This window comes from Oryza glaberrima, chromosome 10, assembly GCF_000147395.1.
Source record: "Oryza glaberrima chromosome 10, OglaRS2, whole genome shotgun sequence".
NCBI classification, from domain to species: Eukaryota; Viridiplantae; Streptophyta; class Magnoliopsida; order Poales; family Poaceae; genus Oryza; species Oryza glaberrima.
Window position 1 is genome coordinate 12,213,051 of NC_068335.1, and position 72,089 is coordinate 12,285,139.

Sequence of the window (72,089 nt, forward strand, 5' to 3'; positions counted from 1 at the left end):
TGGTTGCCAAAGTTTGTTTTTGTTTTATGTTTAATAAAGTTCAGGTTTTGAATAAGTGTGGGGGAGATATCCCAGCTTCTGACGTGCATATACTCTGAAAATTGTTGAAATCTCTGAACACCTGGAAGGCACTGAACTCTACAGAAAATTGCAGAGGGATTAGGCACCAGAGTGGATCAGCCGAACCAGTGTTGGCCCCAATTCCCCTCAAACTTTACAGGTAAGCAGGTGAGCACATCTATTATCTGTATATCTCCACCATGGTATAGTACTAGAGCGGAATATTCAAAAAACAATTGGTTCAAGCATAAGTGAAAGATAAAATTTCCAACTAATGAAATTCTTCATATGATTGATCTTGTATATTCATTATTCTTAGCTGAACTTGTGCTTGTGAACAACCATACATGTTTAGGGAACCTTATGCATCTAAGTAATTGCTTTATGTGAGATGATTAAAGATGAAATGATTTCTTGCAACTCTTGTTATCTCTTAGGAATTTGTTTTCAAAATAAAATTGTGTTAAAAGCTCAATCCTCTAATTGACTTCATGTTATACCTACCAAGGCCATCTGCAAGAATATCTTTAATAAATCTTATTATGCATATGTCTGCTTGACATTATATTGAGCTTTTTCAAATTTATATGACTCGTGTTAGATATCTTCCATGATCTCATGATCAAGGGGTCATTTCCATTTTCATTTGCACCAATATAATTGAGCTAAGCTTCTACACTGGAAGTTGGCTTCCCACAAAAATTCCATTCAAATAAACTCCTACATTAGACTATGCTTTCTTCTCCTAGAAAATTCTTGGCAAAAAGAAAATGAGAAAAGGAGGGAAAGGCATGGCTATGGAAAAGAAAAAAAAAAGAGAAAAAAAATAATAATAAAGCTTGCTCCCAAAACATTGAGCAATGTTGGAAAGAAAATATAGCCATGCCCCTTCCATATTCATGCCAAGAAAACAAAATGGACAGAAAGTATAGGAAAAAAGAGAGAATCATTTCTTTATTCCACCATTCCACAAAATATTTTACTTTTCCATTTTCTACCACAAATAAAGACCCTTGATCTAGGAGTATGACTGATGATCTTCTTGAGTCCATATTTTTGGCTTTGCAATATATATGATGCAGGTATGTCACAATTTATCCCTACCGAGCTCCACATATCAGCCTTAGAATAGGGGTAATTTCTGGAGCACTTTGCCTTGGTGAGGATCCAAAAAGAAAATATACATCCTTGAGAGACAAGAGAGAAAGTCAATATGAGGAAAAGAGCTGGTTCGCGAAAATTTATAAAAATCCCATGAGTCTGACAGAGAAGCAAGGAGGACTAGAATCGAGATCGTTCCATTTATCAATTACTCAAGATGGTAAGATAGCCACTGATAAAGATCATAGGTATTGGAATGGTTGTGAATGATTTATATGCTTGATTCATATCTTGAAGAAATTCATTCTACACTGACCTTTACTCAGGGACGAGCAAAGAGCTAAGTGTGGGGGGGGGGGGGGGTTTGTTGGCGGCTGTTAAATGCCGATTCTATACCGATAACATCTGCAAAAAGTTCAGATAATAAAACATCCAACATAGTGATAGGTGCTTAATCTCACATATTCCACGAGTGTTGGTGTATATTTGCATTCAGATGATAAACCCTGAAGTTGGGAGGAAAATCAGACTGAAGTGAGAAGGAATATGTATCCATACAAGGATGGGTTGTGAACTTCATCGAATTACCAGAGAATCAGCCCAAAACACCGAAGAATGGATAGAGGAGGACCAGGAGAGGAGCCAGGCCAAAGGCCAGGCCAGGGGGGCCCAGTCCAGGTTCGGCCGAACCCTAGTGATCACCGTTGATCCCAGGTTTTGGCATGGACGCTTGTAGACCCCCGATTTTAGAAATCGGAAATCTTCTGTGTTTATCCGTACCAATCCCTGGATCAGTAGTTGGTACACACATACATAGTTGGATCACAACATATCACGAATGAATTCAGGCTAAAAGAGTTAAATACTTACATTAGGGCCAGGTAGGCCAACAACTATCAGAGAACAACAGCGGAAGACATAATAATATAAGGGCCCGGTTAACATGCCACAGGCAGTCGACTGGGGAACAAGACCTAGAACAAGACCGCACTCCGATCATCTCGTTGGATACGCAAGCGTACCGACAAGGGCTTCTCTTCAACACTCTCCTAAAAAATATATAAATAGCAAGGGTGAGTACCAACCGTACTCAGCAAGTCACCACAACAACAATGCACATGATAGAGGTATTCAAAGGATGGCTATGGTTCTTCTGCGCAAAGCAAGTTTTGTAATTCTTTTCACAAGCCTAAGATCTAGCATAGACTGATCAAATTTTAGTACCAGTATTCACATTAAACAACGACGGTTCTGTCCACCATCCATTGTGATCCCAAGGATAGCTTCCCGCCATTGAGTCGTCATGGTTTTCTGAGGACGTCCACCTTCCCTCCTCTCAGGAAGTGGCTCCATCAGCATAAAAATCATCATGCAATAACCCATCCCACACAAGTTAAGAATTTAGAGTCTAGCCAAGTGTAATACTCGTCCCAGTGCTCAATAACCGCGAGCACGGCTATTCGAATAGATTTGGTTTACTCACACTGCAGTGGATGTACACTTTACCCGCACTCCGCGACTGCCCAACACATGAGCCTTGTCCCAACACATGAGACGCATCACGGCAAAGCTTTTCGATAACCTCGCATTGGCAGTACCCGCTCCATGAACTTTAGCCCTCATGCACTCTAGGCGTCATACGTTTCTAGCAGTGAGAGGAGTTCTGGCGCTCCCGGGAAGGGAAAAACACACACATTCCTATGTTGCTTCTTGTCGTTGAACCCAGTCCATCATGATTGTTCTCTTATGGGTATCCTCATGTAGTATTACCAAGCCAGCCTCTGACCATCCGGAACGGGCATCCGCCATCCACCTGGCCATCCGAACTGGGCATCCGCCAGCAGACTGCTTGCCGCATCACACACCTAAAAGAAGACCACTGCGCATGGATACTGCCTCCGCTCAGCTATCTACTCCGCTAGGTCTATACCCATACGAGAAGTGCGGTTGTACGGGGGTCGTTTCATGCTTAACTTCATGGCTCGGTCCTTAATTGACCGGGGACGGTACTAGCCTTTTCCAGATACCACCCAAATCCTCCGTCCGCCCCAGTCGAAAATAGTTGTTTAGTTTTATTTTTTTCCTTTCACAAATCATGTCATCAATATCATGGCAATGTGGCGCTCATGTCTCCACATGCCGCATCTCAATTACATTCTCAAAGGTAATTGCCCAAGCATATAGCATTTGATAAATATGAGTATGCATAATTCTAGAATAGCATTTCTAAGCAATTGTCATAATTGACTAGGGACTCATACGTAAACATGGTTACGAAGGAATAAGGGCAAACAATAATCAAGGCATGGCATAATCACAAGTAGGATGTTCATCATTGCATGCAATTTTATTTGTAAACAAAATAATTTCGCAATTGGGATCAACATGTTCAAGAATAGTGATGACTTGCCTTGCTCAGGATAGTCCTTATTCTTGATATAATTCTTGATCAACCTTCACCTCCTGGAAGTTGCTGACGTTGCCTCACGACTAACCGATACACAAAGTCTATAATACGCGAGAAAAACCAATATTCAAGCAACAATCAAATATGCACAAACAAAATATATTTGTTGAGGTTGAACCTAAGGTTGCTCATATTATTCACGCTTGCTAATGGGTTCTAACATGCTAAGGGCTAAAGTTTCTTAATCTTTCTGTTATCATGGTGGTCTATTTAGGAGCTAGCCAATGTAGTATGAATGAGATACGTATCTGGCTAATTTGTGGTTTAGTCTAGCTAATGGCTATGGAAGGATTATGGCTACACATGCATCTATCTAAATAAAATGGTCGTATACTAGAGGTTCTGTTGTCGGATGGATTTAGGATCAATCAAATAATTACAGTGAATCATTTATTTATTTTATTGATGGAAGCTTTACTTTAATTATGAACGTATTTTACTTGTCACAATAAATTATAAAAGGTTAATAATTATCCATGCTTTGTATGTTATAGTTGTTTAGGTTAATCATATTATGGTTACAGATTATCCCATCACAAAATTTTACAATGAATAATCCTAATTTACAGTTGAACTATAATTATAATTATATGAGGTCAAGATTTATAACTAGTATTTATCTAATATACATGTTTGTCACACACTCCCTCTTAATTTCATATATGCAACACGCAAATTAATACTATACCGTACCACTATAGTGGGATGTATAGTATATGTGTAAGCAACAATATCTTATTATTGGATCATATATTTGAGTAGTTGCTTTTTACTGTAAGCTATACAATACATGTTGATTTTAAGATGGCTCTGTTTGGTTAACTAATGGATATCAACCGACTATATATATATTTTCTACTTCACATGACATTGTATCAACTAATTAATTTTTTTTAAGTGGTCCAAATACAACTAGCTCTGTGATTACTCTCCTATACAAGTTAAAGATTCATCTATGTGTGTTTATATTTTAGTTACAAAATATGAGGCTAAACTTTATGTAAATAATTTATAAGTCATGGAATTAGTTATATTTGGACATAGGCTGGTAAATGGTACTAATTTTTTTCCTTTACACCCATTAATTTGAAGGATTGGTTATAACTAATTTATTTGGTTGCTACAGTGACAAGACATATTAAAGATAATTATGCTACTGTACAATATCCATTTTTTTTCTTATTTATTGGCACACTATTTAAGTTAACTATTATCTAATCATTAGATATTAATTAATTTCTAATTATAAATATATTTTATTGAATAGTGAATTATATATCATTGGAAAGCTTATGAATTTAGATGAATTTAGGTTCAAGTTTCACTCAAGTCCGAGTTAAAATGAATAAGTTATGCTAGTGTAAAGATTCAAATTTAAATTAATCCGAGAAATTGCGAAAAGCTACTGTTTATAAACAATTTATTTTTCATCCAAGACATATCCACTGACAAGTGGGACCCTCGGTTTATTCCTTTTTCCTACCGAATTATTTTCTAAAGGGAAATAGGAAGAGCTAATGACAAGTGGGGCCCACATGTCATAGACTCAAGACCATAAAACTCCTATAATTAGATTTTTAACCACCCGGACCCACATGTAATAGACTCAACTAATAAAGATTAAGAAGGAGATTACTATTCACTAAACACGTGGGGCCCACTCTAATCTCTCCTCTCCTTTCTCTCTCTCTTTTCTTTTCTTTTCCTTTCTCTCTCTTTTCTTCTCTTCTCCTTTCTCTCTCTTTTCTTTTCTTTTCCTTTCTCTCTCTCTCCTTTCTGGTTTCTCTCCTCCTTCCCTCTTCTTTCTCTCTTCCTCGGCTTCTCCCTTTCTCTCTCTCTCGGCTCCCTGCTACCCGGGGCGGCGACGGCGACCGAGCAAGGGGGAGGAGGCGGCGGCTTACCGACGGCGGTAGCGGCGACGGCGGCGCGACGACGGCGCACAGCGCGGCGGCAAGAAGGCGACGGTGCGGCGGCGCGAGGGCGGCGCGACGGCGACGGCGGCGCAAGGCGGCGACGCACGGCGCGGCTGCTCCGGGGCGACAGTGCGGCGGCTGCGAAGGTGGCGGCGCGGCGGCACGACAACGGCGGCGCGGCGGCGCGACGACGGCGGCGTGTGGAGAAGGGGAAAAGGGAGATGAAGGGGGAGATGGAGTGGGGAAAATGGGGAGAGGGTGGAGTTTTATAGGGGAGAGGAGAGGGAAAGAAAGAGAAGGGAAGGGGCGACGCGACGGCGGCGTGGCGGCGCGGGGCGCGAGGCGGCGACGGGACGCGCGGCGACGGGACGTCGACGGCGGCGGCGACAGCGGCGGCGCGCGGCTCGGGGCGGGACGCGACGGGCGGCGACGCGACGACAGCGCGGCGCGACGGCGACGGGGCGAGACGACGGGCGAGCGGCGATGGGACGGCGCGTGGCGCGAGACGGTGACGCGACGCGCGATGGCGACGGCGTGGCAGCGGCGACGCGACGGCCGAGCGGCGACTGGCGTGCGGCGACGAGACGGGCGCGTGGCGCGGCGACGCGACGAGCGACGGCGATGGCGCTGGCGCGGCGACGTTGGCGCGGCGCGGCAGGGGTGGCACGGGGCTCGGGGGCGCGGCGCGGCAGGGGCGGCACGGGGCTCGAGGCGGCGCGCGGCGCGAGGCGGCGATGCGACACCGGCGCGGCGCGGCAGCGGCGACGCGACGGCGATGGGACGCGCGGGCGCGGGGCGCGAGGCGCGAGCAGCGCGAGCGGCAGGGGAGGGGTTAGGGCTAGGGACGCGATCGAACACCTTCGCCATAATGAACAGTGCATTTTCTTATTTATTCCACTTTTAGTTTATTTCCCCTATAAATTTGATTCTATAATTTCTAATCTTTGCATTCATGAATTTTACTCAACATTTGTGTTATTCCGACTAATGGATTCACTTAAAATTAATATTACCCATTTTTATTTTTATATAATTTATTTGAATTTTTAATTAGGGTTAATTCTTATCCCATCGTATTTAAATTTAATTGATCCAAATATGGTCGCGATAATATTTTATTTATTTCTATCCACACCTAATCTTTATTTTAATTTATATTTATTTTACCAACTTGTTTTTAAGGTTTATTAAAGATTCTATAATTTTCTAATGAGACCGTTATTAACACAATAGCACATTAGCTCAATTTATTTATATGTTAGTTTATTTTATATGGAGGGGTTTAATATATCAAATTTCAATCCCTAAATGCAATTAGGAACTTCGTGCAATATCGATCTACATATCGAATTAAATACTCCCGTAATTCTATTATATATACAGAGAGCTCAGTTTATTTGAATGATCATTATTTCATGTGTACTCATATTATGGCACCCACCTACATTATTCAAATATTTTAATATTTGATAAATTAGGTTAATAATAACTTTTCTTTTATTTGATTTTAATATCTTGTGCATAATTATTCGTAGGATTAAATATATTCCCGTAAATCATATCTATTGCTTAAATGTAGTTCTTTTCTTTACTTTCTTGGTGATCATTTACGGTTTGGCAACCAATAGCAATCATAACAACCAGCATGATGCAAAAGTTTTAAAAAGTTCGAAATTTTCGTAATTTTCATTGTCTTGAATTTTCAGGATGTTACAACGCTCCAGATGCATTCCTGATGGCGGTTGAGGGGCACTTCGGACAATTCCCCTTCCTATAACCGTCATGCCAGTCCTATAAATAGACCTCACTTCATTCACTCTCACACACACTTCTAAGCTTGAGCTGAATTATAAGAGCCTCTATTGTACTATATTGTATACTAGAATCGGAGGAGAGTAGAGTAGAAGAAGTCGGAAGAATTCCGAAGTTGTCGGTAATCTTCTCTCATTTCTTTTTATTCTATTTATTACTCTGAATTCAATATAATATCCTTCCTAAGTAATTTAGATTTATCTTGTGAGAATTATCTCTTGGTTAGTTCCTAAATAGCACACGAGATTATTGTTCACTATAATCAGCTAAAATTTAGTGATTGCTTTGGTGAGTTATAAACACTAAAGTAGATATTAATTGCTTAGACGTGGTCTTTAGGTAATTGTTATCCAGTAATTGCTGCGTATCCCACAGCACGTTTGTGGTAGGTGTAGAGGTGGTAATAGCCCTCAAGATCACTTAAGTCCTCCCTGTCCGAGTACATAGTAGAGCGACATTTGGGAACAGTGGGTTGCCAGTGGCTGAAGTATTGCATTAGGATTAAAGTTAAGCTTTCCCTAGACATTGTTTCTCACTAGTAAATCCTCTCTATCCTAGCCTATCATCTGCTTGGTGTCCTTGGATGAACCGGAGGAAGATCTGACCACACACGTTCCCTTGGATTCGATACCCTTGGAATACTCCATAGGGGAAGTGCTACATCAATATATCCGTGCGTTTGCGGATTTTATCTGTGATCATAAGAAATATCAACATATACGATAGGAGATATGAATTCTGCAAACTTATATGCAAACTTATATGTCCTTAGAGGAAGTACATTACATGGTTCTGTTACCGCTGCTGCTGTTTCTAAAGATGAACCTAGTAAGACTAACCTGTGGCATATGTGTCTTGGACATATGAGTAAACCTAGTATGGCAGAATTGATGAAGAGGAACCTGCTGGATGGCTGCAGTCAGGGTAACATGAAGTTCTGTGAGCACTGTGTTTTTAGTAAGCACAAGAGGGTAAAATTCAATACCTCAGTTCATCGCACCAAAGGTATACTTGATTATGTACATGCTGATTTGTGGGGGCCTTCTCGCAAGCCCTCTCTTGGTGGTGCTCGTTATATGCTTACCATTATCGATGATTACTCTAGAAAAGTGTGGCCTTATTTCCTGAGACATAAAGATGATACATTTGCTGCTTTTAAAGAGTGGAAGGTCATGATAGAAAGGCAAACTGAAAAGGAGGTAAAAGTACTTCGCACTGACAATGGTGGTGAATTTTGTTCGGATGCTTTTGATGATTACTGCAGGAAGGAAGGCATCGTTAGGCATCACACCATCCCATGCACTCCACAGCAGAATGGTGTGGCTGAGCGCATGAACAGAACCATCATCTCCAAGGCTCGTTGTATGCTATCCAACACTCGCATGAACAAGCGTTTTTGGGTAGAGGCTGCTAACACAACTTGCTACTTGATCAACAGGTCGCCTTCTATCCCACTTAATAAGAAAACTCCCATTGAGGTATGGTCTGGTATGCCAGCTGATTATTCACAATTGAGAGTTTTTGGATGCACTGCTTATGCTCATGTTGATAATGGAAAATTAGAGCCTAGAGCTATTAAGTGTCTGTTTCTTGGTTATGGTTCAGGAGTAAAAGGATATAAGTTATGGAATCCTGAAACTAATAAGACCTTCATGAGCAGGAGTGTTATTTTTAATGAATCTATCATGTTTAATGACAGCTTGTCTAGAGATGTCATAACAGGTGGTTCTGATGAAGAGCAACAATACGTCAGTGTGCAGGTGGAGCATGTGAATGATCAGGAAACTGAAATTGTTGATAATGATGTTCATGATACTATTCAGCACTCACCTCCTGTTTTGCAGCTACAAGATGAACCTATTGCACATCACAGAACAAAGAGGAGTTGTGGAGCTCTAGTCCGTCTTATTGAGGAATGTTATATGGTTTATTATGCTTTTAGTTGTGCTGAACAAGTGGAGAATACTCTTGAGCTAGCTACATACACTGAAGCTGTTGTTTCTGGTGATCGTGAGAAGTGGATCTCAGCTATGCAGGAGGAGATGCAGTCTCTTGAGAAGAATGGTACATGGGAGCTTGTGCACTTGCCAAAACAGAAGAAGCCTGTCTGGTGTAAATGGAGAGAAATGAGGGTTTATCTCCCAGCGAGCCTCCAAGGTCTAAGGCAAGGTTAGTAGCAAAAGGTTTCAGTCAGATTGCTGGTGTTGATTATAATGATGTGTTCTCTCCAGTTGTAAAGCATAGTTCAATTCGCACAATCTTCAGTATTGTTGCTATGCATAATCTTGAGCTTGAGCAGTTAGATGTGAAGACAGCATTTTTACATGGAGAGCTTGAGGAGGAGATATACATGGACCAGCCAGAAGGGTTCATAGTACATAGTAAGGGGGATTATGTTTGCAAGTTGAAAAGATCCTTGTATGGTTTGAAACAGTCTCCTCGTCAATGGTATAAAAGGTTTGATTCATTTATGTTGTCATATGGCTTTAAGAGGTTTGAATTTGATAGCTGTGTGTACATTAAATTTGTTAATGGATCGCCTATATACTTGCTATTATATGTTGATGATATGTTGATTGCTGCCAAGAGCAAGGAAGAAATCACTACATTGAAGAAACAGTTGAGTAGTGGGTTTGATATGAAGGATCTTGGTGCTACTAAGAAAATTCTAGGTATAGAAATCAATAGAGACATAAATTCTAGATTGTTATTTCTTAGTCAGCAAAGTTACATTAAGAAGGTTCTTCAGCATTTTAACATGCATGATGCAAAGACTATTAGTACTCCTATTGCACCTCATTTTAAATTATCAGCTTTACAATGTGCTAGTACTGATGAGGATGTAGAATACATGTCTAGAGTTCCATATTCTAGTGTTGTTGGTTCTTTGATGTATGCCATGGTTTGCTCCCGTCCGGATTTATCTCATGCTATGAGTTTGGTTAGTAGATACATGGCTAATCCTGGTAAAGAACACTAGAAAGCTGTTCAGTGGATTTTCAGGTACCTCAGAGGCACAACTGATGCTTGCTTGAAGTTTGGCAGGACTGATAAGGGGCTTGTTGGATATGTGGATTCAGATTTTGCTGCTGATTTGGATAAGAGAAGGTTACTCACAGGTTATGTTTTTACTATTAGTAGTTGTGCTGTGAATTGGAAGGCAACATTGCAGCCTATTATTGCCCAGTCTACCACTGAAGCAGAATACATGGCTATTGCTGAAGCATGTAAAGAATCAGTTTGGCTGAAAGGATTATTTGCTGAGCTTTGTGGAGATGATGCTTGCGTTAACTTGTTTTCTGATAGTCAAAGTGCCGTATACCTTACTAAAGATTAGATGTTTCATGAGAGGACAAAACACATTGATATCAAATATCATTATGTTCGTGATGTAGTCACAAAAGGTAAGCTAAAGGTATGCAAGATAAGCACTCATGATAATCCTGCAGATATGATGACAAAGCCAGTTCCTGTTGCTAAGTTTGAGTTTTGCTCAAGCTTAGTTGGTATAGTGATTTAGCCCAAGAGGCTATTTGGCGCCGAAAGTGTTTTTTTAGCCAGAACAGATTGAGATTCAGGAAGACCTGACTTATGTGGAGAAGCCTACAAGGATTTTGGAAACATCTGAGAGGCATACCCGATGCCGGGTGATCCGTTTTTGTAAAGTTCAATGGAGCAATCACTCAGAAGAGGAAGCAACTTGGGAAAGAGAAGACGAACTGAAGTCCACCCATCCTCACCTCTTCGGAAGCGTCTTCGAATCTCGAGGACGAGATTCTCTATAAGGGGGTAGGTTTGTAACGCCCTAAAAATCGCTCTAAGTTTAAATCGTGCTTTAATGTATTTCTTGAAATTTAAAAAGCCTAAAAGAGCCTCCAACAATTAAAATTCACCAAGATTTATGTCAAATTGGCTTGTGAGTATTTTTAATAAATTCCCCATGCTTCAACATGTATAACCAATTTTTACTTGAATTTTCAGAGCATCCTAAATAATTTTAAGGCAACAAAAACAATTAAAGAATTTTATAAAATGGAAAAGCTAAAAGAAATCCTCTTCCTCCTGTTGGGCTGCTTCTGGCCCATCTCTCCCTCTCTCCCTCTCTTGGCCCAGCCCGGCCACCCCTCTCCTTCCCTCTCCCCTCCCCCTCCCTCTCCATGGGCCGGCTCAACTCCTCCCCCTTCCGCAGACCGAAGTCTGTTTCGCCTCCTCCCCGCTTCGAGTCAGAGACAGGTGTGCTCCCTCTCGATGACAGGTGGGTCCCATCCGTCATCCCTAACCTCCAGCCATCCTCTCTCTCCGGCCGAATTCCAAGCGACGGCAACCTCCGATTCGCCTCCTCCACTCACCGTTTCACCAAATTAATTGAGGGGAATTAATTCCCACCTCATCCTCTCCAATTCCCCCATAATTTTCCACTCAATCCCGCTTTATTCGTGGTGGATTTTGATGATGCTCATCAATGGTGAGCTCCACCATGGCCAGCGTCGATCTCCCTACCGGCGTCTCTCTCCCTCCCCTCCGACCTATAAAAGGGACCCCGACTCCCTCCTCTCTCCCCACACAGCGCCGCCCTCTCCCTCCTCTCTCCGTGGCCGCCGCGCCGCTCTCTTCATGTGCCGCCGCCGTCGCAACTCCGGCTGCCCCTCGCCGGTGCTCGGGACCTCGTTGAAGCCCGTAGTCGCCACCATCCGCTTCGCCGCTTCCTCCTCTTCCCCGTCCACCCCTCCGTCGAGCACGAGGACCACGGGAACGACGACGACGCCGATGGCCCGAAGATTCTTGCCGTTTCTCCCTCACCGTCGGCATCTCGGTCGACCTCTCGCTGCCCTGTCTGCTCGGTGAGAACCGTCATCTCCTCCCCTTTCCGTTTTTCCCTTTCCCGTGCCCCGTCGCACCGCCGCCACGCCGTTGGCCGTCGCCAGCGAGCCGCCTGGCTCGGTTGCTGCCGTGCCTGTGCGTCAGTTTGCCGTGAGCCACCCTGGTGTGCTCGGCTCACGGTGGACCGAGTGGCTGTCAAGTGGGTACGCTCGTGGACCCGGTCCGCGTGCGCTCTCTCTCGATAATTGAAGTTTTCCTTTAGAAAAATAATTCACAGAATTGCAAATTTCCATTTAAACAACACCTAAACTTCAAATGGCCATATCTTGGCCGTTTGAACTCGGAATTGACCCGTTCAAATCTCTAATTTCTCCTAAAAATGAGTAGAACCCATTTATATGCTTTAATGCCTCTATTCATATGGTTTTTATTAGCCTTTTCGTATTTCTTCACGTTGGTCGTGTAGATCCTGTCGTTCCGGAAGATTAGCTCTTCATCGCCGTTGACGCCGAAGACTTTGTGAGCGATCAAGGCAAGTCATATCTACCTTGAACATGTTGAATCCCATATTGTGAAAATTATGTTGTTTTACTTATATTGCATTGCTTTATAAATTATACCGTTCATTATTAATATTGTTTTATTAGTTATTCCTATGCTCTTTGTTATGACCATGATGTTGATTTGATATCCATAATCTTTGTGAACCCTAGTAAAATTATAACTTGACTAGTCTAGTACCCTACATGATGGACTGACTAGTTGCTTTAGGTAAATGCTTAGTTGTGCTTAGTTCGAACTTAGAACTTTTGGATAAACTAGACTATGGTGGTTAACAACTAAAACTGGATTAGTTATGGACTATTGACGGGTTTGTTAATAGATGGGTGATAAAATGCTTTGTGCAACTAAAATATATTTTTGGGTTGGGCTCGGGGTGCAAGCTAGTTACTTTGGTAGTCGCACCCCAGCTAATATAAGGACCGGTCTTTGGGCCTCTCTTCCAAGGCATCTTCGTGCAACCACAAGTCTAGTGGATAAGGCATAACTAGAAGTTTAGATCTTCTCAAAACAGAGACCATTGGTTGGAAGGGTGTGGGGCTAGGATTAAGGCCGATTTTCACCTGGCGCAAGGGGGGGCCTGTTTCGTCCCGAGGGATCCGGCAACGTTTACCTTATCGGGGACCGGCGGGAAGCGAGACCTCAGCGAGTTCTCCTGTTTTGGGTAGATCTAGGTGGATAGTCTTGTCACGACCTCTATCCGAGTACCGTGGTGGTACCCGGCGTGTGGCAACGCGTGTTGAGGTTGTGTCTTGTGGGTAAAGTTGTACACCTCTGATCAGAGTTAAAAACTATTCGAATAGCCGCGCCCTCGGTTATGGGCAAGCTGAGCAATGTACCGAAAGTTAGTCTTGTTTTATAAAACCTTGGGAGGGTGAAATCATGATGGTGTAGTCATGTGTAGATTAGCCTGGGTTAAGGCAGGTTCGCAGGCTCATGCGACCTTGACGATATTAAAATATTGGCTTGGAACAAGATCGTGTTTTAAAATGAGCTTTAACTTGATTAAAATGTTTCAAATATGGCTTTATGCAAAATAAACCCTATTAGGCCATTTCCTTGTTTCCCCCTATGCATTATTGTTGCATTTCCGGTGTAACTTGCTGAGTACGGTGGTGGTACTCACTCTTGCTCTCAAAAATAATCCAGAGGATGGACCTGAGGAAGATGAAGGCTTGGATCTCTAGTTCGCTCTGCTGTCGAGTGCCTGTGGCTACTGCTGTTCCGTAGTCTTCCGCTGTTTTATTTGTTTATCTTTGAGTGTGAGGGCCTAGAGTCGCCCATGTAATAAAGTACTTTACGTTTCCGCAAGTGTAGCTTGTAATAATCAACAATGTCTATGTCTACCTCACCTCCTGGGACGAGGATTAATGCACCGAGCGTTTGGAAATGGTGCATATTTTCGGGCGCGACAAAGGTGGAGTTTGTTGAGTTGTGATCCAAATTCATTTGCACTTAATAAAGGCCTGGGGATGCGAGGGCGAAGCCCCCGTGGTACGGATCGTAATACCTTTTAGGGTTCTACCTTATATATATACCTCTTGTAAGCCGTCGTGCGGCGTTGTAACCTCACCCCAGATATAGTGAAGATATTTTGCTGGCTGGCACCTATGGTTTTTTCTCTCGGTTTTTCACGTTAAATCTCGTGTCTTCTGTGATTGATCTATTATTTTTTATCGTTTGTTTGCCTATCCCTTCCTAAAAGAAAAATATATCACCGTTTAGCAAACAGGTCCAACTCTAAAATTAATAGAAGCAGTCATAGGGATTGAGAAGATTAGAGAGAGATGAGATCCTGCCTTGACCAGCCGCGTGATTCCTTCCATGCCCGCATGCATGGCATAGACCGTCCCGTCCTGCTCCACGGCCGCCGATGTGCGCATCAGGTTTGTGATGTCGCACATCATCTTCCTCCTCGCTACAACCCTACCTTGGGTATGGAGCTCACGCCGCCTGCCGCCTCCCTCCCTGATGCAGCAGCATCGGCCGCACATTGGAGGAGGTCGTTGGAGTGACAAATCAAGCCACGCAGAGCGTAGGACAGGAGTTCTGTACTGCCGAGCAGCGCAGCGAGGCAGAGCCGCTGGAGTACTGGAGTCCGATTTGGTTGCAACAACGACGGGAGCACCTGGGGCTGGGGCTAAGATGATTCCATGCATGGATGTCGGTGATGGCGGCGGGCCGGCGGCAACAAGGGCAAGGGCATTGCCCGAAGGTGGATATCAGGCCAGGGCAGCGTTGGAGCAGCTGCAGCTCATGTCTAAAAGGACTGGTCGTCAGGCTGCGGATGGAAGGTCCGGGAGATGTGGAACGAAGCTACAAAGCACGGCAGGGAGTAATGCCGGCCGAGCACGATTGACGGGGGAGGGGCAGAGAGGAGGGCATCTCGGCGTCGTTTGAGGAGGTTAGGCGCGGCCGCGCGGGTGGGCAAACAGAAGCGCGCGATGAATGTATGTCAGTGGGGATGGGGCAGTGAATGCGCGTGCTGGATTACTGCGTTGCACGATGGATGAATTAGCGGGAATCAGTGATTTGGCCATCTAATTGCAAGGTACAACTCCTACTTTTTATATTAGTATAGATGATAACTCAAAATGATACTCCCTCCATTTCGTATTAAAAGTCATTCGACTTTTTTCCTAGTCAAAATTTGTTAAGTTTGATCAAGTTTATAGAAGAATTAGCAATATCTAAAATATCAAATTAGTTTCATTTAATCTAACATTGAATATATTTTGATAATATGTTTGCTTTGGGTTAAAATACTAATATATTTTTCTATAAACATGATCAAACTTAGAGAAGTTTACCTAAGAAAAAAGTCAAACGATATATAATATGAAATGGATTGAGTATGATGGAAACACACTCGCGAGGGGTGGCCCGATCTTCACGGCAGTAGGTTTGAAGTAAAAGAGTACCGGTGTAAACCGTGCACAAGAGGGTAACTAACTGTGAACAGCAAGAGGATAACTAGCTTTATATCTGCCAAGGTTGGATGCGACCAAGTGGTGAGTGTGAGATCGATCCGAAGCCTCCTAGACTCCGACCCGTCAAACCGAGCATCACAGAACCTCAATCCGGAATAACTAGCTTTATACTGCCAAGGTTGGATGCGACCAAGTGGTGAGGGTGAGAACGATCTGAAGCCTATTGGACTTCGACCCGTCAAAACGAGCAATCACAGAATCACAATCCGGGTCTAATTCACACAAGAGGCTCAAGAGCCAAAATCACGAACTAGGGGCACCAGAGGAGCCTTCTCACAAGTCCAAAAGAATTCACAAGAATAAAGGGGTAAGACACTTATGCAGCCTTTAGCAATCTCCCATACATGAGGTTTTCAATTGAACACAAGTTATGTAATGGATGAAATAGAGGGGTATTTATAATAGGAATATCCCTCCTAGCTGAAGTGTGAACATAAGAAGCCACGTTCTGGTGGTCAAGGCTAACATAAATGAGAATGCAAAGAGTTTTCTCGGGTTAGCACACAACCCTTCAGTTCCTACGCAGACTTCAGTAAAAATGCTATAATTTCTTATTAGAAAATGATATTGAGGTGGGGTTTGATGCGTTGGAAACTAGACTTGTTCCTCTTTCCAACCATGTATGCCATGCATCTGTCTCTTGATTGGCTGGGTTGCATAAGCCTTGGAAGTTGAGATTTTGCAGCGTAAACCATCTTCTTGTTGGCGTAGACAGATTCTGGTTGGGCATGGGCTGATTTCTCCTTGGCATAACCCTTGTCATCCTCAACGTAACTCATCATTCTTGGCATAGTGATGATGTCCTTGGGTGTAAATATTAGCAATACAAAGGTAGAGCATTTAGGTAGTATAAAATTCTCACTAAAATTTGGGTTGAGGAAAGACTGAGTTCACCTCTTGTTGTATTTTCCTAGCACAGTTGCACATAATTGGACCAAGATATGTTTGATCGTTCTTGCTGAGACATAATCCATCAATTTGGTTTTCGTCAAGTGTAGCTAGGATGTCTTCATCATCCTCCCCCTCTTGAAAAGGAGTCGTCCTCAACTCTAATGGCTCATAGAATGGAGAGAGGTCAGAGACATTGAAGGTGTCACTAACACTATAGGTGCTTGGAAGATCAATCTTGTAGGCAATGTAATTGATGCGTTATAGCACTCTAAAAGGCCATCACCTCGGGGCTGTAGCTTACACTTGCGTTGATCAAGAAATCGATACTTCCGGATATGTACCCATACTAAATCACCTGGTTCAAAAAACATCTTTTTAAGTCCTTTGTTTGCACACTTCTCATATAGCTTGGTCATCTTCTCAATATGTGTGCGAGTCTTCTTGTGAATTTTCTTGACATAATCAGCACGTTTACTTGCATCAAAGTTCAAACGCTCCTGCAAAAGCAAAGGCAAAAAACGATGGGAGCAGTGGGTTTGAAACCATAAACAATCTCAAATGGACAAAGATTAGTCGCAGACTGTACAGCTCTGCTATACCCAAATTCCACGTGAGGTAGACATTCTTCCCATAATTTCAAATTTTTCTTGAGGACACCTCGTAACAACATACCGAGTGTGTGGTTGACAACTTCTGTTTGCCCATCAGTTTGGGGGTGACATGTGGTAGAGAACAATAGCTTCGCACCAAGCTTTCCCCACAATGTTTTCCAAAAATAGCTCAAAAACTTGGTGTCTTGATCTGAAACAATGGTGCGTGGCACGCCGTGTAGACATACAATTTCCCTGAAAAACAATTCAGCAATATGTGAAGCATCGTCACTCTTGTGACAGGGAATAAAATGTGCCATCCTGCTAAATCGATCAACAACAACAAAAATGGAGTCCCTCCCCCTATTTGTTCGAGGTAAACCAAGTACAAAGTCCATTGAAATATCTTCCCAAGGAACAAAGTCCATGGATTGTGCGGGGTTGACACAAATGGCTAAAGAAAAGCTTGGAATTGCGCTTGGAGGACCAAAGCAGCGTCAGTCGAAGCTTGATGCATGGACGCTTAAATCGGTTGCACCGACTGGGTTGGGATGACAGTCACACGCGTGGGAGCTGTCATTGCCTGGATAGCGGCCGCTTGGGTGTTGGACGCACATGGGATGCCGAAGATGGCTGCACCAGCTGAGTCGAAGCTTGAGCGGCCGACGCAACTAGGGCCGTTGTGGTCACAGCCATCGAAGCACCGATTGGTCTAGCCGAAGCTGCGGTCTTGGCTTACATGGCTGCTTCGTGCGCTTGGTGTTGCTATTGCATTTGGTGAACCGTGTCTTGTAGGCTTGTCATGTCTTGTCGCATAGCCTCCATCTCTGCCCTCTAGGCTAACGACACATCGACCTCCGCATCCATAGTTGCCTTGGCTGTAGCCGAAATCAGAGCTTGGGTCGCGGTGTCTCCGGCCTGACGTTCAGCTCCGGCCCCAGCGGGCTTCGACATCGGCTCTTGGTGGCTACATTCCGGCTTTGTCCCTGGTGGGCTCTTTGGTCTCGCTTGCCGCTTCGACTTCACTTGCACCTTCTCGCCTCCTTAGCACCACTCTCTCTCACGCGCGGACTTCTTTGGTGGCATCAGTGGTTTCAACAAGGTTTCCCAATTGTCGGTATCAGCTGTTGTCGAATGATAACCGTGCCCATCGAAGGACGTGGTTCACTTTTTTGGTAAAGTAAAGACAATGTATTAATATTCTTTTAAATTTCTTGGGATCCCCCAATACATGTTTACAGGCTTAGTACAAGCTCATGCACCCTAGGGTTACTAAGTATAGGAGAATATACATGGCTACCCTTATGATAGATTGATAGGGACATTTATGTGGGTAATTGCAGACAATATAGCCCTAGGCCTCTTCTTGGGCCACCAGATGGGCCAGTTAGCCCTCTCGGGCCATGAGCCCATTGGTTCAAGGCAAAGGTCTTCAATTTCACCTAACGATTCATCTTGGGCCTTCGTCTTGTCTAAAGTTGGAATTTTGCCGCCCTGCTTCGCCCAGGCAATTGTAGACTTGTTTTGGCTGGCTCGGTCGAAGGCCCTCGTGCCATGCCTCCAACAAAGATAATATAATTCACTAAAAAGAAAGACTAGAGTTTCTGGTGAATGTAAGAGCCGATAAGATGTAGGGTTAGTGCACTGTATGGCACACGAGAAAACTGGAAGAAAATCGACGTTAGGGGCCGAATAAAGGCGGACCATAGTCCTCAGTGGAGTTAGTTGGCTTGAGCCACGAGGGAACAGTGCTATCTGGCTGGCACCGTTCGTCTTCCTCCATGACTCCTATGGGCAACACAGGACAGGACAGCAAGGGAGCTAGGGCTAAACGTGTCCCACGGTGTGTGTCGTGCATAGGTAGCGGTGGCCGGCAACGAGCATGACTAGAATGACGGGAATGACGAGTTCCGGTGGAGAGAGAAACGACACCGACGAGTTCCAGTGGAGAGAGAAATGACAACGATGAGTTACGGTGGCGGAGGCCGGTGACGGGCCGGAAGAGTCACCGCCTGTGGGGAGGAACACGATCCGAGGCTGCTCGCTGCTCGGTCGCTGGTGGTGGCGCCTTGCTGCTCCACAGCGGCAGCGGAGGCGACGGTCCGAGGCGCACCGTTGTCATGAGAATCCACGCGGCCCGCAGCGGCAGTGGAGGTGCGGCTCTGAGGCACCGGCAGCGGAGGCGGCGGTCCGAGGCGTCAGATTTGTCGCTGCGCTGGCGCGCTCGATGCACGAGATTCATCGTTGCGCAAGATTCCACGGCCTCTCAGCGCCTATATTTTGGGAACGTGATAGAACACATTAAGTAAATAAACCCTGAAATGTATTATCTTCTTAGCCTAGTGGAAAGATCGTTGAGAGGTGAGCAAGAGGTCTTTGGTTTGAGTCGAGACTGGGCTGGCAAGGATGGGAGAAAGGGTAGTGGGCTTCACCTAATGGGCCGGCCGGCTGGGATAGGTTGGGAGGAAGGGTAGTGGGTTCACCTAATGGGCCGGCCGGCAGGGATGGGAGGAAGGGTGGATGGGTTACTGTAAGAACTGCTCTAACAAATATTTTTTTCTTTTGAAAATAACTGGAAAAAGAATCATGACAATCCAAAATTGTCATAAATCAATGACGTTTGCTTTTTTGCCCCTTATGATAAATTAATATTCATCACAATATCCCATTGAAATACTTTATGACACCTTTTTTTTCGTCACTAAGCCACCCCATCTCATACTGAACGTCATAAAATAGAATGAGCTAATAACAAATAGCTCCAATGTCACGAGGAATTCATCACGGAAGATCATATTTCTTGTAGTTAAAAATATAAAATGGGGTGAATCTCACTGTCCCCATGTGATAATCAATTTTTTCAGGCGGACTACATAAGAGGTCCGCCTGCAAAAATACATTTATTTTCGTAGGCGGGCCTCTAATGTGGTCCGCTTGAAAAAATATGATTTTTGCAGGCGGAACCCTTATGTGTTCCGTCCGCCTGCAAAAATCATGCCACCAAAAAAATATCTAAGTCTTATCTTATCACCTCCTCCACCATCCTTATCCTCTCCTCGCCTCCACTCGTTTCCCTCCCCTCCTCTCTCTATCTCACTTTGCAGAAATCCTCCGCCTCCATCCCTCCTTGCCGCTGGCTCCCCTCCTCCCCGCCTTCGCCGCTGGCTCCCCTCCTCGCCGCCTCTGCCGCCGGCTCCCCTCCTCGAAGATGACGACGACCGTGACGCTGCTCGTTTTGGATCCACCGCCGGCTCCCCTCCTCCCCACCTCCGCCACCGGCTCCCTCCTCGACAACGACGACGACCGCAACGCTGGATCCGCTGCCGGAGGAGGAGAGCCGTCGTTGGCCGGAGGGGGAGGCCGGCAGTGGCGGTGCGTCTTGTTTTTTTCTTTGCTGAAATGTATTTTGCAGGCAGGTGAATCTACCGCCTGTGAAGATGACGCTCGCCTGTGGTGGGCCGCGAAACCGCCTGCGAAAATCATCTATTTTCACAGGCCTTTGCTTGCAGGCGGAATGCTCGTCCACCTGAAAAGATGGATTTGGCCCACCTGCAAATACCTTTTTTCTAGTTGTGGCGAATGTGACTGAATTATCCATTTAGATATTACTCTTCAACTCTGAACTATTGTGATCGCAAATCTTATCATATCATATAACTAATTAAAAAAATCTATAACTTTCCTTTCTTCACAATATTTTTCCAGAAAATCTATTAGACGACATCCCGTGGCGATGCGGTCGGTCACGGTACAAATTTATTGTGTCCGAATCGTTACGCCTCCACTTACCTCTCTTTCCTCTATCTCTGTTTTTTCCCCTCCACTCACAGCTCGCCTCCAGTCACAGCTCACCAGGCGTGCGCAGCCGCTCCCTTCCTCCCTCCGCCTCCCCACGCCGGCGGGGTTGCGGCGCCGCTCCCATCCCATCCTTCCTCCGATCGGAATCGCGTATACAACTCAGCGCACTCCACTCCGACCGATTCCTCCACCCCCACGCCGGCAGTGTTGCTCCTTCGCTCAGCTTCCTTCCTTTCGCTTCTCTCCACCGGTACCCGTCGCGCTCCAGCTGATTTCTCCCCCCTCCCCACGCTGGCGGTGCTGCATCGGTGGCGACATCCTTCGCGCAACAATCCCCTCTCGTGCAGGAGACTCAAAACCGCAGGTATCTGATTCATCTTAATTTCTAAGTTCCATTTCCTATGTGTTCTCGTACCCCAACTTTGCAACTTACTGATTCAGCTCCTATCTACATTTGTGTTCTAGAGTTTAAAGGTAGTGAGGCCGAAGTGGATGGGGGGAGTCATGTGTTGATACCTGAGTTGTTAAAATTAACAGGTTGGCTACTCCTCTCATGAAACTTTTTTTGTTTGTGGTTGGAATCTATTTCTGTGGTGCGCTTGTACACTATTGGCACACATACATTGTGTTTCCAGCAATTTTTACTAGAAGGGTTGATACCTAAGATGCACTACTTTATTTTTACTAGGTATCAGGTAGATTACAGACATACATTATGTTTTGATTTTTCTGGTTGATATAGGGGGGAAATGAGATGCATAAACTTCATCTACTCACTGCTTACTAGTATTGGTTTCACCAAAATTTATTTGACAGACCAATATTTTGCCCAGTTTACATGGTCCCAGCGATACTAGTGTACTATAAACATATCTTTTGCACACAATATATACTACTATGAAGTAGTATTGCACAAGAGGAAGCTGTTAAAATGAAGCGATAAATGTACCTTCTATAACTCTGTGTAGTGATAAATAGACATTTTTTTGTTGATACCGTGGGAGGAGTGGCATCTACAAATTTTTTTTAACTGATTTTGCAACATGTATCACTATAAGTCTGACAATACAGGGATAGAGTAACAATGATTGAAAGTGGACTAATTGTCATGTTTTCCTTTTTTGTTTTGGCGCACAGCGCTCACCAAGGGTCAAGAAATCCAACCAATGTAATGCTGGAGAACAGAGGAAGAAATGTAACTCGAAACCTTGTACCAAGCTTAAGTTCATACCAGATAAATCAAATGCCATAGGTGGCAGCAAGAAAAGGAAGAAGATGGAAACTGAAACGAAGGATGATAAAGGCAGTGCTGATGATGAAGGTGACAATGATAACAGTGACAGTGATGATGAGGACAATGGTGAGGATGGTAAAGGCGGTGCTGATGAATATGTGAACAAATGTCACCATGTAATGGCTACTACAGTGTCACCACGTGAAATACATCCAGACTTATCTTTCATTTGCAGCACTCAACTTTTTTATTCCTGTTGTGTGATACTTTTTTTTTTAAAAAAATATACCGTGAATTTAAACCATGAAATCGAAATGTCTGTAAGTATCAGGGTCTTGGTACCTCACAAAATGGGGTTGGTACATACAAGCTTAAGGGCTTTTGATTGGTACCTCCCAGTGAAGGTATCATGCCATGGTACCCTTGGTACCTCACACAATGGGGTCTGGTACCTAGTACCAAGTACTGCCAGGTACCACACCTGAACCTGGGGTTACTGTGAGGCACCTGGTACCTGGTACCACCAGGCACCTTGTCTAAACCAGGTACCAGACCTGGTACCTCATAGAAAATCAAGGTACCAGGTCTAAATCTAGGAACTAGACATGGTACCTCACAAAATAGGGGGTACTAGCCTCATAAATACAGGTACCAGGGTCTGGTACCTAGCAACAACCCAGGTACCAGACCTGGTACCTCACAGAAGACGCAGGTACCAGGTCTAAACCTAGGAACCAGACATGGTACCTTACAACACATGGTCACTATAGGTATCATGACTGGTACCACATAGTCGTGACCAGCTCAGTACATGTATTAGTCATGACAAGCTCAATGGGTGTGTTTGGTTGACTGTATTGCACCTGGCTCGCAACAAGATACCAAGTATCAGATAAAATTCAAGTATCAAGTGCAACAAAATTTGAGATTCTCTGACCATACATCACAATTGTTCAGAAGCTTGGATTCTTCTTCTGACTAGCGCCACTACTAGCGCCTGACTTTGGATTCTTCTTCTGTCTTGGTTTTTTCTTCTAGGTTGTGTGCTCAGAGTAGCAAGCAAACTCATATCTGTTGTACTCCTTGGTGACCTTGCTTTTTTTGTTGCTTGAAACCTTTGTTCCGAAACCCCAGTTCTTTGCATAACGATTGTAGTAATCTTTAGCCTCTTTTTCTGAAAAGAACTCCATACCAACCGCAGGGACTGCCGGTTGTGATTGGACCCACTCGTCTTCAATTTCTCCATCTTCATGCCCAAACTCATCTTGTATTTCAAACTCATCACCTGCATCAATTTGATCAATGCTCATGGCACTTGTAAACAATCCAGTTTCAAGCTGTGCTGTCCTTAACACATCATCATCATGAATTGATACTTGTTCCATCGCTCTTTCAACAGAGACATCATCCTTGTCACTCAGTGCTACCCTCAACACAACATCATCATAATTTGATACTTGTTCCATAGAACTTTCAACACAAACATCATCCTTGCCACTTTATTGTTCTTTGATACTTCTTTCACCAAGGAAATCACTCCCCTCATTTGCTATCTTTTCCATCATTCTTCCAGCGGATCCAACCGAGGAATCCATTTAACTAAAACTGAAACTGCATGAACAATTCACACATTTTCTCAGTCATTTTTTAGCCCCACACATAACAAGCAGAACACAAACCATTATAGTTTGAAAAAACAGACACATGTTGATACCTACACTAGAGACCAGCTAATACCTAAACTAGAGAAAAAACTAATACCCTAAAACTAGAGAAGATGATACATGTCTGGGCGAAGGAAGGAGCACTCCTGCTCGGAGTAGTTGCGGCGGCGCGGAGCGCCGCCGGTGAGGTATCGGGCGCGCAGGGTTCTGGGCGAAGGAAGGAAGGAACACTCCTGCTTGGAGTGATTGCAGGAGGTGCCGGTGAGGTATCAAGCGCGGAGCAAGGTTCTAGATCTAGGCGAAGGAAGGAAGGAAGGAACACTCCTGCTCGGAGTAGTTGCGGCGGCGCTCCGCGCGGCTGGCGAGGTATTGCGCGATACTGAGCCGGATCCTAGCAGGGGGAAATCCCTACTTGGAGTAGTTGCGGGAGGTGTCGGCGAGGTATCGAGCGAGGAGCAGGGTTTGGGCAGAGGAAAGAGCACTCCTGCTTGTAGTAGATGCGGCGGTGCTCGGCGTCGCCGGCGAGGTATCGCGCGCGGAGGCGCGCGATACCGAGCCGGGTCTTGGCTGTGGGGAATCGAGCAGAGTTGGCCTTGGTAGACTACTGGAGTTGGCTGGTGGTTTTGTTATCCCGTGACTACTGCGTTGGAACAGAATCCCGTACGGTAGCAGCCCTCTATTTTTTCGTCCGTCCCTTCGCCCGTGTTGTCGGACTTTTTTTTACCGTATCGCGCTTTTTTTTCTCCCATAATCAGTTTATATTTTCCGATTCTATTAGTGATTACGCGCGTCTCCTTTCTCATCAACCGCACCGCACCCAAAACGACAACAGACCGTCCGTTAAAAAAAGCCCCAAAAAAACAACGTCAGATTCCCCTAAATACTGCAAAGAAAAAAAAAGAAAAGAGGCCGTCCTTAAAAAGGAAAAAATGATGATTTGGTAATAAGTTATTCGGATAAGCACATGAATAAGTGATTATTTATCACTGGTGGAAAAACCATCTTTGGTCGGTCTGGCGAAATCCACAATAGTATGGGTTCCAGTACAAACCAGGACAAAAAAGGATTTTTAGTCCCGGTTAATAAGAGCAACGGGACTATTTGATCTTTAGTCCCGGTTGGTGACACCCACCAGGACTAAATATCATCTTTAGTCCCGGTTCTAAAACTGTCAGACCTTGTCAGGCCCTCCGGGATCCTTAATCCCGGTTGGTAACACCAACCGAGACTAAAGATCCTAACTTTAGTCCCGGTTGGTGTTACCTACCAGGACTAAAAATCAATCCCTTTATATATGTGTTCTTCCTCCTCAAGCCCGAGCCAAGCTTCAAAATTCTTCAAACAAGAGGGGAGGTCATGCCAAAATTTCTTGTGAATTTATTTTGGTGATTATATACAAATCGGAGGTGTATAAAAGGCTAGCAACTTCATCCTCCAATGTTTTTGGTTGTTATATTACTTTTAGAGCTATGTTCCGTACACATTTTTGTCTCCAAAACTTTGTTGGAAGTTGATGAGAGAGAAAATTTGTGTAGGGAAGAAGAATATATAGAAATTTTGTTTATTTACTATAGAAAGGTTTTATAAAATAGTTGAGAAGGAAAATATATGAAAATTAATCTAAAATAATAGAAAACAAACTAAATTGAAAATTAAAAGAAGTACAACACATTAAATGTTAGTTTAAAACTTCAAAAATATTTAAAAAAGAATTATTTGTTGATTATTTTATAATTATTGTATGAATAATGATATGTCATTATTGTATGACCGTTGAAAGAGTATATAATTATTTTATCATTATTGTATGACTGTCATTTTCGTATGAATAATTATTTTATAATTATTTGTTGATTTTTTTTACAATTTTTTTGCATTTCATGTAGATGGATCGGCAATGGATGTACGCTGACCGGCGGTCGAAAGAGTTTATTGATGGCGTGCATTATTTTTTGAGAGTGGTCGATGCTAACAAGCATAAGGGTTTTATTTGTTGTCCATGCAATAAGTGCAAGAACCAGAAGGAGTATTTTGCATCCAGGACTATTCATTTCCACTTGTTTGAGTCGGGGTTCATGCCAAGCTATAATTGTTGGACATCGCATGGAGAGCAAGGGGTTCAAATGGAAGAAGATGAAGTGGAAGACGAGAACATTCCGGACTGGGATGCTGACGATAACGACGCTGCGGATGATCTTGGTCAGATGTTGCAGGACGCCAAGGAGGACTGCGAAAGTGAAAAGGAGGCCCATAAATTGGAGCGTATGTTAGAGGACCACAGAGCGTCGTTGTACCCAGGTTGTAAATAGGGGCACAAAAAGTTGGTACCACTCTAGAATTCTTGCAATGGAAGGCAAAAAATGGTGTTAGTGACAAGCCATTTGGCGATTTATTGAAACTCGTCAAGAACATTCTTCCGGAGGGAAACAAATTGCCCGAGACAACGTACGAGGCTAAGAAGATAGTCTGCCCTCTAGGACTGGAAGTTCAGAAGATTCACGCATGTCCGAATGATTGTATCCTATATTGCGGTGAGGAGTACGAGAACCTAGAAGCATGACCTGTTTGTAAAGCACTACGATACTAGATTAGACGAGATGATCTAGGTGAAGTTGACGGGCAGCCAACGAAGAAGAGAATTCTTTATATGGTGATGTGGTAATTTCCTATAATACCACGGCTAAGGCGTTTGTTCATGAACAAGGGGAATGCTAGAATGATGCATTGGCACGCAGAAGAATGTCAACAGGACGGGATGCTGAGACACCCCGCCGATGGTTCACAGTGAGAACATTTAAAGACTTTGGAGAGGACGCACGAAACATAAGGTTTGGTTTAAGTATGGATGGCATGAATCCTTTTGGAGAGATGAGCAGCGGCCATAGCACTTGGCCTATTACGATGTGTATCTACAACCTCCCCCCTTGGCTATGCATGAAGAGGAAGTACATAATGATGCCATTTATTATTCAAGGCCCCAAGCAACCTGATAACGACATTGATGTGTACCTAAGACCACTGGTCGAATATCTGAAACTGTTGTGGAAGAAAGAAGGTATCCCCGTGTGGGATGAGGACAAACAGGAGGAGTTTAACCTACGAGTACTGTTGTTCGTAACCATCAACGATTGGCCTGTACTTAGCAACCTATCCGGACAGTCAAACAAGGGGTACAAGGCTTGCACTCACTGTATGGATGAAATTGAAAGTACGTATCTGAAGCATTGTAGGAAGGTTGTGTACATGGGCCATCGTTGAATCCTTATTGCAAACCACCCTGTACGGAAGAAAGACAATCACTTTGAACATAAGGCAGACCACCGTACGAAGACTAAACATCGCAACGGGAAAGCAGTGTTTGCTATGGTGAAAGATCTTAATGTAGTGTTTGGAAAGGGGCCTGGCAGCCAACCTATAGAGAGCGAAGATGGTCACACGGCGATGTGGAAGAATAACTCTATTTTTTGGGAGTTCCCTATTGGGAATTCTTGGACGTCCGCCATGCAATCGACGTGATGCACCTCACTAAGAACCTTTGCGTAAACCTGCTTGGCTTCCTAGGTGTATATGGGACGTCGAAAGATATACTGGAAGCACGTAATGATCTGAAGCATATGGAACAACGCGGCGACCATCACCCGGAACCAAAGGAGAAAGGAAGCCATTACTTGAGTCCAGCCAGCTACACTCTTAGCAAGGCAGAGAAGGAAAGTATGTTTGAATGCTTGGAGAGCATCAAGGTACCGTCTGGATACTCCTCAAATATAAAGCGAATAATAAGCACGAAGGAGAAGAAGTTCATAAACCTAAAGTCTCATGACAGTCACGTGTTGATGACACAGCTGCTACCAGTTATAATTCATGCTATCTTTCCCGACAATATCCGGGCAACAATAACAAAGCTATGAGCTTTCTTGAACGCAATTTCGCAGAAGGTCATCGATCTAGATAGATTAGAAGCCCTTCAAAATGATGTGGTGCAATGTCTTGTCAGCTTTGAGTTGATATTTCCACCTTCAGTTTTCAATATAATGATGCATCTGCTTTGTCACCTTGTCAAAGAGATCGGTATTCTCGGGCCTGTGTACCTACACAACATGTTTCCTTTCGAGAGGTACATGGGCGTTCTAAAGAAGTATGTTCGTAACCGTGCTCGTCTAGAGGCAAGCATCACCAAGGGGTATGGAACAGAGGATGTCATTGAATTCTACGTAGAATTTATTGAAGACCTTCGCTCAATCGGGGTGCCCGAATCACGCCATGAAGGGAGACTACGGGGAAAGGGGACTCTTGGAAGGGAAGCAATAATGACGGTAGACAACAATTTATTCCGTAAAGCACATTTCACGGTTCTGCAACAATCTTCATTGGTGGCTCCTTACATCAAGGAGCACTTGGCTCTAGTTCGCGCCAGAAACATCGGTAAGTCCGATGCATGGATTACACGCCATCACATTGATACTTTCCCCACGTGGCTGCGACAACATCTCATGGGTAACGAGACGATTAACCAGCAACTAGCCTTCCTGGCGAGGGGACCATCTGGCTCGATCACGACATTCCAAGGATATGAGATCAATGGGTACACATTCTACACGAGAGCCCAAGACATAAAGAGCACGAACCAAAACAGTGATGTTCGTATCAATGCCATGAGACACGATGGTACAACTACGACATATGGGAACTTGACTATGGACCTCTAAAGGTCCCTCTTTTCCGATGCCAATGGGTTAGGCTGACTGGTGGAGGCGTAACGATTGATGACAGTGGGATGACAACGGTTGACCTTAACAAGGTTGGATACTCGGACGAACCTTCTGTCCTTGCCAATGATGTAACGCAAGTTTTTTACGTAAATGACATGTCTAGCAAAGGAAAGAAGGGAAAAGGGCCCGACTAGCCGAAGCACCACATGGTCCTCCCAGGTAAAAGAAAAATCGTCGGAGTCGAGGATAAGACTGACGAAGATTATGATCAGTTGGACGGGCAACCCCCTTTCGCAGTGACGGTTGACCCTAGCATCCTCCTATCAATCGAAGACACCCCTTACTCACGCAGCGATCACAAGGAAGGAATAGTAGTGAGGAGAAAGTACGTGCGGTCAACTGTCACAGCCGATGTATTGCCCTAATTGTTGTGTAGACGATGTAAATTGTTTTGGATGTATTGAATATCCATATAAATCAATTGATGTATGGCATATGTTAATTATGTACGATTATTAGAATTTTTAACAATTGTAAATCATGCATATGTTAGTTGTATACGATTATTAGAATTTAAAACAATTTTAAATCATGCATGTGGTAATTACAAATGTTTATTACAATTTAAAACAATTTTAAATATGCATATGCTAGTTTTATATGATTATTAGAATTTAAAACAATTTTAAATCAAGCATGTGGTAATTACATATGTTTATTACAATTTAAAACAATTTTAAATATGCATATGCTAGTTATATATGATTATCAGAATTTTTAACAATTTTAAATCATGCATATGTTAGTCATATATGATTATCAGAATTTAAAACAATTTTAAATCATGCATGTGGTAATTACATATGTTTATTACAATTTTTAACAATTTTAAATCATGCATATGCTAGTTATATATGTTTATTAGAATTTTTAACAATTTTAAAACATGCATATGTTAATTATATATGATTATTATAATTTAAAACAATTTTAAATCTTTCATAAGCTAATTATATATGATCCATTTAATTTATTACAGATTTTAATATATTTTAAAGGTTTTGTCATTAATTTTGTGAATTTAAATCATTTTAATGCATTATTTACTATTTTAGATAACCCATATGTAATGAAATTAAATATGCACTGTTATTATCTTTAGTCCCGGTTCTTAACCCTAACCGGTTTAAAAAAGAATTTGGAAATAGCGGGAAAAGATCTTTAGTCCCGGTTGGTTGCAACAAGTCCCGGTGTTGCCACCAACCGGGACTAAAGATCCCGGGGTATATATATGCCCGAGGCGGCATCGTCTTCTCCACCAACACTTAGACGATTTCCACCATCTCGATCTTGGCTTCTCCTTCTCATCTCGATGCCTAGGACATCCTCGGGCCTCGTCGCCGCCGTCGTCTCGCTCTCGTCGTCGTCGTCACCGCCGTTGCTGCCGACGCCGCCGCCGCATCTCTCGGCTCCAAAGAGAATGGGTGAAGCGCCTCGATCTCTCTCTCTCTCTCTCCAAACCGCCGCCGGCTCGTCGTCGTCCTCGTCGCCGCCGCGACCTCCAACTCCGCCATCGCCGCCGCCGCACGACGCCACCACCTCCACCGTGCCGCTGCCGCCGCGACGTGGCGTGGTGCCGACGCCGCGCGATGCCCCTGCCGCTGCCGTCACACCACCGCCGCTGCCGCGCCACTGCCGCCGCCTCGCCACTGCCACGTGAACAAAACGCGAACGAACATGTACGAAACGCGAATGAACGTGAACGAAACGTGAATGAACTCAAACGAATGTGAACGAACGTGAACGAAACATGAATGAACATGAACGAACACGAACGAACGTGAACGAACGCAACATGAACGAACATGAATGAACACGAACGAACATTAACAAAACGCGAACGAACGTGAACGAAGGAGAAAACAAGTGGGAACGAACGTGAACGAACGATAAAAACGTTTGAACGAACGTGAACGAAGGAGATAACGAGTGGAACGGACGTGGACGAACGATAAAAACGTTTGAACGAACGTAAACGAAGGAGAAAACGAGTGGAACGGACGCGAACGAACGATAAAAACGTTTGAACGAACGTGAACGAAGGAGAAAACGAATGGAATGGACGTGAACGAACGATAAAAACATTAGAACGATTGAACGAACGATTGAACGAAACGATTTAAGTTACATTTATGTTAGAGGACAATTGTCACGCCCAGAAATTCCCGAATAGAATTTCAAGCAGAATGTGCGTTAAAACCCCTGTCCAGGACCGGCCAGGGTACACAAACGACAAAGTTGACATACAGATCCACGTCTTACAAACATAGGAAAAGACTTACAAAAGAATGCAGCGGAAAAATAAAAGATAACTGGAGCTAAGCCTTGACTTGGATTGTAGCGGGAACACCACTCCACAGGCATCCTCGATGGCACGGACGAAGCCTACTCCTTGGAAAAACCACCATCAGACGCATACTCAAACTCTGAGGGATGGGAGATAGAGCAAGACTGAGTACTACCCACTGTACTCAGCAAGTCATACCGGAACGGAGAACATGATGCAAGATACAACCAAAGGAGGCTAAAGGGGTTCATTTGCATAAAGCTGGCATTTAAAAACAGTAGTTGAAAACAGTAACACAGTTGTAATAATTAATCAATATTTAACCAATCACTGCTCAACGCTACGCCACGTTGAGACAGGCCCAAACCACCACCTGAACTAATCGATTCCATTATACTAAACTAAGGTGATACTAATCTCGGTGAATCTGGTTGACCACCCATAACTGCGGGTACAGTTATTCGAATAGTTTTACTCTGATCAGAGGTGTATAACTGTACCCACAAGATATAGCCCCACGACACGTTCCCGTGCGCTGACATGCCACCACGACATATCGGAAAGAGGCCGTGACAGGACCCTTCGCATAACCCCCTCTAACCAAGCATATCACGCCTCAGGTTTCACCCCCACTCCTCGCAAGGCAGCGGGCAGTCCCCTCTCGTGCCTAGGTGAATCCGAAAGCCGCATAGGTCGTCGCAGGGCCCATCCGTACTCCATCACGCCCACCCTTGCCTAGATGCGTCAGCTAGAGGAAAGCTACACTACAAGCCTAGCCGTTGCCCACGCTTGCTTGTGGTAAGTACGAGAAATTCTTCCAGGATTTCCTGCGAACCGGTCCTTAATTGCCATGGGTGCGACCATCAAAACCATGCACCCACAACCCACCATTAAATATATTTTAATTAACCAACACCAAAGCGGTGGCACTAATCCAACATCAACACTAGAACCTGAAGTCTATGCATTAATGTGATTCCCCCATTGTGTACTAGTTGAACTAAGCATGGCTAAGCAATCCCTAATCCAACATCTAGTCATGTTACCTTCCCAAGCTAACAACGGAACAGGATAACAAATGATAAGGCTGAGACAGTAGGTAAACATCCCATAGTAACATTATAAAACGATGCAATATTTAAAGGAAAACAATAGAGCATTTGCAATATGGGATCAATATGTTCAAGTGACAAGAATGACTTGCCTTGCTCTGTGGCTGGAGGAACCTCAGCGACTATCTCGAAGTACACCGGAGCGTCGGGAGAGCCGGAATCTAAGCGACATACAAGGCAAACAATGCAAACAGGCTATAAGACTACTGAAACAGCGAACAAAACCATTCTTAATGGATTCTTTGCATTTTTCTTGATTTACTGAGACTTGAATGGGCTTAAACAGAGCACGGATGAATTTTCTATGAATTTTAGAAGATTCACTCTGTTTTCACTATAAAAAGAAAAACCATAATTGATTTATTGTGCAATAATTAACCCTGGTGACGTCAGCAAAAAGGGGGGGAGCGGGCGCCAACATGCGGGCCCCACATGTCATTGGCTTGAGGCGCCGGTCCATGGTGGACCGAGTCCACGGGACCGGGAGAGGGGGAAGTGCCACGTGGCGCACACATGGCGCCGACGTGGCAGCCACGTGCGCTGCCACGCGGGCGGCAATGGACGGCCCCGATCTACCCTTAGGTAGATCGGACGGCGGAGGCGGCGCGCGGCCGGGTGCATGCACGAGCGGCTTAAGCCAGCCCAGTGGCCATGGCGCGCGGCGGCGGCGCTAAGCAACGGCGGCATGCGGCGGCGAGCGGCCGACGGCGGCAAGCGGAGGCTAGGCGGTGCGGGAGAGAGAGGGGAAAAGGGGAGGGGCCTCACCGATGACGATCGACGACGATGAGCGGCGGAGGGCGATGGCGATGGCGGGACGAGCTCCGGGATGACCTAAAGAGCAAAATGAGAGGGGTTAGAGAGTGAGAGAGTCTGCGGCGAGCTAGGGCGCCGGCCGAAGGCGGCGACCATGGCGATGCTCACTGGTGCAAGGGGGCGGCGGATTCCAGTAGCATATTCGGCCGACGGAGGGGTGTCGGCCGACGGAGGGGTGGACGGGGTGGCGTTGGCGGCGGTGAACACGACGGCGTCGATGGCGCGGCTCGGCGCGGCGACTAGCGGCAGCTAGCGACGACCGGAGCGGCGGCGGCAGCGGCGGAGAGGAGGGCGACGACGCTAGAGCGGTGGAGTGCACGGGAGCGGGCGGTGAAAGAGGGAAAAAGGTGGAGGGGACGGGGGTGCTTTAAATAGGGCCGGGGAGGTGAGACGTGGCCGGGATTGGCGGGAATCGGCCGGCGACATGGGGAAGGTGGGGAGGAGAGAGGTGGGATTAAAAAATTGAATCCCGGCCATCTCGGCGCGGGTGCACGGGCGAGAGAGGGGGCGGCGGTTGCGGGACGTGGGGGAGAGGCCGTGGGAGAGGCAGGCGGCGGACGTTGCAGGCACGGGCGGCGCCGGCCGGAGGTAGGGGACGGGCCCGACAGGTGGGCCCCACCTGTCGGTGACCCCGGGAGGGAGGAGGGGCGCGGCAGCCAGCTAGGCCACGGCCTCGGGCCGGCCCAACAAGAGGGGCGCGCGTGGGAGGGGAATAGGCCGACAGCCCAAGAAGGAAAAAGGAGGGGGAAAAAGAAAAGAAAAAGAAAAAGAAAAGGATTTCCAGGGATTTAATAATTGCTTGTGCTCAATTTTAATTGGTTAAAATTATTTCTGGAGCTCTGAAAATTCAACTAAAAATCCTGTTAGCATATTTTGACATGTAGAACCCAAGAAAAATTCCACATGCCTTTTCCGATTATTATTTGCATTTATTAAATTAGGATTTCTCTCTTGCCGCTTCTCAGATAATTTCTTGAGACCATTTATTAATTAATTTAAGCTTGGGAGAAGAACTTCAAGGTGTGACAACAATTCAGACTAATACATTTCTTTGCATTTTGCAGAAAAATACGTGGTCCAGCACTGGCCATTGCCGTCGCTCAAGCCTAAGTGGTAGCAGGCCCTCGGAGGAATTTGCTCAGGCAAGTTACATTAACGAACATATATGATTTAATATTGTTTTCAATTGTAACAATCGTTATCACATTGTAATATGGTAATTATATATGAATATTAGAATTTGTTAAAACAATTTTGAAACATGCATATGTTAGTTATATATGATTATTACAATTATTAACAATTTTGATTAACGCATATGGTAAATATATATGATTATTAGAATTGTTATTACATTGTAATAATTAGCCTGTATTTAACATATACCCGACATAGGTCAATATATGTTTATTACAGTTTAAACCAATTTTAAAACTAGGACGATGTAAATTGTTTTGGATGTATATTGAAGAACCATATAATACAATTGTTGTGTGGCATATGTTACTTATATATGATTATTACAACTAACAATTGTGATTAACGCATATGGTAAATATATATATGACTATTAGAATTGTTATTACATTGTAATAATTAGCCTGTATTTAACATATACCCAACATAAGTCAATATATGATTATTAGAGTTTAAACCAACTTTAAATCTAGGATGATGTAAATTGTTTTGGATGTATATTGAAGAACCACATAATACAATTGTTGTGTGGCATATGTTACTTATATATGATTATTACAATTTTTAACATTTCTTATTAAAGCATATGATATTATAACAAGCGCCTATAAATATTTCTTGTATGAACAGATGGCTGATGTAACATACCAGGAATTTCACCTAGGAAAATTTTTGAGAAAAATTTAAAACTTTGTGAATTCTATAGTTTTCGGTGAACATAGAAGCATACTAGAGCATACAACTCCCTTAAATAAAATAAAACACATAGTCTAGTTGGCAAAACAAACCTAAGACCAAAATAAAAGTTTACAAATCTTGTGGTAACAAATTTCAAAATCAAATATTTTGCTTTGACCTTAAACTAGAAACCTAATTTTCTCGGTTTTGAATTGCTAACCTAACTAAAGATAGTTAAGTTATATATATATATATATATATATATATATAACAAATGGAAAGGTAGGTTTCAAAATAAGAGATAAAATGAACTTGCTTGCATGTGCATATTATTGTTTTGAGATTGTTTTTGGATCTTTGTGGTGCATCTCATAATAGGTTGCATATGCATGTGATGTCTAAAGGAAATTCTTAAAAATAGATGAAGCAACAATAAATACCACAAATATTCTCATAAATATTAAACAACATCCTAAGTCTATAGTAATTTTAGTTTGAATTTATCACATCAAATAGTATCTCAAATAATTCCTACAACTCACCTAGAAATCTGGAAAACAGCACATCATTTAGCCTACTTTGCACCTTCACCAAAAGTTTAACCATAACTTATCTAGCTAAACCACTTGGTCAAAATGTTCACTATAGTGTACTCTACCATCTAGTGCAATGGCTTAATTAAATTCGAAATGTAACCACATGAAATGAGAGCCACAAGTTACTTAAACAATATTTAGACTGCAGCCAACATAGTAACTTAGACTTCTTTACTAAATTACCATGGTAACTAAAAACGTAATTAAATCTTGGAACTTGGCACATTGAACCATCAAATCCTTGTCCACCTTGAAGCAACCTTATCTCCCCAAAATTCTAAACTAAATGGAAGAAAGGAGATGGAAATAAACCACATGTTGGTATAGTTTCAACACTTAGAATATTTAGAGCTTCTAGGGCTCTTCTTCTACATCTCTCTAACATGTGGGACCAAGCCATTATGGGACCCATGTGCCATCCTCATCACAGCCTAACATATGATCTACACATCTCTCATTTAAATTATCTTTTATTTTTCTAAAGGTGAGAGAGAGGAGGACAAAAATACAACTCTCACCCATCTATCTAGCTTACCACTCATATAAACCTAGAGTACATCAACTTAGACCCACTTGTCATCCCTTATTCAGCCATACTACCTTGGTGAATCTCTCATTTATCTACAAATTTTATTTGTTAATGAGAGAGAGAGAATGAAAGAGCTCCAAAATCAACATTCACCCTAAATCTCACTCTACCAAGAACAATCACTTCTTCTCTCTTCCCGAAGGTGTTTGATCCCTAGCAAGGATTCTCTAGTGAGCTTTGTCACAATCTAATCGTTAGAACGTGATCTATAGACCATGCCTAACTCACTCCTGTTCTTTCTTTACCCTTTGGCATGGATCGAACACCTTGTGTCGAGCTCATCGGCGTCCTCGGTGTCCAGAGCGCCGCCGTCGGCCACTTCGCCGTTCCGGTCGACTCGAGCCTTTTCTGACCAAGCCATTGCGCCACCGACGTCGCCTAGGTACCAGGAGAAGGACGCCCAAAGAATATCGAGGCAAAACGCCGCCGTTGAGGAGATCGAACTCTTCTTCCCCAAGTCCGGCCACCGGCTTTTCCCGTACTAATAGCATCGCTCTCGGGTGAGCTTCGGCGCGATTCCTTGTACTAATAGCATCCTAATGGCATCTTAAAGCCGTTCCAATCCTTTCCTTCGCAGCTCGAAGACCGGAGGAACACCGACTCCGTGGCTATGCCGTTTTCCGCCGCCGCCGGAGCGTTCCTCGGTTCGCCGTCGTCGTCCAAGCTTCGTCAGTGTACGGGCAACCTTCAGTAAGCATCCTAGAGCCTTGTAGATGTGCATGCATGCATTGATTTGGCCAGGACTAGCTTATAGCTTCATATGCATCTACAGCCTTGAATCCGTCGCCGCTTGCACTACCGCCACCATCAACTCCGATCGTCTCCGGCAATGATATGACCACCGTTGGGTTCGCGAGGAGATGCTCTACCTTTTTCTTTTTGGACGCATCGTCCAACTCGCCGCCGTTCGCCGTCGGCATCGCCGGCAAGCTCGCCTTCGCCTCCGCTCTGCTTCTGCCGCTGCTCTGTTCTCCTCCCCAAGCCCATGACAGGTGGGCCTTGCCTCATTAGTCCTTAATGATGATGATTAGCAAGAATTTAAAATCATGTAGGGTTTATCCTGTAAAAATACTAAGAATGACATGTAGGACCTGGATCTAATTATAAATATACAAAAACTTGAGTACTCTTAATGAAAATGAAATTAGACATGTGCTAGGGACCTCGGGACCTAACCCTAGAAACTCCAGGGACTATTCTGCATATTTGCTCTCACTGACCGGTGGACCCAATCATTTTAAAATCTGGAAAATAATAAGAAAAATACTCAGACCAATATTTGTTCAACAGAAAAATGACCAAAATTGTAAAATGCACACAAAATCCATTTTAGCTCATTTTGAGATGAATCAAATTTCTGTGAACTCAAAAACTTATGAACTTTAATTTAGAAACATAAAACTTGGCACTTATAGTAGAAGAAATAGCTCTAATAATTCACATAAGAAATAGTGAACATAGAGCAATCTCCAACTTAGAAAATTCATATGAAATTCATCTTAACTTAATTTGGAGTGAACCAAGTTCCAGTGTGCTCACAAAGTCATACTAAAACTTGATAGTTTCTGTATTAAAATCATCACCAACTATTTAATTGGTAAAATAACTAGTATAGTGTAAACTAGAAACTATAAACCCATAAGTAATTTATTTTAACTCCAAATGAGACAAACTAAATTTTTTTAGTATTATAAAAGCATGTACATTTGTTCTTTCGATAAATCTGTAGAAGAAACCATATCCAAAAACATCACTAAAATTTGAATAATGAATTAATATTAAAGAACGGTATATAAACTTCTAGAATTCATATAAAATTTAAGACAACTCTAAATGAAGCGATCTTAGGTTTGTTAGATTCTAAGAACCATGAACTTAGTTTTTATAAAATAAATTATGGCACTTACAGTACCCAAAACTTGTCTAAAATTTGAAATATTTAACAACTACTATAATAAATCACTTAGCTTGTTAAATTACTAGTAAAATCATCCTAACTCTAAAAATTGTGAAACCAACTTTGTTGAACTCCTGTGAACATCCCCTTAACTGCAGCAAGCCATCATTTCTAGTATTAAACTTGACCCTAAAATGCACCTAAGGACGGTTAGAGCTTAATTAATCTATTACTAGTATTAAACTTTGAAAATTAATAACTCTCAAATGCAAAATGATAAAATAAAAATTCTTTCACCTAAATTCATCTTAGACCAGTACCTAACCACACTTATAAACTCATGCATTTTAGGGCATTTTAGATTTTTTACATGTTTTGGCATTTATCGTTACTGTTATTTCTTTTAGACGGTGAATTTGTTATCGGTGAGGTGTTTGGACTTATAGCTGATCTCAGGAAGGTCTTATATAAATCAGGGGAAGTGTTGCCCATCCTTTGAACATATTGAATCCTATGTTTTCGGGCTAAATGTTTTGATTGTAAATTTGCACGCGTATTTCTAACTAACGGTACTTCCAAACTATAGATTGTAGTTGTCCCTTAAAAAGATGCATAACTCACCATTTGAAAATCACTTCCTTTGAACCTTAGGATTAATTAGAGTACTTTAGTTGTGCTCATATAATAATACTATGCTTTTATAAAGTGCAAATGCTTAGCCTTGCTTAGTAATAAATAAAAACATGGTTATGGTTCACTTACTATACTTTTTGCAAACCTTTTTGAACATTATGGACAGAGGTGATTCTCTGATTATTTGTGGAATAAAATGAGATAAAATGTGATTTTAGACTTAGGCGGCAAGTGGTATGCATATGGTAGTAGTTGCATACTAATAGGGGGAGTGTTCGCCTAAGTCGATTAAGGACCGAACATCATATCACCCATTGTGTTTACCGTACATCCACATGTGTCTTTATGGGGGGACCTTAGCCTATTAAGTTAAGAACTTGTCTAATCTTGCATTCGGGAGGCCGTTGTAGTATAGGTAGGCGCCACGAGTGTACTGTGGACTACCTAGAGGAACTACCCATGTGTGTGTGTGATCCTAGGATGATAAATTCCCTACGTGTGTGATTTTCGTGTGGGGACGAGTGTACTGTTCCGCCTTACGGCATGGGCGTCTAAGTGTGTCCAATACAACGATATTGTGCCACGTGGTGAGTTCCCATTGTGTCCGCCACCACGGCGTTAAGTTTAAGGCGTTGGCCCGCCACTTAACGGTTCTAGGTCATATAACGTGTATGGTCTAGGATGGAGGAACACATATCGTGCTCATGCAAGGTTAGACAACAATTAATGTAAAAGCCTCGTTGTGACCTCTAGACCGTACTCAATGTGTAGAGTATGGTGGTACCGACTGGTACCGGACAAACTAGAGCGATTCACATCTTGTGGGTAAAGCTGTACAAACTCTACAGAGTTCTAAAAACTAATCCATTAGCCGTGCTCACGGTCATGAGCAACATGATGATGTGCTATGGGTATAATCTTGAGTTTTCTAAATGTTTCTTGAAACTAAATGATTTGAAATGATGATGAGAATGGTATATGTGATATGATTGCCTTACTTCCTGTTGTGTTGTAAGGGAATGATGTCTATCTATTTATGTTGATATCATGCCATGATTAATATGCTTTACATATTGCTCAAATGATTTGCTTAAATTACGTTGCAAATGGTTTGTGAACTAAAATTGGCTTTATGCTGAAAATTGAGACTACAAATAGCCTTCCATTGACTTAGAGCTTTCATGTATGTAGGTTTGATAGTGCTCTTGCTAGTACATTAATTTGAGTCTTGACATGTTTTGTCAAATTTATGTTTTGCAGGAATAGGCTTAGTTTAATTGAGTGATGCGGGTTTCGTCTACTTCTTCTAGGATTTGAACTTAATGGGGTAAACCCCTACTCGGTGTGCTTGAGGATTGGGTAGTCAAGCTTCCGCTGCTCTCTGATGTAGCTATATTTGGCCGGTCGGCCTATGTATCTATTAAGTAGTTGTAATCTGAATTTCATTTGCTTTGGATGTATTTTGCTTTGTATATTCATGCTTAGGATGAAAGTGTGAATCTAGTGCACATCCTGGGAACTAGATTCACATGAGTATGAGTTCAGAATATTTGAGCTGTTGTAGATCTTTAGCCATTTTGTCAAGTCTCCTGAATGTGTAACACATCTGAACGCCGCCTTCGAGTGGTTTGATGGGCACATCTCAGGCTGAAGTTGACTAGCAGGCTAAAGGCCTAGCAATGTCTCCAATATTCTTCTCTCGAGACGTCGGATGTTTCATTATGTTTGTTTGATGACTTGAGTTATTCACTTCATCTCTCAAATATAATGGAAGGTCTGGAGGGCCTACGACAGCTGATCGCGATGACGAACAGATACTATACGACACGATCGCAGAGGGAAGCAGCCAGTACGGGAACGAAGAAGAGGGGAACGAGGATCCGAACCATTACCTGAACGAGGAGGGGAATGAGGAGGGGAATGAGGAGAGGAACGTGGAGGGAATGAGGAGGGGAACGAGGTGGAGGAGGCTAGTGGAAGTCAACCCTCCACTGGAGAGAAGAGGGCACGCGGACAACGAGGTGCCGCGAAGAAGATTGAGGGTCGGCACATCGTAACTGAAGTTGACGAAGATAGCCAAACTAGTGCCCCGTCAAATGCAGCTAGGAATTTTGTACGTCACAGTGGTTGGGTTGTGAGTGATAACGTGTCTGTCAGCACGGTGTACTGGCGCAGAACAAGGGCACGCGGGGATTATGATAGTTTTGTCCCGGATTCAGAGAAAAGAGATGTTGTGGACCACAATGCTCGAGACGTTCACGCTCCCTGTGGGTACGGAGAATAAAGTGAAACAGTGGACTCTTAAGAAAATGGCTGAACAGTTTCAGAGCTATAAGGGAGACCTCTACCAGAAATGCATCCTGAAGGGGCAGACACCGAACTTCAACTCATTCCCAAAGCTCAGGGATCATTGGGATGAGTTTGTTGCTTACAAGATAGGGCAACAAGGGCAAGTGCTGATGGACCAAAACAAAGAAAATGCCGCTAAGAAGAAGTACCATCACCACCTGGGGTCAGGCGGCTACAGCGTCGCAATGCCAAAGTGGGAGGAGATGGAAGCCGGCTTGATTAAGGGGGTATCGAACCGGCCACCTCTAAATGGTCGGATCGATCGAAGTTCTGGTACTATGCTCACGGTGGAATGCTCAACCCCGCTGATGGCTCCCTGGTGTTCAGGATCAGATACGCGAGGGTGCTAGTCGACTAACGGACGTAGTGGAAGCCCCTTCTCAAGGCATGTTCTGACCCGATAGAGAGAAGGACGAGCTTACACTCGTCCTGCAGACTTCCGAGCATCCAGGACGAACGCGAGGGAAAGGTGTGGTTCCTTGGAAGATTGGATTCAAGGAGGACATTCACACGTACAGGAGTCGGATAAGGAGCAAGAGAGATACCGAGGCGAAGATTGCAGATCTCGAGTACATGGTATCGAACTACGAGCTCAGCATGCAAGAGGAGGTGGCAAGAAAGGTGGTTGAACGCATGGCCGCACATCGGAGCTAGGAGCCCCAGCCGTACATTCCTCCTATCATGGTCAGCCCCTCAGGCAATCGTAGCAGTTGCGCCTCAACGGGGCAGGTAGGAACATAGAGCATGGTCGCCATGCAAACTCAGGACGAAACCACTTGCCCTGTTGATGAAATCACGCAGCGGACACCATGTGAGCTGCATATTACCTTAAAGAACTTATCAATCAAGGTATGCTCGTAGTTTTACGATTTTTGACATGTACATTCCGCAAGTTGCTGTTTAGGTTGATTACTAATAGATAACCTCTCATCACGTGAAGGTGGCGTCGGGAATGGCCATCCTTCAGGGACTTACCACTGTAGGCCGATTCCACCAGGATACTCGAGGGTCAAAGTTGAGATGGTGGAAGCCGCGTACGAGGACCTCGAGTTGGACTACCCTGGAGGAGACAGTGAGACGCATCTACGAGACACAAGCCACGCCAATATACTATGGCGCAAGCGCTACATCATCCTTCCTAGGCGACAAGCGGTGTCTCCTGCACCATCTCCTCCGGCTCTGCCATCTCCTCCGCCTCCTCCACCTCCTCAGCCTCGTGCACCATCTCCTCCTTAGGCTCCTGCACCGTCTCCTTCTCAGGCTCCTGCACCGTCTTCTTCGGCTCCTGCGCCGTGTCCTCCGGCACCTTCCAAGTCAAGGTCTCGCTAAGCACCACCGCCTGCCTGCACAAGGGCAACGAAGAAGGCGAAAGTTGACGTAGCCGAAAACAAGGAGCCACTGTACGATTGCACATAAGAGGAGCTTGACGCTTATGTGGCAACATAGGTGAAGAGGCAATTGAAGTCTCAGAGTCCAGAAAAAAAGATACCTGTAGACCCGAGTGTGAAGAACTTCTTCAAGAAAATGTCGAAACCAGTCAAGGAGGTCTTAAAGCTAACGGACTATGAGCGAACACTTAAGAAAGCATATTATGGGAAGTCCAAACCTGTCCCTCAACTTGGAGAGCAACCAAACCAGGAGGTCGAGCCGTTGGTGACCGGGCTAGAAATTGGAATAAAATAATTCATTTCTGACACCGGACTAACTAGGGATCAGTTGCTTAAAGGCGCACCAATCCCAACGGTGGAAGTGAAATACCAGTTTGAACTCGGTAAACCGCTTGTCAAGCCTGAGCTGCTAAAGTCCCTATCGACATAGATGTACCGATTTCATGAACGGTACATGGAAATGAGCGCCAACGGTAGAGAGGTGGTTGGAGCAAGGATCAGAAGCTCCGACTTCCTCCAAGGAGAAGATGTTCTCTGGATCCCGTTCGAGGATGTCTTTGACCTATACCATCTGGACGCCCTCGACGTCTCTCTTCTGAGCTCATGGATTTTGTAAGTATTGTTGAGTTAGATTTATTATGTTCCTTAATTAGGTCCTTGTATATATGTACACCATAATAATTCCTTTAATCGTTGTAGAATGGAGATTCAAAGGGCCCGACGGCGGGGGGTTTTCGATACTGGATTCATCGACTCTCGGAAAGTTAACATCGAAATGATCAACAAGTATCCGAAAGACACAGAGGACACTCTCGTCCATCTCCTGAAGGAGCAGCATTTCAAGATGTTCATACTACTGCCGTACAACGCAGAGTTAGTTTTTACTGTCTTCCGAACAAATTTCGTTCCCGTACATACATATACAGTTCCATATATCATCTCACGCAAATTGCAGATTCCACTGGGTCCTTTTACTTTTCGACTTGGAGGCAAGCAGAGTCAATGTCTATGACTCAATAAATAAAGAGGAGTCTACTTTTGACTAGGTTTTTGAACTTATAGACAGGTAATGTCATATGTTTCACTGTTATTACGAATTTTGCTATTGCTACTATGCGGATCTCGGATAATAATTAATCATAGCTTGAAACTCCATGTAGGGCTTAGGATCGGTTCCGTCAATTGGTCCGCGGACTTGGAAAGAAAAACTTAGCCGGTGGTTTAATTTTCCAGTGAGTACATGCTCCAAAATTATATTGAATCTCTAATTCAAATATAAGTGTATATTAAATATCTCTCGTCGTTTCTCATGTATAGTGCGTAAAGCAGAACCAGAGAACTAACTTATGCGGCTACTACGTATTGGAGTATTCCCACTGCCTTACAACCCAAATCTACACCACAAGAGAGCTCAATGTACGTATAAACCATTCAAAATTTCATTGCGTACGTATCGATTTCTTGTTTATTAATTAATTTCATACATTCATAGGTTATTCACATGAGGGACAACCTCACACACAAGGAATTTATCATGGTTGTTCAAGAACAACTGATGGGATTCATCAACGAATAAGTCCTTGATCCCGAGTGTGAATTCTACTACGACGGATCGACAATTCATAACGGCGGTCCTTCTTCTTCTGAGATAACACCGACATCGAAGCCGTAGCTAGAGCACATAATGAATTGTAATACATGTCTATATTTATATATGTACACATTTACTTTAGTGTAAATATATATTTTGGTCATATATGCACATAAAATGTTAAGTGCTTTAAATTATACGTGTCTAATACATATATGTGTATTTTATACATATACATATGCATTTGCATATATATATATATATATATATGTATTGAAACATATATATGCATAATATATATAAACCATGCAGCAACAGGGCCATGCAAATAAAAAAAAAGATCTTTACTCCCTTTTTTTTTTTTTTGCACCCGGGACTAAGTCCCGGATTAGTAGTCCCGGTTGGAAAACCGAGAGTACAGGGGTTACAAACCGGGACTAAAGAAGGTTTCTCCACAGTATCCACCGATACGCGCGTGCGCGCGCGCGCCCACACACACACACACACACATATATATATATATATATAGTAAATTTGTTTGGTGCTCCATGGTGCCCGGGCACCATTGTTGAAATTGAGTATATACCCAATTCAAATGAGTATGAAACTTTTTTAATTATTTAGGTATTAACATTAACTACTTTACTAACTAGTTCAAAGCAAGTTTGAACTGAATTTGAACTTGTTTTTGTTAGATTTTGATTCTAGGTATATAGCATCGATACATATAATTAGTTAGGTATGTAATCATGGATTGTGAAATAAAGTTAAATTTGAGTTGTTTTATTGATAGGTATAGGTATGAATCAAATTATTATAACTAGGTATATACTCACAATTTGAAAATTTTGAAAAATTTAAGTGATTTTGTGCATTTTATACCATGGTGCGCGGGCACCATGGTGCCCCATATGAGTGTCATATATATATATATATATATATATATATATATATATATATATATATATATATATATATATATATATATAAATTAAATTGGCTCTATCTATTTGTAACGCACGGGCAATACAAATAGTTGAAATTAATTTTACGAAAGAAAATAAAGCAGATTATGAGAGTGTGCAACTTGAATTATTGATTTGGCCATGCAAATAGTGAGTTGGATCTCCTACATTATTCATGACCAAATATGTCTCCATATCCAATCAACACGTAAGTCCCCTGTTTAATAAGGATAGGCTGGTTCACTTGACGAGAATATTTTCTATTATCATACCTCACGTCAGAACGTATTCTTGGAGGAGGGAAACCCATTTTTGTGCAGACAAAATTAATTTGAAAACAGCCGATCGAGGGTGTGGCTTAGTGCCGTCAGCCCGTCACTGCTGGAGTGCTGGGGCTAATGCTATGGAGGGCACCGCCACTGCTGGTGAGCGAGGCGGTGCGGAGACCGGCCGGACGGAGGATGCGCGAGCCGGGACCCGATCGAACACTAGACCGAGTCTGCCTCGTTGCGCAGTGTTGATGATGTGTAAGCGGATTCGATCGATTCGCGGTCTCCGTTTTCTTTTCCAAATCATCTTCAACATATGTAAGCTGGCCACTATATATGGACGCAGAGTTGTTGGGCAACTAGCCAAGACCGGTACTATACGCACTTTCATCGTGTGTTGGAATTCGGATCGTCATGGCGGCGGAGCTGCTACCGGATGACGTGCTGGAGCTTATCCTCCGCCGCGTTGCTCTGTCACCGCGCAGCCTCGCCGCGTGCCGCGGCGTCTGCAAAGCGTGGCGCGCAATCATCGACACCCGGTGCCCGCCCCCACACCCGGACCTCCTCCCGCTCTCTCTAGCCGGCATCTTCTTCGCTAACTTCTACTGCCCAATCGAGGATCTCCCGGGTTTCTTTGCGCGGCGAGGACGCCATCACCGTTCCCGGATCTTCCCCAAGCTCAACTACCTGGACGATGCTCCCATCAGCAAGCTGGAGGCCCACGACCACTGCAACGGCCTCCTTCTCTTGGACGAGTACGTAGTCAATCCGGCCACGCGGCGGTGGGTACGGCTGCCCCCGACGCCGGAGTGGAGCCCTGCGGGATCGGACTTGGAGGCGATGGTCACCGACTCAAGTCGTGAGGAGTACCTCGTGTTTGACCCTACCGTTTCGCCACACTACGAGGTGTTCTCCATCCCCGAGCTTGTCTTTTGCAGAGAAGATGACAAAGACAATACCGAATCGGTGGTAAAACAACATGAGTGGCCGCCATCGCCGTTTGTCGTGCAAGTCTATTCGTCGGCGAAAGGGAGGTGGGAGAAAAGGTCATTTATCCGGCAAGGGGAGGCTGCCGGGACCATTGCTGATGTGCACTACTCATCTTGGATGGCAAGTCACCACCTCTATGGCATCTATTGGCGGGGTGCACTTCATATTCAGATGAAAAATAATGATGTTATAAGGTAATTCCTCTGTTTCATATTATAAATCATCGCTTTGACTTTTTTTCAGTTAAATTTCTTTAGGTATGATCAAATTTCTTAACAAAAGGGCAAGCACTCACTCAAGCTCATTAATTAGTTGCTCGTCGTTTTTAATCTCAAGGAATAAAAATAAATTAAATAAAAAACATACAATCAATTTGAAAGAACGATGAGCAAATTGATTTATTTTTTATCTTTTATACGAAAATTTGTACGTTGAGCAAATTTGAATGTGTACGTAAGCTCATTTAAAAATAATTAATGAGTACTTGTACGGGTACGTAAGCGAATTTAATACGGGCTCAGATGGCCTCATCTATAGGAATTTTTGTTCAATTTAAGGCAATCCGAGTCCGTATACGTTCAACAACCTGTGTACACTTCCCTCCGGACGGACGAGATGAACCCGTCCTAAGGAATTTTTAGGAATGCATAGTAATCAATTTGAAAACATATATACAATCAGAAACAGTTAATCGTGTATCTTCAGGATAAAAAAAATTGATACTACAACTAGCTGCCTCCTTCAGAATAAAAAGTCACATCTTAAAATTTCTATTTAAACTGATGGGTGGAAGGAAAATTGTTCACTAATCTACTTGGCCAGACTCCAACATACGCATTTGTATGCATTGCTATCATAATTTCCACTCCAAATTCCGGTGAATATTTGCTAAATATGTGATCTTTAAATAACCATAACTTTTTAATCCTTTGATTTCAGATCCATTGAATTGTTCTACTCCTTACAATTAAAAAACCAATACTTCAAATATCCATATCAACTACTACCTCCGTTTCAGGCTATAAGACTTTCTATCATTACCCATATTTATATAGATGTTAATGAATCTAGGCACACATATATGTCTAGATTCATTAACATATATATGAATGAGGACAATGTAGAAAGTCTTATAATATGAAACGAAGGAAGTATGTTATTATACGTGAAATAATATGTCCTTACGTAGTTCAAATATTCGCATAATTTACATGCCATACAAATGATCATAGAAATTTCTAAAAAAAAGAATATAATATGGCATCAATACCAATTTACAAATATGCTAAATTAATCTACATATGTACAAACAAATCCTTCTATAAATAGAGCTCTTTTTAATTATTATTATCTCCATCCAACAATATATATCTCCAATTATGTAGGAATTATGAAGGAATTAAAAAAAAACTATGATATCCCTTATTAAATAAGGGATACGTGGAAAGTGAGAGGTTGGGGTAGTGTTAATAAGAATTCAATGAGAGATGGTTGGGTGAGACAAGTATTACCTAGAATCTCTTACATTTTAGGTAAAATTTGAATAGTTAGATTTATGGATGGAGATAGTATAAGCAAATATAAGTATGTGAGTATGTCTCTAATTACATAAAGAAGTCCTATTATCATATTTTTTTAAAAAGAAAACTTCTTAAATTTATATATCCGACATATTTAGTATACAAGAAAAATATATTACTTTAAGGTTTAAATTAAGATATCCTAAATATTTCAAAAAAGAAACACACACTGTATAAATGATAGTTCCACGTGAACCAGCTTCATTGGTGTGACATATTTAAGATGACACAATTGAATTAATTTTAGTTTACAATTTACATACTGGAAGCGTAATTTAAAAAAAAATCATAACCAACTTTCAAGACAAATTATTGATAAAAACAGATTTAGAAGAGTAACAACAATATCTATCTACAAACAGTCCTAAGATGCTACGTGACATTCTAATAAAATAGAAAAAAATCCTAAAAAGTAATTTAAAACAAAAATATCTAACTAGTGATTTTTCTTTGAATATATAGTGAACCCATTATTCTCTACCATTAGATTGACGTTAATAAAAAAAATAAAAGTCCCACATTTTTCTACAGTGGACCCAGACTGTCCATCGCATTATATCGCGCGTCCGGTTACGAGCCAGTTTGGCCGCGGCGACAAGTTCATCGCTAATTGACTCACCTCTCTATAAGTAAGAAGTCTATAAAACAAATAGTTGTACGAATGAATTTTAAGTATTATATAGTATAAAGCTAACAAATAGCTTAGAAAATTTATTTGAGCAATGCCGATAAAGAGATTGGTGAAGAAAACAAACTTATGAAGCTTGGAATGTGCCATCCATTTGATATTCCACCCATATATGTTTCTCAAATGCAGCCCATGATACATACACGCGTGAATGCGCGGGCTAGTTACTTGTAATATAAATACAACGACATCAAAATGAATAGGTCATAAGATTCGATGTGAGACATCAGTAGAGTACTTTGTTATTACAGTTTTCATACAATAATTAAATAATTTTAAAAAATAGTTAATGCTTGGTAGCTTGAAGTCAAAGTTCATATTCCTAATTGTTTTGAACGGACGGAGTATTGATATATATCAATTGTTCTTACTTTTTTTCCAGGAAGAATAGATTAAAAATCTGGCCCCTATGATCATCTGTTCTTACTGAAAGAAAGAAAACAAAAAGAATCACACTAATCTATTATTTGCTAATTTGTGGGTTTTGCAGAATAACCTTGTTAGATGATAAGTATCAAGTGATCAAGTCACCAAGTGATATCAATCTGAACAATCATCCTTATATTTACCTTGGAAGATCAAAGAAGGGGGTATGCTGTGCATCAATTGATCACAAACAACATCAACGTCTTCAGGTTTGGCTGCTGCACGAAGTACTGCATGGTGGTGATCAGATGGAGTGGATGCTGATACACGACGTCAGTCTCGAGCAGATCATGGCAGATTTCCGCTGGAATCCTGAAGCTGTTAAGCCATGGATCAAACATAATACGTACCGTGGCGATAACAAGAATAATGAAGAAATATCAGAAGATGAATCTCCTGGTTGGGACTCTGAGGATGATAGCATCATTGTTTATACGGAAGATATGGTACGATGGGACATGAATGGATACACTTGTATCCTTGGACTGCATCCTTTTAGAGAGATTATCTTCTTATTCAACTCATATCAGGACAGAGTATGGGCTTACCACTTATACAACTCGAAGGTTGAATTCTTGGGTATGTTATGGGTAGGCTTTTCAGAGGAGATAGGGCGATCCTTTTCATATACGCCTTGTTGGATTGGAGATTTATCTTAAAACATTTATTTACTAATTTATAATCCATTATTAGTATAATCAATATGGATCTTCTAGTGGTCATCTGACCATTTTGTCTCCGTGGTTTCTTCCATCCACAAGTGTATGACTGGCTATAGGCTTCGTGTCCATGGCATCGTTGCATGGGTAGATGGTGTTCTTTAGAAAAATAGTCCTTTGGATTTCTCTTTGCACTGGCGAAGGATTGAAGAATTGGGGGTGCTAAATTGTTAACCATGTTACGTGAGAACTCACTAACGGTTTGGTGGAAGGTGGTGTGGGCACATGATGTCACGATGATTAGCAACAAGAGAAATAAGAGGAATCTACTGTTTATGATTCACCTTAACATTATGGAGTGGCCGCTCAACCTTATTCAGTCTTCTGAATTCGAACTAATATATGCCAGTGTGCATACATTTGATATGCATGCCTTATCGATCACCTCTTAAAATTTTTAGGATTATATATACGATGACTTTTGGTTCGCACCAATTAATATATGCATAAAATGATTGATGAGGTGGTTTTCAACATATTTCAAATATGGGTATGTGATCGTTGTGTTTGTTCTGTGATTATTATATGAGTTAGTATGTAAAGTAAAAATATAAAAAGCATCATTATAAAACAAGATCGTTAAATAACATCAACTTAAAATTTTGAATAATTCAACATATATTAATGGACGATAATCACATAAACCCATCCTTTTAGCTGAACGTACGGTATTGGATGGCTAGCTAGCTAGGTTCATTTCCAACTAATTCAACGATTAAGGTGGCTAATTACCCGGACGGGTGTTGCACTTGCATGGCCGCATAGGGGGTGCCTGGCCAACCCCGGCAACCCCGGTGGCTTCGCCACTGACTCTTTGCTTTACCGGTGGGCCATCTGATAAATGGTGAATGGCTTGTGAAGATTGTGGCGTTAACGGATGGTGGCGTAGGAACGGGGATTGGGGCACAACCTCCCCAATGTTTACTCAGGAGTTCTATGGATCCATTATTTTGGATGTACAAGTATTACGATCTTCAAAAGCCACTCTATAATTATGGTTTTTATTTATAATGGATTTATATTAAACCCGGCCTCTACACCTGTGAGGGTGTACACAGCCAAACAAGTTTTCAAGAGTACATAAGACTCATCCCGTTATATGGGGAGACAACACAAGGTATGAAGTTTACATAAGACTCATCCCGATACATGGGCAACATCACATAAAGATAACACCCAAAATAAGAATCATAGAAAGCTAAGCTTCAATTCTTCTTCTAAAATTCCAGCCATAAGTAGCATAAAACTCCATTACTCGTGACTCCAAAATTCTACAATGAACTTGGACGGCATCTCCATTGTCCTCTTTAAGAAGCAAGGACCAAAGTCTTGTCCAATGAGTCCCCCTGAAGATTACCTGCATGAAAGAAATAGGATTAGAGCCATTAAAGACTACATCATTCCTACTAAGCCACAAAGCCCACAAAATTGCCGCAATGCCCATATAAATTTGTCTTTTAAGTCTAGGTTCAAAACCATTCAACCAATTTCCAAACATATGAGCCACGCTACGGGGTTGGCTAATTCCGAAAGTAAAGAAACATGCACTCCAAATGTACCTTGCCATGAGACAGTCAAAGAAAAGATGGTGTATCGACTCTTTAGAGTTACAAAAGCAGCAACTTAGACTACCTCTCCATCTTCTCTCAGCTAGGTTATCCTTTATTAGAATAACTCCTTCTTTAAGATACCACAAGAATATTTTAATTTTCAGTGGAATTCTGAGCTTCCAAATCAAAGTCTTTCTAGGTATCACTCCATTATACATAAGCACTTTGTACATGGAGTTAACCGTAAAGAGCCCATCCTTGTTTGCTTTCCAAATAAATTGATCCTTTTTTATCAGATATAGTTGTCGACGGGTGATACCCGTAGACCGGATATAGAGGGTATTGGGGTACGTTGGTACAAGGATCTACGTAATGCGACATCAAGCAGACAAAAGACAAAGATTATACTGGTTCAGGCCCCTTGATAGGTAATAGCCCTAATCCAATTGATATGGGATTATATGATGGAAAACACAGGTTACAAAGGGAACGGTGGAACTTGACGAATCCGGCAAGATCGTCGTCGAGTTGGTTCGACTAGATCCCCGGCGATTTGGCTCCTTGCAGGCTCCGACTTCCTAGGCTGTGTGGGTTGTGTTGGCTCTGAGATTCGATGCCTCAGGTCCTCCCCGGGGGGTCCCTTTTATATCACAGGTCAGGCGGTTTCCAAGTAGAACTTGGAAACATCAAACCTTACACGATACATTGACGACCCAGTCTTGTCCGAGTAGGACTCTTTCCATTTGTAAACTCCGTGAGAGGTTTCCTTAATATATGCGGAGAGTATCCATATATGCGTGGGTATACCATATCGATATGGGACGTATATCAAAGGGTAAAGGGTATACTTAACCCGTAACCCTAACAGTAGCCCTCGACTTCTGCTTAAATGAGCTCGTGTAACCATCCGCGACTTCTTATGTCAAGACTGTTGTCGTTCCTGGTGCGAGGACCGTAGAGACAGGACGTAGTCGAGACCACCATTTGAAGCCTAACGGTCACGAGCGAATTTAAACTGAAGTCCAAAAAACTGCCGCGCATAACAGACCCAGAAATTTCTGGCAGGCATCTCTCTCCTTTCCTTGGAATTCGCACCGTCGGTAGTGCGTTTATTTAAAGGGATTTTGGGGATCCATTTTGAAGTCCGCCCATCGTGCAGAAAACATCCCGCCTGCAAGCGCTCTTCGTCTTCTCCGCTCCCACAAGAAACCCTAGTTCGTCGGCCTTAGCCCCTTCTCCGGCGATCTCCGATTGACGATGGATCTTGGCAAATCATCCTCCACCAGTGCATCGCTGAAGAAGCTTCAGGAAGATGGTGCCCTTCCCAGTCGTGGGACCATGGAGAGGGAAGCAGGAGGTACTGATCCCCAGCCCGTCTTAGGTCGCATGGTTGCAATCGAAGACTACATTCTTTGCGGTTTTCTCCCTCTGCCTTCCGAATTTCTTCTTTTGGTTCTGAACTTCTATGGTCTTTCACTGCTCCATCTGAACCCCAATTCCATCGCCTTTCTAAGCATCTTTTCTCATCTTTGTGAGGCCTACCTTGGCGTAGAGCCCTTTCTCGATCTCTTTCGCTTCTACTACGAGCTGTGTTGGATAGAGCCCAACAGGGTATCTGGATGCGTCGGGTTCAGACTTTGGGATGGCCTAAAGTCGCGTTATATCCCCTTCCAGTGCCCTTCTTCTCGCAGCAAATGGCGGACGAGGTGGTTCTACCTTCAGATCAAAGATTCGGACCTTGTCTTCGTTGTTCCTGAGGAACAACCGGACAAGATCCTGTCTTGGACCGCAAAGCCCCCTTTGACCCCTTCTCTTCAATCGTTCATCGACATTGTCGACGATCTCCAAGTACGAGGCTTGTCGGGGTATGAAGTCGCTGCAGACTTCGTTGGTAGACGGATCCAGCCGCTCCAGACTCGAGTCCATCCAGCCTTTGACTATTCCGGACCAGAGGACGCGACCTGGGTTTCTCCTCGGGGTATCTTTCTCGCATTTATCTTGACATGCTCGTGTCCACGTTCCTCCTGATTTATTGAAATTTGGTTCTCGATTCATAGGTCTGAATAGTGAAACCGTGGGACGTCGTGTCAGCCAGGTGATGATTAGCGTCCTGACAACGGCGAGTAACATCCCCGTTCCCCTTTGTGAAAAGGGGGCGGCCGAACGTGATGCTGCCATCAACGTAAGTGTTCTCGATAGGCATCCTGCGTTTTCCTTCTGAGATCACTTTATGACTTGATTAAGCGTAGGCTCTTCCTCTGACTGACATCATCGGGCCGCTCGCGGACCATCAGGTGGCGGCGTGACTGAAAGAGAAGATCGCCAAGGAGGCGTCTGATGCTGCTGCTGCTACCACAAGTGGTGGCAATGTTCCGACAAAGGGGAGGAAGTTCTCCTCTGTAAGCGGACATCGTCGCAAGGCATCAACCCCCTCGGTAAGCTATCCTGTCGTCAGATCATACAGCCAGAAGAATCTCGCCTTACTTCGCATCGACCGTCTTTTAGGGCTCGGACACGTCCCCCCTGCCTCCACGACGACAACGTCTTGTGACGGTTGGCGAGAAGTAAGTAGATGAACTTAAGTCTCCGTGATTTTGTTTGAGTGTTGTCTGAACCATAGCTGTCTCACAGGGCGGCGCGGGCGAAGGCAGTGCAAGACGAGTCCGGAGGAACTTCCGGCGCGTCTCCTGCTGCAACCTCGACGGATGTCGTGCTGGCGCCCGGGAGCCGCGAGGCGACACCAAGCAGCCTAGTCAGCGATCCCGCAGCTGGTCGTGGTCCACCGGCTGCCGTCCTCACCTGGGAGGAGCTCCAGGTTGAGATGGGGCGCCTCCTCGAGGCTGGTGCTCGCGGAATTGGCCGCGAGATTGCGGAGGCGAGGTCGGCGGTGGCGTCTGCGAACGAGCGTGCTGACCGGCTGGTACACGAGTTGGCGGAGGCTCGTGAAGACCTCAAGAAGATGAGGGAGTTGGTGGCCGGCAGCGAGCGACAACGGCAGGGGCTGGAGCACCGCATGTCGGAGCTCGAGAACAACCTGTCGGAAATCCGTGGCTCGTTGCGGGTCACTTATACTGGTCTGCACCAGCTCGCCGGGGAGTGCGGCATCAAGTCTACTATCCCGGCGAATCCCGACGAGTTCTCGCTGACATCTTCTCTTGCGGAGCTGGCGGCGGCGATGGGGGAGATCCCCTCCAAGCATGCGGCCAGGATCGGGGAGGAGACGTCGAACGGGATCTACACCGGGGCGGGCCACGTCCTTGCGTGTGTAAAGCTGGCGCATCCTGAACTCGATCTGCGCGAGATCTTGGATCAGGGGGCGGCCACCAACACGCGTAAGGAGGTGATGGAGGAAGTCGGTGATCTGGGGGAATCTGTTCTCCCCCTTTTTGAAGAGTAGGACCTCTTGTACTCCCTAGTCATGCTGTGTAAAACTGGATCTTAACCGCCTTTGTGCGTGCAGTTATTATTCTAGCTTCCTCTTACATGTTGATCTTGAAAACTTTTTGTCCCTTGTAGAGATGTTGATGACCAGGATGTCTAGCAGCACGGGCAGCCCGAGTCACCGGCGATTATTCCGGCTCTCGCGTTTGAACCACATGCGTCGCCTGACAATGTAGACCAGACCCTTGCTACGGGGACGGAGATGGCGACGACTTCCTTAGGTTAGTGGTCCATTCATCCCTTTTTGCTCCTCCGACTAGATCAGCTATGTTCTCGAAAGAGGCTTGTAGCTTGACTTAGTTGTTCCCACATTGAGCAGATCTCAAGAGTGCTCTTGCTGGCCAAGATCGTCGTATCCAATATTGGAAGACGAAATTTGAAGTAGCGAAACTCGAGAGAACCATGCTTGCAGTGAAGAAAGAGCAGGCTGTGGAAACGCTCCGAGGTCGTGAGGTATGGTTCAACTCGTACTTGAAGAGTTGCTGCACATCCATGGCTATGGTTTGTAGGGAACTCCGAGTACCCCGTGGGGATCCCGAGGAGTCGGCGGCCGGATACATCTCATGGCTGAATGGAGCCTGTGCTCAACTCGATGGCGTCGGCAAACGTATCGACGAGGCCTTGAAGCAGGAGTGTCGTCGATCGAGCCGATATGCCGGAGGGCACGTGTTGGCCTGCCTACGAGATCATCGCCCACGCCTGGACCTCGATTTTCTCCATGAGTGTTTTGCTCGTTCTCGGAGGACTCCGACGGAGATAGACCACCTAGCGAGGTCGATGGCTTCGTTGGCGGAGAAGATCTTCCAGTCTATGGACTGGCGTTGGCCTTCTTGGTAGTCTTCGTACCCTGTGATAGATATCTCAGGAAAAAGGTGTAATATAGATTTGGGTTTGTGCAAAAACTGTAAGGAGTATTTTGTGAAATAGAAAAGAAATCTATCTTTAATAAATCTTTCTTACTTCGAATGTCGTGTGCAAGAGTGTGTTCTCAGTTCACAACTTTAGCCAGTTGTTTGAGTCGTACACTCTCCCTAGCCCCCAGCCTTGTCGTCGGAGGAATTTTCTCGGACGATAAGGCTCTTGGACCTTTGACCTGCCATGGTTGAATAAGTTCTGATCCTAGCCCCTAGCCGTGAAGTTGGAAAGTTAATTTCCGATTTCGCGGCTTGGTTAATACGCACGGCGAGAACTCTTACACGACCAGATCTTACATGGTCTTTCGTCTCTACAGGATCTGACAAGGCCTTATCGGCTCTGGGCGTCCCCAGCCGAAGATCCCTTAGGTTCCTCGGAGGCCTTGTCAACACGGCGTAAAGGGACATGAGGATAGGCTTCAACGCTAAGTGTCATCAGGGTAAGGGATCATCGGGCGGTAACACTTTGATTGTAATATGGGCCTAAGAATAGGCTTTATTTATACTGTAAGGTGTCTTACAGGTATGGATGATATTGACTCATACATAGAATTTACGTAGTTGGTCAATATTCCAAAAATTTGCCAACTCGCGACCATCACCATCTGCAATTTTGAATGCACCTGGCCGCAAGACTTGTGTGATCGTGTAAGGTCCTTCCCATTTGGGTGAGAGCTTGTTTCACCCTGCTTGACTTTGGACTCGTCAGAGGATGTAGTCGCGGATCGAAAGTATGCGTGCTCGGATGCGCTTCTCGTCGTAACGGTGGAGGGCCTGTTTGATAGCTGGTTGCTCGGATGGCAACTCGTTCACGATGTTCCTCGAGTAGATTTACATCGATGTCTCGCTGCTCCACCTGGTCCTCGTCGGAGTGCTTCTGTACTCGTGTACTCTAATGTCGTAGCTCACTGGGGAGCATGGCCTCGGAGCCGTACACAAGGAAGAAGGGTGTTTCCTTGTTATACGTTGTCGGTGTGGTGCGTACGGCCCATAGTACTGATGGGAGTTCTTCGTCCCATTTTTTGTCTTGTGACATGAGCCTGTCGTAGACGCAGGTTTTGATCCCTTGTAGTACTATGCCATTCGCCCTCTCGACTTGTCCGTTGCTTTGAGGGTGAGAGACCGAGGCGAAGCATATCTTGACTCCCGACCCAATGCAGTAATCCTGGAAATCGGCGCTGATGAATTGGGAGCCGTTGTCGGTTATGATGCGGTGCGGTAGTCCGTATCTGCAGAATATCCCCCTGATGAATTTGATGGCATTGTCGGCCTTGATTTCCCCCGTGGGTACTGCTTCGATCCACTTAGTGAATTTGTCGATCGCCACGAATAGGAACCTGTAGCCGCCCTGTCCTCGTAGGAATGGCCCGAGTATGTCTAGTCCCCAGCACGAGAACGGCCAAGTAAGAGGGATAGTCTGAAGCGCTTGCGCGGGTAGCTTTGTGTGTTTACCGTGGAATTGACAGGCTTCACATCGCTGGACCATGTCACATGCATCTTTGAGGGCAGTTGGCCAGAAAAACCCTTGTCGAAAAGCTTTCCCGACCAATGTCCGACCGGCGGCGTGTGACCCACAAATGCCTTCATGTATATCAAGGAGGAGGTGTCTGCCGTCGTCGGACGAGACGCATTTGAGAAGTACCCCGTTTGGCGCTTTCTTGTATAGATCATTGCCGACCATACAGTAGATTTTTGCTTTACGGGTTATTTTCTCGGCCTCTGTATCGTCCTCGGGCAACTCCTCGCTTGTGATGAATTTGATTAGTGGTCTGCGCTAGTCGTCTGTTGTCTCGATATCGGCAACGGCGTGTTTTTCCTTTGTGGCCTCCGAGCTAATGTCGGGGGCGGCCGGGCTAACTTCGCCGCTAACCTCTTTTACTGATGGCTTCGTCAGGATGTCCAGAAAAGTGCCGGGCTCGAGCGGTTCTCGTTTGGACGCACGTCATGCTAGGTCATCTGGCTCGATGTTGTCTTTGCGGTAGACATGTCGGACTTCGATCCCATCGAACCTTTTCTCTAACTTCCTGACTTCTGCGAGATACTTGGATAACTCGGGGTTAGAGCATTTATAATCTTTGTGCACCTGGTTTGCAACTAGCTCGGAGTCCCCTTTCACGATTAGTCACTTGACCCCAAGTGCGGCTACAGCTCTTATCCCGGTGAGTAGTCCCTCGTATTCGGCTGCGTTATTGGTCGCCCTGAAGTTGAGCTGGATTGCGTGCTTGAATTAATCTCCGGAGGGAGACGTCAAGATAAATCCTGCCCCTGCTCCTTGGCTGTTGAGTGCACCATCGAACGCCATTGTCCATGTTTCGTTGTCGACTTGGTTGTCTGATTTGTTATCAGGCATAGTCCAATCGGCTACAAAGTTGGCGAGTACCTGGGATTTGATGGCTGTTCGTGGCGCAAAGTGGACCAAACTGGCTCAGCTCGACTACCCATTTCGCAATGCGGCCGACAACGTCTTTATTTCTCACGACTTCACCGAGAGGGAAGGAGGAGACAACTGTGACTCTGTGGGCTTGAAAGTAGTGGCGTAGCTTCCTTGATGTCATGATGACCGCGTAAAGTAGCTTTTGGATTTGTGGATATCTTGTCTTTGCATCGTGGAGAGCTTCGCTGACGTAATAGACTGGTCGTTGTACTTTCTCTCTCTCGACAACGATGACGGTGCTAACGGAATATGGCGTGGCGGCAATATAGAGGAATAATTCTTCGTTAGGTTGGGGGGCAACAAGTACAGGGTGGTTTGGTAGGTAGCGCTTGAGTGCAACGAATGCCTCTTCGGCTTCCTGTGTCCATAAAAATTTGTCTTGCTTCTTCAGCAGAGCGAAGAAAGGTTGCCCTCGTTCTCCCATCCTAGCGACGAACCTGCTCAATGCTGCCATGCATCCGGTTAGCTTCTGTACTTCCTTGAGTCTTGTGGGCGACTTCATGTTCTCGATTGCCTTGATCTTCTCGGGATTTGCTTCTATTCCTCTGCCAGAGACGAGTAAACCGAGCAGCTTGCCCGACGGTACTCCGAACGTGCACTTCTCTGGATTGAGCATGAGGCGATATCATCGGAGGTTGTTGAATGTTTCCCGCAGATCGTCAATCAATGAGTCGCATGTCTTGGTCTTGACGATGATGTTGTCGACATATGCCTCGACATTGTTGCCGAGCTGGTCGCTAAGTGCGCCCTGGACCGTGTGCTGGAAGGTATTCCCTGCGGTTATCAGTCCGAACGACATCTTAACATAACAAAATACCCCGAACGGCGTGATGAATGATGTCTTCTCTTCGTCCTCTTTTGCCATGCTGATTTGGTGATAGCCAGAGTAAGCGTCGAGAAAGCTCAACAGCTCACAGCCGGCTGTTGAGTCCACCAGTTGATCTATTTGAGGAAGAGGGAAGTGATCCTTGGGGCACGCTTTATTGAGGTCGGTGAAGTCGATGCACATTCTCCATTTTCCGTTGGCCTTCCGCACCATGACTGGATTGGCTAGCCACTCTGGATGAAGTACTTCTCTGATGAAGCCAGCTTTGAGAAGTTTGTCGAGCTCTTCTCGTATGCCTTGTTTTCGGTCTGGTGCAAATCTCCGCAGTCTTTGCTTTACTGGCTTGGCATCGGGTCGCACCATAAGTTTGTGCTCAATCACCTCCCGGGGACCCCCGGCATGTCGGACGGCTGCCAAGCGAACACGTCAGCATTGTCGCGGAGGAAGGTGATGAGCGCGAGTTCCTATTTCTCGCTTAGTGTTGCCCCGATCTTGACGGTCTTGTCGGGGTTGGCACTGGAAAGTGGAACGATCTTGATTGCACCGTCCGGTTATGGCGTCTTGTTTGTCTTGCTCACTTTCTTGGGTGGCTCAGTCGTGGCGGGTGGGCTAAGCGTTTGCTCGACCATGTCGAGGCTTCGTTTGTCGCATTGCACCGCCAGCTTTGTGTTCCCTTGAATAGTGATTGTTCCCTTTGGTCCCGGCATCTTGAGCACTTGATACGCGTAGTGAGATACGGCCATAAACTTCGCAAGTGCAGTTCTCCCGATGATGGCGTTGTAAGCTATATCGAATGCAGTGACATCAAAGATGATCTGCTCTGTTCGGAAGTTGTTGGCTTGGCCGAAAGTCACGGGCAACGTAATCTTGCCCAATGGTCTGGACATGGATTGGGGAGTAATTCCATGAAAGGGTTGATCGGTTGGTGTCAACTCGCTTTGTGGAATTCCCATTGCGTCCAAAGTGTTGGCGAAAAGAAGGTTGATTGAGCTGCCACCATCGATGAGAACCCGTGCGACCTTGATGTTCCGAATAGTGGGTTCGACCACGATCGGATATCGTCCTAGGATGACGGCGGTCTTGGGGTGGTCTTCTTCCAAGAACTCTATCCTCTGTTCAGACCACTTCATCTTGGGTGCAGCCCCCTGCCATGTTGAACAGACTTCGCGTTCCACTTTCTTGTATTCTCACTTTGAGGAGTACGTTGTGGAACCTCCAAAGATGTGTGAAACGTGGAGGTCAGAGTCTGGATATGCTGAATCCGATTCCTGAGGAATCGCCTCCGCATCCTTTTCGACCACGCGTACTCGCTTGCCTTTTTCAAATGCAATGTGCTTCTCGAGCGATTTTTTGAAAACAAGGCAATCTTCCAAAGAATGTCTGTTCGTCTTGTGTATGGGGCACCATGCTTTCTTTGTGTCGCTACTCTGTGGGTCTGAGCACTTGGGAGGGTTCGCGTATTCTGCTGTGAGGACTTCCGCTTGAGCTTTCCTTTTCGCATTTTTGCGATTTTTCGTCTTGCTTGACTCAGGTGCGTCCGTGGCTGGTTTCTTCTCTCCCCCGGTCTCCGGCTTATCATTCTTGCGTCTTAGCGCGTCATCTGCGTGGGCGCATCGCTCAACAATTTCGAACAATCTCCGAGTAGTTGTAATGCGTCTTGTCGCCAACTCCTGGGTAGTATAGCGATCTCTGACACCGGATTTGAAGGCGCGAATTACAGAAGCGTTGGTGATTTCGGGGATTGTATTTCTGCACTCGTTGAAGCGCCGAACATATTCCCTCAAGGATTCACCCGAGTTCTGTGTCAACGCATGCAGGTCGTCTTCGATCGCGTGGCGCTTGTAGGTTCCTTGGAAGTTGGCGACGAACTGCTGCCACAGGTTTGCCCACGAAGTGATTGAGTAGGGCGGGAGATGCATCAGCCATGAACGTGCAGATCCTTTTAACGCAGTTGGCAAATAATTCGCCAATGCGTTGTCGTCTGCCCTGGCAGCGTAGAGTACTGTGGAGTAGACTTGAAGGAACTCTTCTGGGTCGGTGCTATCATCGTACTTCTCTATTGCTCCGGGTCGGAATCTCTCAGGCCATCGGACATCACGCAGGGAACGACTGAAAGCTCTACACCCAACGCTAGGGGCGGTGGGTTGTCGCGATCGTGTGTCCTTCATGGATATCTGTCTGATGATGAAGAAGACGAGGATGATGACGATGACGATGGGTCGCTTGGTTCCGGCGTACGATTACGAGGATGTCGGCCTGGATCTCGAGAATCCTGTCGTCGTCTCCCGCTGTTGTCTCGACGCCGGTCTCCATCATCGTCGTTATTATATCGACGTCCTTGACCAGTATCGCCTGGCACTCGCCGTTCGCGATCGTTGTGATCGTGGCGGTCGTAGCGATTATCACGGTCTCGGTCTTCGTTTGAGCGGTCTCCTCGATCTTCGTTATTATGGCACCATGAAGAGACATGACGCCGGGAGCGATTCTCGTTGTCTCGTGTGCGTCGTGCCTCTCGGCGGCCGTTGAGGTGATCTCGGAGATCGCCAGTGCCACGAGGTGGTGGGGTGGCTTGATGAGGTGATTCCCTCCGTTCAGGATCTTCTCCATTGGCATCGCCAATTTGTGGCTGCTCCGGGTGCGCTGTGGCGGCGGCCTCTTCGAACGCGTTACTGAGGTTGGTCACTGATTCCCGTAGTCGTTCTGTCTAACGTGCAAGATCGTCGTTCAGAACAGGATCGTAGGGGGTTTCCCTTAGTATAGCGTTGACGGCTCTGATGTGCTGGGCCGGAGTGGCCAATTGATTCTCCGTTTCTGCATTGGTGCGCGCTGACGTGTCGACATCATCGATAGCCAATACTTCCCGCGGCGTGCTCGTTGTCGATGATCCATAGACTTCGAGAAGGTGCAAGACTGATGGTTCGTGAGGATCGACATTGATTACCCCCACAAATCGATCTGAAGTTGGCGTCGCTCCTTGTTCCTTGTCTTTATCCCTGATGGGGATGTGTGACTGTTGGACCTTAGGAGATGGCGCTTTCATGGCGCTAAGAAAGACCTTGCAGCTTGAGAGGTCGTGATTCTTTGTCTTGTGAATAGGACAATAGACATCACGAGTTGGAGAAATACGCTAAATTCCACGCTCTTTGCAGGCGCGAATTTCAGCGTGGACGTTGAGGAAAACCCAGCAGGCTTGCAAAGTGTGTTTCCTGGTTTTGTGGATAGGACACCAGGACCTTGTCGCTTCGGAAGTCATCTTAGTCGGCTCGCGGTTCATGTCGGAGCGACAAGGTTTGGCCGCATTAGAATCCTTTTCGAGTTCGGATGTCGTCGATGCTCCGTTCTCCGCCTTGGCGGGAGGATCCTTCGACATGGAGTCGTCTTGGTTTGTAGCCACTGCGTTCTCGTTTCCGGTCATTGGCGGACCAGTTGAGATCGGCATTGTGGTGTAAACCGGGAAGACGATTTCGCCGACTTGAGTCCACACCAACATCGTTGAAGCAGGGAATACTTGGCTGAGGTTGGTGTTGACGCTGTTGTCGACGAGGCTGGATGACATAGTAGCAGAACCTTGAGTACTAAGTGCCCCTACCTGGCACGCCACTGTCGACGGGTGATACCCGTAGACCGGATACAGAGGGTATTGGGGTACGTTGGTACAAGGATCTACGTAATGCGACATCAAGCAGACAAAAGACAAAGATTATACTGGTTCAGGCCTCTTGATAGGTAATAGCCCTAATCTAGTTGATATGGGATTATATGATGGAAAACACAGGTTACAAAGGGAACGGTGGAACTTGACGAATCCGGCGAGATCATGGTCGAGTTGGTTCGACTAGATCCCCGGTGATTTGGCTTCTTGCAGGCTCCGACTTCGTAGGCTGTGTGGGTTGTGTTGGCTCTGAGATTCGATGCCTCAGGTCCTCCCCGGTGGTCCCTTTTATATCACAGGTTAGGCGATTTCCAAGTAGAACTCGGAAACATCAAACCTTATACGATACATTGACGACCCAGTCTTGTTCGAGTAGGACTCTTTCCATTTGTAAACTCCGTGAGAGGTTTCCTTAATATATGCGGAGAGTATCCGTATATGCGAGGGTATACCATATCGATATGGGACATATATCAAAGGGTAAAGGGTATACCTAACCCGTAACCCTGACAATAGTGACATTCACTACTTTGGAAACTAAATTATACCAATCTTGCAAATTTCTTCCAGTTATTGCTGGTTTGTCTGAATTTTTCTTGGTTCTCTGTTTGTCCTCTCTTCTACTCGTGGCATGATTGGCGAGGATCTAGAACAACATAGGGTGGCTATGGTTGTGATGATGGATGCGATGGAGAAATTTTTTTTATCAAATTTGATTGTAATTTTCTTTTTTGGCATGGTTTTTTACACTGGTTTTTGTTTTCCTTAATATAAGTCAAATATAAGACGTCCCGTCTTCGTTAAAAAAGAAAGTATACTCATATAAAAGTGGGTAGTTCATGAGTTATATGTAATCATAAATGATTCGGTCATGTTGAATACTTTAGAATCCCATCGCTTGCCAATCAACTTATAAGTCACCACAGAAATTTCAACTTTAAAACTTAATTTTGGAGTTCTTTTAATTCATTTGAATTTATTTTATAACACTGCCCTTTAAATTGCTAAGGACACAAATATGAAAAGGTTTACTTTTTGTAATTGGAAAGCCCATTACGGCTTATAATCATTTTAAGCTCACTAGCTTGCCTACATATTTGATGGTGTGTGGCATCTTTGTGTTTAAATATATTGTCTTTTCAATTGCAAGACACAATTTACTGCATCGGTATATGGTCCTAGGCTTGTTTTCGTGGCCCTGGGCGTTCATGTGATACATATGCGCATGTAACTGTTAATGACAATATATTTGTGAACGTTACGTCCCTCCGATTGTGACTCTATTTCTTGAGTTTTTATGTCCATCGACTGTCCATTTTATTTAAATTTTTTTATTACTATTTTTATTGTAATTACTCTAGATGATAAAATCTATGCATTACATTTTCTTAATTTTTTCATAATTTCTTTAACTAAAACGGACGGTCAAACGTTGGAGACAAGATAAAGTATAGGTATGCATGTGCTAGGTATTTGATGCCTTAATAATATGCATGTTAGAAGGACGCATATGCATGTTTTTGTGTGAGCATGGTGCGGGAGTTCGGGTGAATCAGAGTATGCTGAAAATGGAGTATACGCTACCTCCGACCATTGAGGTTCGTAGATTAGACTATACTCGTGCTCTTTTTAGGACGGAGGTAGTATTTCAAAACTGAGCGGCTCAGTTGATTGTTGTGGACCCATCAAGAGGGACGCTGGTTGCTAAGGCTGTGGTCGGTAGCCTTGTTCCCAACACTAACAGTGCATACGAAAAACAAAACGGTCTATTAGCGCATAATTAATTAAGCATTAGCTAATTTTTTTTAAAAAATAAATTAATTTGATTTTTTTAAACAACTTTCGTATAGGAACTTTTTTTAAAAAAACACACCATTTAGCAGTTTAAAAAGCATGCGCGTGGAAAACGAGGGAAAGGGGTTGGTAACAGGGATGCGAACACAGCCTAAGTGATAAGTGCTGAATGGACTAGCTGTGTTCATTCCCATGGGTTACCAACACATCTCCCTCGTTTTCTACGTGCACGTTTTTCAAACTACTAAACGGTGTATGTCTTGTAAAATATTTATATAGTAAAGTTACTTTAAAAAGTCATATTAATTCATTTTCAAGTTTTTTATAGCTAATACTTAGTTAATTATGTGTTAATCTATCGCTCTGTTTTCCATGCGGAGGGGAGGGGTTCCCAACCCCTCCAAAAGAACACAGCCAGAAGGAAACGCGCGGTGACACGCCGCGCACGCGACAAATTCTATTAAACAAAAATTAGTTGCTATATTGATTTAACCTAAAAAGGTAACATAACCTAAAAAAACTAAAAAAGGTAACATCACGTAGGATGTACATAACTGGATATTTTTTTCATATGACGTCAAATTCAAAACAGGAATCCTCGTCAGAAGTATTGTGTGTGCACCAAAACAGGTTAATCAAAAACATTATATAAATAAGTTCATATTTATATCGTCGAGGCCGTAGTAGACGACGAGGCCTCCTTGCTGTGTTGGTGGAGCTGGTTGACCATGAAGACGGTGAGGTGTTCGGGTGGTGTCGACGGAGAGTATTACATCGTCGATGTAGCATATCATTTAGTAGCCGTAGTGGAAGTAATCATGGTAGTCGGTGTAGCCGCTCGAGGTGATGCGATGATGCGGTTTCTTCACTATATTTCGCTGCGTATGACGTGTGCTTTGCTTGGTTTGTGCATGGTCCTATAGCATGGTGAGGCATGTCTTCTGGTTGGTCGGCCAGGTTGTCACAGTGTATGCTTGTTGAATGTAGTTTGCTTGCCTGCATGTGCGATTTCGGTGAGCTTCTCAGTGGTTGGCCACGGTGCACGCTTATTAACTACTAGAAAAAGCATTTTTTGCAGAGGTAGATTTTTTTCCCAAGCAGACATGACCCTCGGAGTCAAATGGCCACCTACAAAATGTGGCGTGGAATATAAATAGTTCTCAGCTCTCAGCTCTCCTCTCCCTCAGCCCTCAGCGCTGCTCTCCCTCAACTCCCTCAGTGACAGTAGGCGTTCAGCGGCGAGGGTGGCGTGAACCGGCGACACGGGATCCGCAACGGCGAGGTGCGGGGACGGCGATGGCGATGACCGGGGTTGGCGACGGCGACGCTCGGGGGTGGCGGCATCCACACCCGGCGCGGCTCCCCTCCCCTCCCCTCCCTCACAAATCTGGCCGAAGGAGGGAAGGGGGAGGCGAGGTGGCGGCGATTCCCCTCTCTCCCAGATCCGGTCAAAGGGAGGCTGGGGGAGGCCGGTGGCGGCAACGCGGTCCTCCCAAATCTGGTCGGAGAGGGGGAGGGCGGTGGCGGCGGTTCCTCTCCCTCCCAGATCTGGCTGGAGGGAGGGGGAGGGAGGAAGACGACTCGAAAGCTAGGCTGGATGGGTCGATTGGGCCGGTCCGGGCGAGGGGAGGCGGCCCATGGGGAGGTGGGAGGGAAAGGTGAGGAGGAAAGAGAGGGCAGCAGGGCTGGGCCGAGAGGGGGAGAGATGGGCCGGAAGCGGCCTAGGAGGAGAGGATTTTCTTGTATAAAAACTTTGAGAAAGGTTATTGTTGCATTAAAATTGTTTAGAGTGCTCTGAAAATCTTAACTAATTAAAAGACTCGTAACTTTCCTATCATCCGTGCTTTCGTCTGTAAAGCCATACGTCCTAATCCGATTTTGTTAGCAATGGAAGAAATTGCAAAAAAAACAGAGAGAGAAATCCAATAAACCACCCACGGATTCACAGCCGATTCATCGGGAAATCAAAAAGAGGAAAAAACTGCAAAAAAAAAATCTCTTAAAATATTCATCACAAAAAGACGAGGGGAGGGAGATGGAGGAGCCCTTCGGTGGCCACCACCGCCACTAGCTTGTCGTCATCGCGTCCGCCACTGCAGTGCCTGCTCCAACCGCCGCCTACTCTTTCACCCAACACTGGAAGAGAGGATGGAGGAGGAGGTCGTCGCCGTTGTCGGGGAAGGGGGCCGCCGTAACGAGGAGAGGAGGATGGGGTGGAGGTGGTGGCCGAATGGAGCAGCCCCCCCTCCGATTCGCCCACCATCTTCATCTCCACCTCCCGCGCAGACTCTGAGAGAAGCGCCCGCAGCGGCAGCGGTGGAGGAGGTCGTTGCATGAGGGACAGAATAAAGGGGAGGCGAGTGGAGCGTCGAAGATGCCGGTGACGCCGAATCCGCCCGCGTGAAGTTGACGTCGTTGTCGAATCCACCCATGGGAAGCCACGGGAGGGCGCCGCCATTGCCGCTGCTCGCGGTGGGGGAGGACGTCGCCGCTGCTGTCCGCGGTTGGGGAGGGTGCCGCCGTAGCAGCTCGGGGAGGCCGTAGCCGACGCCGCTGCTCGGTGGGAAGGGGTCTGCCGTCGCGGCCATCTGGAATCGCCACCGCCGCCGTAGTCACTTTGTGTATGTGAGAGAGAGAACGGGGATCGGTGTTTCAGTGGAAATGTATTTAGGGTTAGGGATTTGGCTGCCCGGTATTTATATTGGTCAGGGATCAATCAAGACCGTCCATTAGATCGGACGGCCCCGGCTTCTCCCTTGTCGGGCCATCGCACTATTGTGTCGTAGGCCCTCCGGACCTTCCATTCTAATTGAGAGATGAGTGAATAATTCAAGTCATCAAACAAACAAAATGAAATATCCGACACTTCGAGAAAAGAATATTGGAGACATTGCTGGACCTCCTGCCAGTCAACTTTAGCCTGAGATGTGCCTGTCAAACCACTCGAAGGTGGTCACCAGATGTGTTACACATTCAGGAGACTTGACAAAATGGCTAGAGATCTACATTTCAAATATTTTTAATTCATACTCATGTCAATCTAGTTCCCAGAATGTGCACTAGATTTACACTTTCATCTTAAACATGGCAATACATAGCAAAATACATTTAAAACGAAAATGATCTAAAATTTACAACTACTTTATAGATACGAGGGCTGACCGGTCAAATATAAATATATCAGAGAACAGTAGAAGCTTGACTACCCAAACACAAGCACACTAACTAGGGGTTCACCACATTAAGTTCAAGTCCTAGAAGAAGCAGTCGAATACCCGCATAACTCAAAAGACTAAGTCTACAACCTGCAAGCAAATAGTTAATCCAATAGCAAGAGTCAGTACTAGCAAGCACCAAGACAAGCCTAACACTCTACATGTAAGGCATATAATCAAGGAAGACATAATAGGGTTCATTTTAGCATAAAGCAAGTTTTATTTGCATAAAATATTTTCAAATCAGATTTGCTTTCAAATAAATTTTGGCAAGCTAGTATTTAGCATATGGGCAGCAAAGTAGGCATTAATCATGTATAAATATGCACCTCATTGCCATCCATGGCAGCAAGGAGATCATTCTCAAATCTCAACATAATTTGAAGGTAAATTTCAGCATTTAGAAGACTAAACACAAGTCTATACTCAATACATATCGACACGCCAGTCATGACCGTGAGCACGGCTAATCGATTAGTTTTTACATAAGTACCCGATTTATTACCCACAACAAAGTTTTTCCAAAATTCATGATTTTGCCTTACACCAGCACGATATGTGTTACTCCATCCTAAGGCATACACGTTATATGACCAAGAACCGTTAAGTGGCGAGCCCACGCCTTAAACTTAACGCCGTGGTGGTGAACATCGAATGGACCCCATCACGTGGTACAATACAGTTGTATTGGACGGACTGAGTCACCTAAACTACCACAATTATTGACTAATCCCTCACTACTACAAAAACCTTCATAGGGACCAGCCTTATAGGTGTCGGTTCATTTAAAACCAACACTTAAAAAAATAAAGAACTGACACCTTTAATAAGTATAGGTGCCGGTTTATTAGTAAAAACCGGTAATAATACTATAGGTACCGGTTTTTTTAAGAGAACCGGCACCTATAATATATTGTAGGTGCCGGTTAATTAAAAAACCAAGACCTATAATATATTATAGGTACCGGTTCTGTAAAAAACCAGCACCTATACCAAATCGAGCTGACTTAGGCGAGCTGAGCCGATCGACCTCGCCTATCCACACGCGTGTCGCTCCTTATCCTTATCCACGCACGCACTCTCCTCCACCGCGCTGCCCTCCCTTCCCCCTCGGCTCTTCCGCTGCGCTCTCCCCCTTTGCCCCTTCCTCCGCCTGGCCCTCTCCTCCCCCTCCCCACTCTCCTCCTCCTTCGATCCGCCACCCTCCCCTCCCTCTACTCCGCCCCCTCCCAGCCGGCAAGCAGCGTCGCCCGCGACGGGCGGCCTCCCCACCGGCGGCGACCTCAGCGCGGAGAGGGATGGGTGCGGCGACCTCGACACGGAAAGGGATCCTGCGGCCGGCGGCGACCTCGAGCGGAGAGGGACCCGACCTCGAGCGGAGAGGGACCCGGCGACGCGTGGGAAGGGACCCCGTCGGTGACCTTGGTGGATTGAGGAGTAAGTTTGTGCATCTTGCTTGTGTTCTTGATCTGTGATGGGAACTATTGTTGGTTGTTGTTGATGATTTGTGATGGGAACTATTATTGTTTGTTATTGATGATTTGTGATAGAGATTGTTGTTGTTCATATATGTGATTGATGATGGATTGGATTAGGGATTGCTTGAATGGGGATTATTGTTGTTCATGCTTGATTTGTGATATGTGAAAGCATGCTTGAATAGGGAATAGGGATTATTGATGCGCATCGGCTCGGCTTGGAGCCGGCTTGTTTTTTTAATCCGGGAGACCACATAGGTGCCGGTTCTATGACCAGCACCTGACACTAGGTCATTGGTGCCGACCAATTGGTGCCGGCTGGGAAACCAGCGCCTGCCGGTTCCCAACCGGCACCTATAGAGGTTTCTGTACTAGTGCCTACACACCGGTCTACCAGGATGTAAGGCTAAACCACAAATAGTTTACTAAGCTAGGGCCACCCCATAAATAGCACATGTGGTTGGACTGTATTCGTAATGAACTGATATTGAGTGAAATCCTTAGATCGGTTTGGACACACTCTCCCCCTATCGGTACACAACTAATCACCATATATGTACCACTTGAGGCCCAAACCTGAGACATGAGTTATACTCGAGCAGCACTTTTGGACAAACAAATTAAGATGCTCTAGCAGCTGAATTTTTATAAAAATAAAGAAGCATCAGGTTCCACCCTTGAGCTCCTAGTCTCCCACGTTCTGTATAGCTCATAGCATGCAACATGAATAATCAGTTAAATTTGAGGCAGCGGTACCTTATACATGCACGCAACGAAATTGGACTGGTTCATAGATTTCTTCGGCAGCATTAAGGGGGTGTTTAGATGGGGCTAAAACTTTTTTTAGTCCATGTCATATCGGATGTTTGGACGCTAATTTGGAGTATTAAACATAGACTAATAAAAAAACTAATTTCATAAATAAGAGCTCATATGCTAGACGAATTTTTTAAGCCTAGTTAATCTATAATTATGAAAAGTTTACTGTAGCATCACATTGTCAAATCACGACGTAATTAGACTCAAAAGATTCGTCTCGCAAATTAGTCCAAGGTTATGGAATGAGTTTTATAATTAGTGTATGTTTAATATTCCAAATTAGTGACCAAACATCCGATGTGACAGGAACTTGGAATAAGTCCATGTTTCCCAAACAGGCCATAAGTCGAACACATTAGTAACACCACAACACCTCAACACTGCAGCAGGATCTAGCCGATCAGGATTGCGAGGTACACTATTCACACTATTCTCGTAAATACAAGAAAGGAAATGTTCTGCTCTTCTGTTTTAAATACATGGGCAATTCAAGGCAGCATCAATCAAATTCGCACATCGCTGCAGGTGGTGCGGGTCCAGGGAATAGGTGAGGAGCGAGGCGAACCTGAGGATCAAGAACGGACCACGAGGTTGACCATCGCTGTCAGAAGATGCCGACGGCGAATCGACGACTCAAGTGGGGTTTTCTGGTATCGCAACGGGCCGGCGGTCATGGAGGAACAGCGGCACCCGGCACTTAAGTTGGCGATGTGGGGATGGGAAACGGATTTGATGGGTCATCGTGTGACCACCGCACGATGACGACGATGACGACGCAGATTGGGAATGGACGAGATAACGGAGAGGCGTCACCCTTGACACGATGCCCTTGATATGACGCGGGGAGGCGGCGATCTGCTGGCGGAAGAACAACGGTGGTCGGTGCCTAAGATGTCGACTTGGTGGGGATGGGAATCGGCACGATGGCGGTGGTGCTTGAGGGTGGAAGCGGCGGCGGGTCAGGGAGGCACGGCGAGGAGGAGGAGGAGCGGCTAGGGTTTCCACTGCTGCATCCTCTGTTTCTGTAGATGGAGGCGGTAGCGTTTTGGGGAGAACGATGGGGGCGGGAGGCGAGGAGACAGGCGGAGGTAGGTGCCGCAGGCGGTGCAGGGCGGCGCTGATGGTGGGGCACGACCGTGATGAGCGTCGACGGTAGGTGATGCGGGGTGGAGTGCGAGGTGGAGAAACGCGGGGATGGGGATGTGGGGCGGCAGATTGGATAGCGGTGGAGGTGGATATGATGACAGCGCTCGATCCAACGATAGGCACGGCAAAGGGGATTTGACGACGATGGAGGACGAGGGATTGGTGGCGGTGATCTAGGAGGAGGTGCGGGACGGGAGAGAGGTGTGGTGCCGCGGTGGATTGCGGAGGCGGAGGGGATTCGTGATGTGGAGGATGAGTCGTGGCAAAGGGGGCGGGGGTTGGCGCGAGCTTGTTTTTTTTTCACTGAATGCGGATCGCCATCCATAGAAATCGCGCGTGGGTGGTGTGGAGGAGGAGCGTGTCGCTATGAAGCGTGTCTATGTATCTTTCTATGTTGGATCGCACGTCTACGTTGACTTCACCATCACCACTACGGATTTTTTAAGTAGTAGAGATTTGCTTAACTCGTAATATGTAATTAGCTAGGTTTATCAATTTAATGTTTAGAGATATATTTAGACAGAAGATGCCATATTTTATTTCACTGGGATGAAGTTCACTTCTTGGTAGTTACATAGAGACTTGGTTCACTCCATTTGGACTAAAGATAAATTTTATATAAATTTTACAAGTTGAAGTGTATACTAAGTTGTTTATTCTTTATGTAAATACTTAGGGACTTTTCATATACTGTAAGTGCATGTTTTTATTTTATATCATTGAAGTGCATAATTTTTTTGATTCTACAGAAATTGAGTTTACTCAAAAAGGAGTTAAGATGAATTTTATATAAACTTCTAAAGTTCAGCCTACATAAAACTAATTATTTTGAAGATATTAGTTTTAAGAGATATTCGGCAAAAAGTAAGTATATGTTTTTATTTCACTTTACCAGAAAGTGTAAGTTGGTGAATCTGTAGAATGTGAATTTACCCCAAAATGAGTTGAAATGAATTTTGGAAGCATTTTATAAATTTGTGCATGTTTTACGTATAATTTTTGTTAGATGAATTTTAGAGGAAAAGTTTGTACTGTGAGTGCAAGTTTTTATAACATAACATTAAAGCTCATAATTTGGTGGGTTCACAGAAATTTGTTTCACCTCAAAATGAGCTAAAACGGATTTTACATGTATTTTACAAGTTTGTGCATTTTTCTGTTAAACATGGAATATTAGTTTGAGTATTTTTCTTAACATTTTCCAGATTTTCAAGGAATGGGGTCCACATGTCAGTATCTGCCAATATGCAAAAAGGCCCCTAGGGTTTAAGGTAATAGATCCCGAGGTCCTAACAAGTGTATATAACAGTTTTTTTATGAGCCCTGACGTTTTACCATATTTATAAATAAATGCGGGTCCCGAATGTAAGTGATTGAGAAGT

At 44.6% G+C, this 72,089-nt stretch overlaps 1 protein-coding gene, 2 long non-coding RNA genes and 1 pseudogene across 3 annotated transcripts; 3 read left to right on the top strand and 1 right to left on the bottom strand.

The window, feature by feature from the left end:
* Nucleotides 1-14,456: 14,456 nt before the first annotated feature.
* LOC127785847 (uncharacterized) lies at nucleotides 14,457-15,120 on the bottom strand (annotated as a pseudogene).
* A 20,970-nt stretch (nucleotides 15,121-36,090) lies between these two features.
* LOC127753170 (uncharacterized) lies at nucleotides 36,091-39,839 on the top strand. Its single transcript, XR_008012496.1, has 4 exons — nucleotides 36,091-36,443; nucleotides 36,521-36,633; nucleotides 36,716-36,935; nucleotides 39,734-39,839. It is a non-coding gene; the product is annotated as an uncharacterized LOC127753170 (long non-coding RNA).
* A 5,610-nt stretch (nucleotides 39,840-45,449) lies between these two features.
* LOC127785848 (uncharacterized) lies at nucleotides 45,450-53,294 on the top strand. The gene is made up of 5 exons (XM_052313218.1): nucleotides 45,450-46,219; nucleotides 48,784-48,883; nucleotides 48,929-49,255; nucleotides 52,663-52,836; nucleotides 53,238-53,294. Exons 1-5 carry the CDS (start codon nucleotides 45,450-45,452, stop codon nucleotides 53,292-53,294), a joined length of 1,428 nt encoding a protein of 475 aa, XP_052169178.1.
* Nucleotides 53,295-68,321: 15,027 nt separating this feature from the next.
* On the top strand, nucleotides 68,322-72,076 carry LOC127785709 (uncharacterized). The gene is made up of 2 exons (XR_008019856.1): nucleotides 68,322-68,701; nucleotides 71,913-72,076. It is a non-coding gene; the product is annotated as an uncharacterized LOC127785709 (long non-coding RNA).
* Nucleotides 72,077-72,089: the final 13 nt, after the last annotated feature.

What these genes read in the sequence shown, in the direction of transcription:
- LOC127785848 (XM_052313218.1), top strand. Translation starts at nt 45,450, where the DNA reads ATGGCGGCGGAGCTGCTACCGGATGACGTGCTGGAGCTTATCCTCCGC. An exon ending in AAAAATAATGATGTTATAAG is followed by an intron (nt 46,220 to 48,783) that starts GTAATTCCTCTG and finishes TGGGTTTTGCAG; the next exon opens with AATAACCTTGTTAGATGATA. An exon ending in ACATTGTCGACGATCTCCAA is followed by an intron (nt 52,837 to 53,237) that starts GTACGAGGCTTG and finishes GATTAAGCGTAG; the next exon opens with GCTCTTCCTCTGACTGACAT.